At 36.7% G+C, this 63,892-nt stretch overlaps 1 protein-coding gene and 1 long non-coding RNA gene across 10 annotated transcripts; one reads left to right on the top strand and one right to left on the bottom strand.

Annotated features, from left to right (window-relative positions):
• Nucleotides 1–4,035: 4,035 nt before the first annotated feature.
• LOC136230719 (putative disease resistance protein RGA3) lies at nucleotides 4,036–13,541 on the top strand. Of its 4 annotated transcripts, none has more exons than XM_066019885.1 (4): nucleotides 4,036–4,094; nucleotides 4,180–4,463; nucleotides 4,867–7,230; nucleotides 7,322–7,741. In XM_066019885.1, exons 2-3 carry the CDS (start codon nucleotides 4,290–4,292, stop codon nucleotides 6,985–6,987), a joined length of 2,295 nt encoding a protein of 764 aa, XP_065875957.1. In that variant the 5' UTR covers nucleotides 4,036–4,094; nucleotides 4,180–4,289; the 3' UTR covers nucleotides 6,988–7,230; nucleotides 7,322–7,741. The 4 variants fall into 4 exon arrangements, with proteins under 4 accessions (XP_065875957.1, XP_065875956.1, XP_065875955.1 ...); XM_066019884.1 differs by adding an exon at nucleotides 13,302–13,541 and having other exon boundaries at nucleotides 4,042–4,463; nucleotides 7,322–7,521; XM_066019883.1 differs by adding an exon at nucleotides 12,884–13,224 and having other exon boundaries at nucleotides 4,042–4,463; nucleotides 7,322–7,521.
• A 15,992-nt stretch (nucleotides 13,542–29,533) lies between these two features.
• On the bottom strand, nucleotides 29,534–34,579 carry LOC136229357 (uncharacterized). Of its 6 annotated transcripts, none has more exons than XR_010689074.1 (6): nucleotides 34,257–34,579; nucleotides 31,331–34,167; nucleotides 30,928–31,229; nucleotides 30,561–30,826; nucleotides 30,262–30,463; nucleotides 29,534–30,116 (listed from the first exon to the last, which is right to left on the bottom strand). It is a non-coding gene; the product is annotated as an uncharacterized lncRNA (long non-coding RNA). The 6 variants fall into 6 exon arrangements; XR_010689075.1 differs by having other exon boundaries at nucleotides 29,535–30,116; nucleotides 30,262–30,400; XR_010689076.1 differs by having other exon boundaries at nucleotides 29,535–30,116; nucleotides 30,262–30,394.
• Nucleotides 34,580–63,892: the final 29,313 nt, after the last annotated feature.

Here is a 63,892-nt window from a genome sequence, read left to right as displayed (position 1 = left end):
TTGAAAAACTAACAAAAACTTAGAATTTGAGTATTTTTTGGTCATAGATGTGCAAAGATGCAAGTTTTATTTTATTTTGTTTTTTTGTTATAACTTTTAATGCAAACTGCTACTCTTTATTGCTATATATGGATATGTTGTTATGTCAGATTTTATTTGGGACTAAGCATCAGGGATGGAACAGATTATGTCTTGATGCCAAATCTGTTACATTTTACGAAAATTATAAATTTACCAACAGAAATTTCTAGGATATCTAGTTTTTCTTTTACTTCTAATAGTTGTGGGGTCCACAAACACCTATGATTTTCCGATCTTTCATTTTTTAAGTTTTTCATATTTTATTTAGATACATCAAACTTTTGAGTTTTTATTTTTGGTTACATTAAGCACCCGATGATAAAAAAAATTATACTCATATTTGGCCTTTGTGGTGTCTAAAATTTTATCATATCATTTGATAATATTTTCCCGTTGAAGTATTTCATAAGTGACATTTAACCCATTTTGGATGGAAAATTAATCGATTTGTTAATTTTTATTAAAAAGACATTTATTTATTATTCCGCCTAGGGTTCGTAAATTATCAGGACTGACATGACCCAACCTTTACACTTTAATTAGTAAATTTTATATTAAAGGGGCCCCTATTGCTTATTTTGCCTAGGGCCCCTAAATTGTCAGGACCGGCCCTGCTTATCCAAGCCATATGGACAACCGAGGTGGTGAATCCCATCCATTAGAGAGGATCCAATTCTAAGCTTAGAGAGAAACTTTTTTTTTAATAGAGAGAAACAATGATATGGGCACTGGAGTTGGGGTCCCAACTAGATTGATACCCCAATAAACCAAAACACCAAGCACCAACCAAAATATTATTAATTGCTCTTAGATGACTAAAGTCCTAAAACATACACTGAGAAGGAAAACATAACTTAGACAAAACAGATTGCTCTTACATGACTAAAGTCCTAAAAATTAAAAGAATTACAAAAGGAGGAGTCGTGTCCCACCATACTAAATCATCAATAGAGGATCCATGTATTGGTAAGGCATCAGCAACACGATTTCTTTTCTTATAAATGTGAGAAATGACTATCCCCATGTTTGCTAAATGAGAGAGGTAAGCAATCCAGACAGGACACACCTTCTAAGGAACACAAATAGAGTGAGATTTTATAAGCTCAACAACGAAACTCGAGTCACATTCAATCCACAAAGAATGCCATCACTATATAATATTAATCAATAGTAAAGCAAACAAAAAAAGAAGAAAAGAAATATGTGAGAAGAAAGATGGATCACAAAATTTAAATTACAAAAAGCATCTTGAAATATTTGATCTTTCAATTTTTACACATTAAACCCTTATCGTTTATTTTTAGTTATTTCAGCTCTCAACTAACAGGGGATTTGCAGTGTGATTCACACTCCGTGCATGACTCGTGACATCTTCCAAAACGATAAATTTTATTGTTCACTTTGAGCAATACACCCAACCTATTAATTGATGCCACTTGTATGCATTTAATTTTTAACATCAATCAACTCTCATAAAGTGGTATGGGTCGAATGTATTGTTTCCGATGTATAATAAAAAGTCTCCTACCAAAACCACCATCCTTTTATTCTTCATTTATTCCTCACGATTTGATTCACACTCCTTCACAAACATATGGTCCTTCATTTTCCCATTATGTAGTCAACAAATTCACCAGTAGCCCATAATCAATGGAGATATCTTCCAAAATCCGCCTATCCCCGTTGCAATTGTAGCCACAAACTCAAAAGCTTTATCCATAACATATCAAATAAATCTTAAAGAGGGTATCAAGTTGATCAAAATTGATAAAGAGGGTAATTGGGAGAATTTGAGTCAATCGGGCTCAAAACGAAGCAATATAAGATCATTGGAGGAGAAAAGTTCCAATAGTCAATTTTTGTTAAGGCGTGGGTACACTTTATTTCAGAAAGATGAAATAATTAGAAACAATCATCAACTTCAGCTAAGGAGTGGGCATGTGGTTTTCCAGCTTGTCACTTTTTTTCTTTTGGTTAAATTATTGTTTAGTCCCCCATCATTTTTACCTTATGCTTTTGACTATTTTAATCCTCATTTATTATTTTGTCTTATTACTTTAGTTGTGGTTTATGTAATTTGACCATCTCTTTGAAGGATGTAGGAACCTTTTTTTTTATCATTTTTATCAAATCAATTTCAGATTTCTCTCATTGAGAGTTAGGTTGTTCACCAAAAATTGGTGATTTTGTTATTCCTTCAAGTTCTAGCCTGTAAAATTGGGGGGGGGGGGGGGGGGGGGGGGGTTCAACTCCTCCAAATTTAGCCCGAGAATTCTTTATTGGTTTAGGGTCAAAATCTTTATTATTTTCTTCATCTAAACCCTCTTTGCATCATTTGGTATTAGAGCCTTGATCATCTCCTAAGATGAGACTTCTTCGAGCAGTTGATTCCATCATAATTGGAAAAACATCAATGGAGTATTTGGATAGAAAAATTAGTACCTTTAGATAAGAAATGGAAATATTTGAACAAGAGATGAAGAACAAGGTGGAAAGCCTTAGACAAGAGATACGAAGAGATTTTGAGCAATTCTTGAGACAACTAAATGGAGAACAGGATAAGGTTCTCTCATTATTCTAAGAAGACGTAATAGTTCCACTTAAAGAGTTCGTCCACTACACTCTTAAGAGGTAAGTCTAATTCTCATGTTGAAGTCATGAGTAGTAAAATTATTAGTGAGAAGTTGGATATGTATTGTTGAAAATGATTTAAGTACTCATTTTTGACTTTGTTGGTAATGAAATTATAAAATGGGATTTTGAATTCTTGTATGAATGATGATGAATGAGTGTTAGTAGGCGAGGACATTGGGGAGATTGATTTTGTGTATGGTAATATTGGGGAAGTTCATATTGGAAAGGGTGCCCCCTACGTGTTTGGAGAAAGCTTCTAATTACTCACTGGTGTAAAGTTTCTATCAGTGTTGAGGCTTATTAATATGAAGTTATGTGCGATGTAGCAGAAATAGATTCTTGCCACTAGCTTTTAGGAAGGCCATGGAAATTTCAAGAAGATTGACAAATCTAAGAGGGAATTTATTTGGGGAGTCAATGTTGATACAAATAAGATTCATTTATCGAATTGGGTTTCTGTTTGCAGATAGAAGAATATGGGAGGGGCTGATATCAGAAAAGCTAGACATTAATAGCATCCTCTTGATAAAGATGTTGTTTGGGGACACTGGCTCGGGGTGCCAACTTAGTTGGAATGTCCGGTTGCTCTGTTCTTTAGTGCCGGTATTTACTCAAAAAATCATCATGATAAAGATGTTGTGGTGGAAAATCCTAATGCCCTTTGGGTCCAGGTTTTAGCTTCCATGTGCAAGAAAGATGTAATCTTTGGTGGTGTTAAAAAAATCTCTATTAACATTATCCTCTTGACGAAGATGTTGTGGAGAATGTGGAAAGAGCCTAATGACCATTAGGTTCGGGTTTTAGCTTCCAAATACAAGAAAGATGTCGGTCCTGTTTGGCAAATAGTTGTTAGATGTTAGTTGATTACATTTTTGGTTAGCTGATTGTGTAAACATGTTTGGTAAAATTTAGTTGATTGGTAATAACTATTTGATAAAACCTTTATTTGGGGTTAAATGATAGTAATTAGAGGTAAAAATGGCGTTCAAAAGAGATGGAACAATAAGCTAATTGAAAAAGTTCATAAAACCATTTTTTTCAAAATTAGCTTTTTGGACTCATTAATCTCTTTTAAAAAAAACTCTTTCAATAATGAATTATAAGGGGTGAAAAATACCACTTTTATGGAGTTAAGAGGGTAAATAGAACATTCTATGAGTTAGGGGATAAATGGACAAGTTGAGAAGGTGAGAAATACCATTTTTTTTATAGAATTAATGGGGTAAATAGAACATTCGATCAGTTGAGAGGGTAAAATGACCAATTTGTACAAGTTGAGACGCTGGGGAATCATTAGGCCAAAAGAAAAAGAAAACAAAAGAAAAAAGCAATTCCCTCTGCAAACAAAGAAAGGTCAAACTTCCATCACGGTCTTTGATGTATGGAATATCTCTCCTTCAGATTTCCATTAAAGTTGTTTTCTACTTCCTGAATTCAGAGTAAAAATGACTGATATTGTCCTAGGTTTTGCGGTGGAGGAAGCATTGAGAAGGGTGCTGTCCCGTATCACTGTAGAAATCAAACAAGCTTGGGGCCTTGATGATGAACTTACTAGACTTCGAGAATCATTGGCCATGGTTCGTGATTTGTTACAAGATGCTGAAGACCAACAGATGACTCAATTGGCTATCAGGCGATGGCTGAAGAAACTGAAGGTATGGGCGTATGATGCTGAAGATGTTCTTGATGATTTGGCCTATGAAGTTCTTCGACAAAAAGTGGAGATTGAGAACAAGGCAGGGGCAAAGGTACGAAACTTCTTAACATTCTCCAAAGGCATTAATTTTTTCCAGAAGACTGCATTTCATGTCAAAATGGTCCGCAAGGTAAAAAATGTAGATGAGTCGCTCGATAAAATTAAGAATGAAGCATTTGGTTTTGGACTTAGTGTCATCTCTACTGATAGGAAGTCTCAAATAAGGCGGAATCGAGTGACAGACTCTATAATTGACCATCTGGTCGTGGGGAGGGAAGCTGAAGTCTCCCTAATTGTGGATCTCTTGGCTACTTCCCGGGATCAACCAAGTCTTACTGTTCTTGCCATTGTGGGCATGGTTGGTCTTGGAAAGACAACTGTAGCTAAATTGGTGTGTCAAGAAGCAATTGCGAAAAAGCTTTTTGATGTGAAAATGTGGGTTTGTGTTTCTACAGATTTTTGGTGTGTCAATTCCTTCAGACTTAGAAGCAATTGGGAAGGAGATTGCAAGTAAATGCAGAGGATTGCCATTAGCTGCAAGAGTTTTAGGAGGAACGCTACATCGCAACACGAGGTTAGAAGAATGGTTAGCAATAAAAAACAGCAATGTCTTGAATGTTTCAGAAAGCAAGGTCAGCAGCATCGAGTCTATTTTGAGATTAAGTTTTGATCTATTGCCTTCGCATTTGAAGCCATGTGTTGCTTATTGTTCAATTTTTCCAAAAAGTATTCTCATTTGGAAGGTAGATTTGATTCATCTTTGGATGGCTCAAGGTCTTCTTGATTCATCTATGGAAGACACTGGAGAGAAGTACTTCAAGGAATTGCTTCTTAGTTCTTTCTTACAAGATGGAATATTTGATGACCTTGGGAATCTTATAGGTGCAAGGATGCATGATCTTGTGCATGAACTTGTATTATCTATTTCCAAGCCTAATATTATGACTTGGGAGACTTGTTCAGCTGGAAATGGCACATCTCCTATTAAACATCTGAATATGGTCCCTTATGGGGGATCAGGAGGACCAGTACCAGTATTTCCCAAAGATGAAGCTAAAACATTGCGCACTTTATTCACTGTAAGTGCTGATGGATTTTACGACTCGTGGAAGTTCAAGAGTTTGCGGACTCTAAGATTAGTAGGTGATAATGTAAAAGAGTTGCCAGCTTCAGTTGGAAAGTTGAAACATTTGAGATATCTTGATGTCTCATTTAGTAAAATCACAAAGTTACCTGAATCCCTCACCAAGCTCTACAATCTGCAAACGTTGTCCATGTTTGATTGCAAATTACTCGAAAAGCTTCCCAAGACATTGGGAAATTTAGTGAGCTTGAGGCATATTGGTTTTTCTTATGAGAAGCAAATGCCTAGTAATGTAGGCCACCTAACTAATCTTCGACGGCTTTCCTTTTTTGTCGTGGGTCCTGACCGAGGCGGTAGTATTCAAGAATTAGAATGCTTAGACGAGCTAAGAGGTGCATTGATGATATCTAATTTGGAGCTGGTGAGAGATGAAGAAGAAGCTAAAAAAGCAAATCTGCAGAGTAAAAGGAAAATAGAAGAACTAGAACTTCTTTGGAGTGTCGAAAGAGAAAGCTCCAACTGTACTGATGGGGCAGTGCTGAATGGTCTCCAACCGTTTGAGGACTTAAAAAGATTGATAATTAAATATTATTTGGGTGAAAATTTTCCTTCTTGGTTGTTGACAATGGAAATTACTAGATATGGGGGTGATTGTTGCTTGCTAAAAAATTTGATGGTGCTGAAGCTGGAAGGCTGTAAAAGGTGTGGAGAAATTCCAAGGCTAGGCCACCTTCCGCATCTGAGAGTGCTTGAGATAGTAGGCTTGGTTAATGTGATATACATGGGTGATGAGTTTTATGGTAGCAACGGATGCACAATGTTTCCTGCGTTAAAAAGGTTAATTCTTGGTTCGATGAACTGTTTAGTTGAATGGAAGGCACCAACATCACATAATGCATTTCCATGCCTTGAAGAGTTGCGCATTTTCAAGTGTCCTAAGCTGACAAGCATCCCAATAAGTCATCTTTCTTCACTTGTTGAGTTCAGAATCGGTGATTGCCATGAATTTGGAAAGCTGTTATTTGATGAAGACCATCCTTTAACATCTCTTGACCTTTTACACATTAAATGTTGCAGCAATTTGGTGTCAATTCAAAATGTACAAGGTCTCACATCACTTCGAGATTTAATTATTGAACAATGTAATAAGTTAACATCTCTTCCGACAGGGCTACAGTTCTGCTCGTCTCTGAATAGATTGAGTATTTGGCAATGCCACGAGTTGACATCTGTTCCTGATGACTTACAGGAATTGAGCTCCCTTAATTTTTTATTTGTAGCTGAATGTCCAAAAGTAAGCAATTTTACAGGGGACACTTTGCGGCGCCTCAGCCAATTGAAATCATTAGGAATTAGTTGTTACTATGAGAGTTTTAGTTCAATCCAAGTTATCCCCTCCCTTGATTTTTTAATCATAGTTGGTCAGAATGATATCAACGTTTTGCCTAAAGCAAACTTCAAAGCCTTACTTCCCTTAAGAGCTTACGCATAGGTTATTTTAATGGTGTGGAAGCTTTTCCAGATTGGTTGGGCAACTTGTCCTCTCTTGAATACCTTGAGATTTGGGATTGCAAAAATCTCAAGTATTTACCTTCAGCTACAGCCCTTCAAAGCCTCTTGCAACTAAGGCAACTGAGAATTCTACGCTGTCCACTCCTCAAGGAATGTTGTGCGATGGGGATCGGATCTGAATGGTCGAAGATTTCCCATATCCCCAAAATCATTATGGATGGAGGTAATTTTGGACATGCTCAGCCTCAATTTTCGGTTCTTCCTTCTGGTCACTCTTGTTTCCCAGTTATTTATTTATGTTATTGATCTTGCAGTAGTTCAGAAAGGTTCTTAGAATTGGCACTAGAAATTGAATAGAGTTGACAATGTTTTCTATCATATTGCATCCTCTGCCTCATCCACATGATAAAAAGAGTTGACAGCCCAGGTTTTCATTCTCATTGAAGATTACAAGTATTTTCTGGAGTAGGCGCTAATTCAATTTTAGCCAACTTGCAAGCCATCAGGATGAAATGTGAGTTCCACTGACTTGTTATTCATAGCTGTTTCTCAGGAAAATTATTTCTGTCATTTACTTTCTTGTATATGTTTGGTATTTTACCTGGTTATTAATTGTTGGGACATAGAGAGGTTCTAAGCTTCAGATGGAAAAGATGATTTCGAATGTGATCTATAATTTATTTTGTTGTATCATGAGATGAATAACTAGATGACACCTTTAGTTTTTGTTGAATTGCTATGATTAACAAACTTGAAATTCATCAATAATGGTAATTTGATTAAACTTTGAAACTAAAGCAGCCCCATTGGAGTTGAGAACCTGAAAGGCTTTGAGGAGAACGCTAAATTCTGGTTGGTGCCATCAAATTTATGTGTAGAAACTTTTATATGATTCTTAGACATGTGCATATATTCCAAAAATGCTATGTCCTTGTCATTTTTTAAATCACAGCAATAAGCTCAAGGGAATAAAAATTCGAGTTTTTATCTGTCTATCCATTCTTGCACCATGTCCAACACTTGCTCTTCTCATCAGTCCTTTTGGCGTTAACCATTTACTTCAGACTTTATATGTTACAAATTCTCTTATGATTGTTAGGAAATTTTAAGCTTTCTCTGTTCCAATGTTTTCATTTTTGGACAGAACAATTCGTGCCTGTTTAGGATGATGAGATCTTTTGTAGATCCTGTGACATATTTCTAGGAGAGGAGCATTGAAATTAATAAGGATATTTAGAGTAAGACTTGTGGTCCTTATAATTTGTTCTAGAATGTTATACTTTTTTATATAAAAAGGGAAAAAGAAGGTGGTAATGTTTGACTGAGTGAGCAGAAAACGAGAGAGAGAGAGACATAGTCTGGTCCAATACCATGCATTTATTATTCGTTTTGGGTCAAATTCAACACCCTAGGCCAGATTCAACTCCTACATCTAAACTTTTCCAGTTAAATACCAATGATACGCCTGGAGCTGTTTTGGTAAGTTCACCATTAACTGGTGAGAATTATTTTGCTTGGAGTCACGCTATGCTTCTTGCATTAAGCGTAAAGAAGAAAATAGCGTTTGTACAACAAACCAATCTTGAACCAGATGTAGATTCAGAGGAATACTAAGCTGGGGATCAGGCTGACAGCATGGTGAAGTCATGGATTCTTAATTCCATGAATAAGGAGCTTGCAGAATCCTTCTTCTATCCAACTACTTCTCGATCTCTCTGGAATGAGCTTGAGAAGCGATTTGGTACTTCTAATGGACCACAGTTATACAAGCTTGCTAAAGACCTCTCTACCTTTTGTCAAGGTAATCTACCAGTCTCAAGCTATTTTACACAATTATCTCGCCTCTGGAATGAATTTGATCATCTTAGACCACCACCACTGTGCAAATGTGGAGCACATTCTAAAATGATGGCTCAACAAGAGGGTGATAGATTACTACAGTTTCTTTTTGGATTGAATGATTGATATGATAACGTAAAGAATCAAATTCTTCTTCTCGAGCCTCTTCCGGATCTTAACAAGGCTTATTCTATGATAATGCAAGTAGAAAAACAGAGAGAAGTCAGCTCATCTCAACATCTTGAAATTGCTAATTTCAGTAAGCAGTCCAATTCACAAACTAGTCGAAGATCTTTTCCTTCCACTGGATCTAGCATAGGATCCAGTTCTACTCTTGGATCTAGCATAGGATCCAACTCTACTTCTCAGAAGAAAGATTGTGTGAAAAGAAGACAAATACTGTGATCATTGTGATCGAACAGGACATACAAGAGAGACTTGTTTTAGACTCACTGGTTATCCAGATTGGTACAACGCAAACTTCAAGAAGGATGGGAAGAAGAAGGGGAAATCTGATCAAGCTCATTGTGCTGCATCTATGGAGCCATCTACAGATATCTCTGGAGGAGATGTTTCCCCTCACTTTGCTTCATATATTGATTCAGCAATCTTGAAAGCACTAAAGACTCAACAAATTTCTTCAGTGCAAGATGCTTTCACACCATTTGCAGGAGTAGTTGGTATGTTTCCTGACTCAACTATTAATGTAGATTGGATTGTGGATAGTGGAGCAACATCACATATGAGTGGATGTTTGCATTTGTTTTCCTCTGTTTCTAAGCTAGCTAATCCTAAGTCTGTGCATCTTCCTAATGGGCATAGTGTTATGGTTGATACAGTTGGTATAGTTTCTTTTACACAGACTTTTAAGCTACATAATGTCTTTTACATTCCTGCTTTTAAGTACAATCTGATGTCCGTTGGTCAGTTATTGACTCAGGCTAAGGTGACAGTCCAATTTCATATTGATCACTGTGTCTTACAATCCTCTTCTACTGGTTCCTATCTAGCTATAGGATCATTTTTAAATGGACTGTATCACATATCTGCACAGTCATTCTCTAAACTGACTCTACAAACTTATGTTTCTCCCTCTTCTCAATATAATGTTGTTTCTCAACCGCAAATTTTACCACAGGACCTATGGCACCAAAGGGTAGGACATCCATCCCCTGCTCTTTTGCCTCATATTCAAGAGATTCCTTTTTACCCTGAGTCTCATTCCTGTCCTGTGTGTCCCCTAGCTAAGCAGAAAAGATTGTCATTTCCCATAAGCCATATCTCTACCCAAATGAAACTAGATATGTTACACATGGATTTATGGGGCCCTTATCTTAAGTCATCATTGAATGGTGCAAACTATTTCCTTACCATAGTTGATGATCATACTAGATTCACCTGGCTAGTTCTACTTCAAAATAAAGCGCAGGTGTCGTCTGCTATTGAAAAATTCTTAAACATGGTTTATACTCAATTCTCTAGTCCAGTTAGGATTATTAGGACCGACAATGGTAAGGAATTTTTTTAATAACAATTGTTACCAACTTCTCACTAAACTAGGCATCCTTCACCACCATAGTTATGTTTATACTCCACGACAGAATGGTGTTGTGGAGAGAAAACATCAACACATTCTAGCTGTTTCCAGAGCTTTGCTCTTTCAAGCTTCAATGCCTACTCTGTTTTGGGGAGAAGCAGTTAGTATGGCTGCTCATCTAATCAATTTTCTTCCCAGTAAACTTTTAAAATGATCCACTCCTTATGCTCAACTCTACTCTACATCACCACCTTACCATATTCTGAAGGTTTTTGGATGCCAATGTTTCCATATTATCACTCATCACAAAACAAAATTAGAGCCCAGGGCTAATGAAGGGGTCTTCCTAGGGTATCCTGTGAATCAAAAGGGATATAGAATATGGGATCTTACTCAAGAAAAACTCCTAGTGTCTAGGGATGTCATGTTTTATGAACATATATTCCCCTATTCTATTCTCAAATCATCTTCATCCTCTTCTAAAGTTCCTCTTCCTTGTCCCATTGATGACCCTATCTTGCTTGATTCTATATCTGTTCTACCATCACTACCACGACAATTTGTTCCTTCACAGCATGTCCCTACTGATGATCCAGTTCTTTCTTCTCCTAATCCCACCGTTACAGAACATAGCTCTCCACACCTTCCTACTGATATAGAAAACAGTCCTTCACCTCTCTCTGATCATCAAAGACCACTAAGACAGCATAGGAAGCCATCTTGGCTCAATGATTTCGTTTCTAATGTTAGTCTTCAGTCCTCTTATCCACATTTCTCATCTCTTCCTTCCTATACTGTACCTCACATGGCTTTTGTGATCAATTTATATCAACTTAAAGAACCTAAAGATTATGAGGAGGCTAAAGCTAATCCTCTATGGGTTGAAGCTATGCATAAAGAATTATCAACCCTTAAAGATAATGGTACTTGGATCTTAACTACTCTTCCTCCTTCCACTAAAGCCATTGCCAGCAGATGGATTTTTAAAATTAAGTACAAGCCTAGTGTAGAAGTAGAGAGGTTCAAAGCGAGACTTGTGGCCAAGGGCTATAGTCAATTATATGGAGAAGATTATTTTGATTCTTTTAGCCCTGTAGCCAAAATAGTGACAGTTAGACTTGTGGTTGCTATAGCTACCAGTATACAATGGCCAATTCATCAACTGGATGTGAACAACGCTTATCTGCATGGGTTCATTGAAGAAGATCTTTATATGCAGCCTCCACAAGGTTATAGTAAAGCAATGTCTGGACAAGTGTGTAAGCTCATCAAATCACTTTATGGGCTGAAACAAGCTGGGAGGCAGTGGAATAAAGAGCTGACCAGCATTTTACTCACTTTTGGTTTTCATAGGTCGACACATGATCATTGTCTTTTTTTACACATCACAGATTCCTCATTTACCATTCTTGTAGTATATGTAGATGATATTTTGCTCAAAGGAACTAGTTTACAGCTTATCAATGATGTCAAAGCTTTTCTTCTTGACAAGTTCACCATTAAGGATCTAGGCAGTATAAAATACTTCTTGGGGATCGAATTGGCAAGGGATCATGCTGGTCTTACTTTAAGCCAGACTAAGTATTCAAGGGATATTCTTCTTGATGCAGGAGTTGTTGAAATGCAGCCTGCTTCTAGTCCTCTATCACATGGAATTATCCTCACTTATTCAGGTACCCCTTTGCCTGACCCTTCCAAATATAGAAGGCTGGTTGGTAGACTTTTGTACTTGAATTTTACCAGGCCAGACCTTACATTCGCCACTCAACAACTATCCCAATATATGCAAGCACCTTGTAATCATCATCTGCAAGCAGCAATTCATGTTCTAGATATCTGAAAGGAACTCTGCATCTTGGACTTTTCTACTCAGCTAGCTCTACTTTCACCCTCACAGCATATTGTGACGCTTACTGGGGTACTTGTAGACAATCAAGGAGGTCTGTCACGGGTTTTTGTGTGTTTTTGGGTAAGTCTTTAATTTCTTGGAAGGCCAAGAAGCAGTCTACGCATCAGCAGAAGCCGAATATAGAAGCATGTCAACCACAGCGTGTGAATTGAAATGGCTCTCATATTTGTTGACTGACTTCAGAATTGATATTGCTTACCCTATGAAGTTATTCTGTGATAACACATCAGCTATTCAGATAGCCAAAGATTCTATTGACCATGACAGAACCAAACATTTTGACATTGATGTACATATCATCTGAGAACATGTAGAGAATGGATTCCTTTGCACTATTTATGTTTCTTCAGAATGTCAACTAGCAGATCTATTCACAAAATCTCTGCCTGCTTCACAGATGTTTGATGCCTTGGTCCAAATGGGATTAGTTCAATTGCCTAGTGTTTAGGCTTAAAGGGGGAGTGTTAGCTTTTGATTTAATATGATTGGTATTTTAGTATTTTCCCATGTTGGGTAGTTTAGTCTTTTCACATGTACTATAAATCCACCTTACTAATAAGCTCCAATTACTCTATCAATTTCCAATGTCAGATTCAATTCAGTCATGTATCCATCGCCATCCCTTAGAGGCACTCCTTCTACCCTGGCGCCATCGACTCTTGATCGGGTCGTTACGGGAAGAGATGAGAAAGTAAAAGAAACTTCTTTCATGTAAATTTCTGCTAGAAATTGAAGTTTTTGTGTATGGTCTGATTTTCTGTTTTAGGTTCCTAGTTTCTGTTTTTCGATGTGAAAAATGAGTTCTTCTGCTAACTGGATTTCTGGATTTCTGGATTTTAGTTTTGATTGTTGAATTGACAATGACAAGAGAGGAAAACATAAGAAAAGAGGGGGAATATAATGAATTAATGAGTAACTCTCTTTGTAAAAGTAATAGTTGTTTTCGAAATAACCAGTTTCCTTCTGCTAACTGGATATTTCTTTTTTTTTTGTTCCCAATCTTTTCTAGCTTGGTGCATAAATGTTTTACGATTAAAGATGGACATGAATTCAGGTAAATGATTCTATTTTTACAAGAAGCGTCATGGAAGCAGATGATCATTTATGTGCAAAATTTAAGGGCAATGTTATTCCTTTTATATTTTTTGGTCTCAGGATTCGATGAATACACAAAATTGAGAGAAACAATGTGTTCGGCTCTTTCGGCGAGAATGTGGACGTGTCAGATTATTATAGAATTATCAAATTGAGAAATTAGGTTGAGTGTGTCTACTAACTTGTGAATCGAACGATTACGAGGAATAAAAGATACTATAATCTTAAGATTCTACTCTCAAACCGATATCAACCTTAAAAGAATAATTGGAGAATAAGATAAAATAAAGTTTTATTGGGAGCGAAAGAAAATAAAATACTTGATTGTAAATTGAAACAATGAAGATTATAACTAAAATAAAGAACTGATAAATTTAAATTTGTTGAAGTCTAAAAAAAAGTTTATTAATCTAAATTGCTTGTCAGGTTTTTCTTTGATTGAGTGTGTGCAGGAAGGTTTTTTAATTGTGATTTATGCCTTTTATGGATGTTGAAAATGTATCCGTTGAATTTTTTTTAAGTTTCTTCCCGAGGGAAGGATAAGAGGGAATGCCATACACGAATCCCAGGCAGAGATTCAAGTACATGTAGAAAAGTTTTGTCTACTATTATAGATCTGACTCATTGAAAAATTATGAAGTTTTGTCTACTATTATAGACCATGAAATCGATGTTGAGTGGAACGTGTTTCTCAAAGTTATGCAAAAAACAGTTTAAGCTTCTTAAATTTGAAGATAGAGATTGAAGCTCATCTGATTTATTTTTAGATTATAATTTTTTAATTAGTTTTATCGAAATATAGTACTTTTTATATGAATAAAACTATTACATTTCTTAAAAAAAATAAAAACTAAAGGAAAACTATATACTAAAAAATCAAATTCAGTACGGAGCTCTTAAAGGTGAAGTATAAGTCTGTTACTCATATAAGATTACTTGTAATTGGTGAAGTATAAGTCTGTTACAATAAAATTATTTGCATCACGAATAAAAATAAGCGTGACAAATAGTACAGCCAGCTTAATTTTGAAAATTTTAATCTAAGTTTTTTTTTATTAAGAACCTTTATAAATACATATTTTTGGGTAAAGGATGTGGAGCTGTTACAATAATGGCATTATAAATGAGGTTTTTTCCCCACCTGTGGAGCTAAATTGACCGTTGTTTAACTCATATCGAAGCTTTTAATTATCATTTATATATAAAATATTTATTGTGTTATTAACTCAGTTGCACTAGTGCATAAATGGTATTTGGCAACATTTTTCTTACCCTTTACGATCAATTTTAGAATTGTAACATTGGTTGTACAACTAACGGCAAATATCTTACCTATTGGCAACAATTTTTATTCTAAAACTGATGCCAAAGGTAAGATCTTTGATAACGATTTGACAAAGATCAATGACATCTGCTTTTATTTTAAAACCGATGCGAAAGGTAAGATCTTTGGCAATGGTTTTTGATTAAAAACTGATGCCAAAGATCAAAAGGCTTGCTAAACTACATTATTATACAAACCGTTACTAATAAATAATTTTTGAGATTGGGTTTTTACGACAACCAACCCCAAAAACCTTTGCCATCAGTTTTTTTCTTATAGAAACTGTTACAATTAGGCATCACCAAATATCATTTTTCCACTAGTGACAAAGTGTTTAAAATGTTTATTGTGTTACTAATACAATCGTAATCATTAAATGTAAATATGTAGGTCCGTGAGAATGAACATTATCCCTCTCTTTCTTTATGTCACCTTTTTTTTATTGACAATTATTTTGACATCTCTAAAGGCGACATTGATAAAGAACACATTAATCACAAATTAGGTTATGATTTTGTACAGATTAATTCAAGTTGAAGAGAGATGAATTAATAATAATAAAAGAAAGAAAGAAATAGACATTAGGGCTTTATGCAAATGTATACTATGATGCAAATAGCCGTTTAAGCTGAGATTGTTCTGATCAATATATTTTGGTTAAAACTTGGTACTCTAAATCAATCATTTTTAATGATAAAATGGAGACAAATCTCTTTAAAAAAATGTCTTCAATCTGAATCACAACCAGGGATTTTTTTAAGAGCAAAACATCAAACACAAGCATCTATCCAATGGTAAAAAGTATCAAATTATTAGGCTACCATGCTACCTATACAAGAGGATTGAGAGCAGCTCCAACAAAAACAATGCCAAAAACGTCGTCTTTGATCATAAACAAGAACGGATGATACGCAACAAAATTTAGTTCAGAAGGCTTCAAAGAGCACCCACCATTCCAACATGCAGTGACATTAGTTGATGTTCTGCCTTAATCGTTTACTTCAATATATGATTTCTGAATTGCTTCCGACACATAAACAACCTCTGACGTATCAACCATCTCTTTTATCTCAGCTTTCTTGTCATCAAAAGGCAAATTCAATCCTAGTTCATGATCTTAGAAACATTCAATGTATATTCATATTTCAATTTTGGCAACCACATGACTGGCTGAAGGGGCGACTCCAGTATTTTAGGAGCCCTAGACAGCTCTCATACTCCAATTTTTTTAAAATTTAAATTTAATATATATAAAATATAATTAATTTTTAACTCAATAAGATGAACCCGTTGAAGATCAAACTTTTTGACAATTTACAGTGAACGAAACAATGAATTGCTATATTATTATTAGATTATGTACAATTAATGCCTATAGTTATTGGGTGAAAACCGATTTAACCCTTACGCTTAATACATCATTTGGGTGGGATACCTGGAAATAAGTAGGTATAATCATTATAGGACTAAAAAACTTACCAAATGACAAAACTTCCAATTCACATTCATATATAAAATACAAAATAATTGTTCATGTTGAAGGCGGAGGATAAAGTTAATTGTACGGACTATTACCTCTCAAAAGAGAACAAGAAGAAGAAGACAGGAAATAGAAACACAACTTGAACGATGTTAAATCAGATTTACATTCGAAACAATCAGAAAAATATAATCATTCTAAGGTTGAAATTTTTTTAAGATTACCTTCATCGATAACAACTTTCGGGATATGGGAAATCTTGGACCATTCAGAGCCACTCCCCTTTGCGCAGCTTTCCTTGAGGCATGGACAGTTCACAATTTTCAGCTCCTTTAATTGGGAAAGGCCTTGAAGAGCTGTAGCTGAAGGTAGATACTTAAGATTGACAAAGTTCCCAATGACAAGCAACTCAAGAGATGAGAATTTCCCAAACCACTCTGGCAAAGCTTCTAAGCCATCAAAATCACATATTTGTAATACCTTGATGCGAGTGAGATTTTGAAGTTAATCAGGCAGAGATTTATAATCATTCTGACCTGTTATGACTAAAGAACTAATCCCCAAGTTTATCAATTGGGTGAGTCGCTGTAAAATGTCCCCTGTGAAATTGATCACATTTGGACAATTAACTATAGTTAAAGAAGCAAGTGAACCTATTTCCGGCAAGTCTTCAGGAACAGGTGTCAGCTAGTGGGCATTTCCAGATAAACAACATTCTTAGTGACGAATATAGTTTTAGCCGTCTTGGAATAGAGATTAATTTATCACAGTATTGGATCCTTAAAACCTGAAGGGAGGTGAGATCTTGTACACTTTGAAAAGGTGCCAAATTACCACAACTTCCTATGTGTAACAGGCGGAGAGAACTCCAAGGGTGGACATTGTCCAATACCAGCTCGTCAAATGCATCACACTGTTCCATTGTAAACTCCACAAGTGCAGAAAGATGACTTATCGGGATGTTTCTCAACTTAGGACACTTGGAAATGTGCAACTCTTCCAGACATGGAAAAGCATTAAATGTTATCGGTGCCTTCCATTCAACTAAACTCCCCATGGAACCAATAACTAATCTTTTTAGAGCAGGAAACAGTACCCATTCGTTGCTTGTGCTTGCTTCATTGCTACCATAAAACTCATCACCCATGTATTCCACATTGTCCAATCCTACTATCTCAAGCTTTCTAAGAAGAGGAAGATTCCCTACCTTTGGAATTTCTCCACACCTTCTACAGCTTTCCAGTTTTAGCCACACCAAATTGTTAAGTGAGCAACAATCACCAGCAGATGTAGTTACTTTCATTGTCAACAGCCATGAGGGAAATTGTTTTCTCAAATAATTCTTAATCACTAATCCTTTCAACTCCTGACACGACTGGAGACCTTCCAACACGTTCTCATCATTATAGCTGGGTTTTAGTGATCTTACTGATGCAGCGCGGAATCCACTGAGAGTTTTAAACCGTAAACTCACAAAGGCTAACAACTTATCTAGCTAAACTAGAAGGAGTGGATCCTAATTCATGGACTAAATCCATAGGAATAGTGAAATCCCCATTGTTGAAGGATAAAACCTTAACAAACTTCACAAGGAAGAAGATGATAAATTGTATTTCATAAAAGTTTTTTATTACAATGAGAAAGAGATGAATTTATATCATCTCAAAAACCTAATTGCCAAATTACAAAAGGGTAAATTATCTAGCTAATTAAAATACAAATCTAAAGGGTAAAGTAGGGTTAATGGTAAAGGGGTGGCATGCTTGTAAATAAAGAGTGGTAGAGTTGTAAATAGGTAGTGGTCCCAAGTATGGAGAACTTGGGGAGGAAGTATTCTTCAGCCGAAACACGCCCCGCGTGTCACGTACTACGCCCCGCGTGAAAGCGTCTTTGAGTTTGAATGCTCCAAGAGTGGTCTTGTACGCCCCGCGCCTGAGGAGACACGCCCCGCGTATGAGGAGGCACGCCCCGCGTATTAGGAGGCACGCCCCGCGTACATGAGCTCCTGGAACTGGTTCTCTCCGAAGGCTTGGTCCACGCCCCGCGTACTAGACAACACGTCCCGCGTGGACTGCCCAAGTGACCCCCTTCTCGCGTGGTTTCTTCCTCTCTCTCGGCTCCGGATTCACGCTCCGCGTGTCCTCTCTCACGCCCCGCGTCCAGGGACAAGATGTCCTCATCATTCTCCTCTTCTTCAAAAGAGTTGGCCCCCAACTCAACTATAGAATAAGAATTGTGCTCGGTAGGTATTAGCCACTCCATATATGGCCGGCTTCCCCTTATCTTTATGAACTCTCCCCACACCTCAACTCGTGTGTTGTTCCCGGTGCACATCCCCCATAAGACTCGCCTCCATATCCGACCGACATCAAACGGAATATCTCGACGAAGTTGATCAAACCAATCTGTCCCAATGTCTTGGAAGCTCCTCCACACTCCCACGACATGTCTAACCGACCAACCCCGGATCTCCTCTTCCTCCACTTCACCCGGACGGCCATTCCCGTTCACCAAATACTCTTTGGAGCTCACTCTCTTCATCATCACATCACTCCTCATTGACTCCTCATAGGGTTGATGTCCCCTCAACAAACATAACATATATCCCAACACATGCACATCAATCAAGAACAAAATAACAAGTTCCGAATTTACCAAGTGAGAGGCTCGGTTCATTCCTAATGTGCGTGTGTTAAGAATCTCCTTTCTCCCTAGAGGCGTCACAACATACCCTTCATCCGTTTCCTTTAAGCTCAAGCAACTATGAGGAAGACATAGCATACGACCTCCCGGATCCCATACAATGTCACGTGGTATCTTCCCCAAAGGTAGAATGCCCCGGGGTTGTCCGTTGAGAGACACATACCCCCATCTTCGAACGTTGGTCCCACATCTCCACTTTCCTCTATTCCCTTCCGGAACTCTCGCTCATAATAGTCAAGTTCATCATCATTAAGTAGCTCAATTTCGAAGTTTCCTTCTCCATCAATCTCCTCTCCTAGATCATCTTCTTCTTGACCATACGGAATTTCACTTCCCTCTTCATCCGCAATCCGCTCTCTCCCACGACATATCGTTCCTATTGGCTTCTCTCCATAGCTCAAGCCGACTATCCCACGTGCTAAGCCGCTTGACTCCAAAGACATACTACCATCCAACATGGTAGAACCACCAACATCTCTCCCATCTCCATACTCATCAACCTCCACACATAATGAAATTTCATCATTCTTCCCAAAAAGATTAATAAGCCCAAGGTCACTCTCCCCTTCCTCAAGAATAATACCCCCACTTTCATCACACACACAAGTAAAATTATGCTTAAGGGGTATTTCATCAAATACATGGGAAGCGTCCCTTGCAAAATGGGTCTCCTCATTCTTAGCACACACAAAGTCAACCTCCCCCATGTTTTCACATACAACCATCCCTTCCTCCTCATCCATAAATGAATTTAAATCTTCCTCCACAATTTCATATCAACAATTTCACAAGAAGAATTTAAACCCATTTCATCCTCACAAACAACATCACCAACATCTTCCATAGCAATAGGAATATCCAAAACTTCAATATTAGAGATTGGAATCTTAGGAGTTACCTTTACCACATATGATGGAGAAGAGATTAGTGATGGATCTTTAGGAGGTAAAGTAGTGGTTGCCCTTTGGAGCCTCCTCATCTCTATATGCTCCAAGTCCTTCCGTACCTTCCTTAGTAACTCTTCACATAGGAGCTCCGACTTCCTCAGCCCGGCTCTAAGACGTTCCTTTTGTCTCCGGTGAGGTTCTCCGGCGGGTTGGATGCGGCTATTTCGAAACTCGAGAATAAGCCTCTCCGTATCAAGACGCCTTTCTCTTCGTTCCGCTTCTTGTTTTTCTTCAAGCTCATTCATCTTGTCATTGATTGCCTTCATGCTTGATTCTAGTGCTTCAAGCCTTTGCTCATGGGTTCCAATGGCTTCGGTGGTGATACGTGGTTGAACCATTTCCGAGAAGAAGTCTCCGGTCAAGGAAAATGACTCGGCTCTGATACCAAATGATGCAGCGCGGAATCCACTGAGAGTTTTAAACCGTAAACTCACAAAGGCTAACAACTTATCTAGCTAAACTAGAAGGAGTGAATCCTAATTCATGGACTAAATCCATAGGAATAGTGAAATCCTCATTGTTGAAGGATAAAACCTTAACAAACTTCACAAGGAAGAAGATGATAAATTGTATTTCATAAAAGTTTTTTATTACAATGAGAAAGAGATGAATTTATATCATCTCAAAAACCTAATTGCCAAATTACAAAAGGGTAAATTATCTAGCTAATTAAAATACAAATCTAAAGGGTAAAGTAGGGTTAATGGTAAAGGGGTGGCATGCTTGTAAATAAGGAGTGGTAGAGTTGTAAATAGGTAGTGGTCCCAAGTATGGAGAACTTGGGGAGGAAGTATTCTTCAGCTGAAACACGCCCCGCGTGTCACGTACTACGCCCCGCGTGAAAGCGTCTCTGAGTTTGAATGCTCCAAGAGTGGTCTTGTACGCCCCGCGCCTGAGGAGACACGCCCCGCGTATGAGGAGGCACGCCCCGCGTATTAGGAGGCACGCCCCGCGTACATGAGCTCCTGGAACTGGTTCTCTCCGAAGGCTTGGTCCACGCCCCGCGTACTAGACAACACGTCCCGTGTGGACTGCCCAAGTGACCCCCTTCTCGCGTGGTTTCTTCCTCTCTCTCGGCTCCGGATTCACGCTCCGCGTGTCCTCTCTCACGCCCCGCGTCTAGGGACAAGATGTCCTCATCACTTACGGATTCATCATGTGACTGGAATGCGGTTTCATCATTGTAGTCTCTGTCACCACTCCACACAAGTTCTAATTTATCTAATTTCCTTTTACTTTGCAAATTTGCTTTCTTAGCTTCCTCTTCATCTCTCACCAGCTCTAGATTATCAATTCAAATCTTAAGTTGTTTAAACATTCTAATTTTTGAATACTACCTCCTCGATCAGGGCCCACAAAAAAAAAAAACAATCATGTGAAGATTAGTTAGGCAACCTACCCCACTTGGCATTTGCTTCTCATAAGAAAAAATAAGACGATTCAAGCTCACCAAGTTTTTCAATCTTTTGGGAAGCTTTTCAAGTAATTCGCACTCCAACATCAATAATACTTGCAGATTGTAAAGCTTGGTGATGGATTCAGGTAATGCTGTGATTTCACTGTACGAGCATCAAGAAATCTCAAATGTTTCAGCTTTCCAATCGAAGCTGGCAATACTTTGACATTTCTACCCCTTAATCTAAGAACATGCAAACACGCACGAGTCATAAAATACATCAGCACTTGCTGCAAATAAAGTGCACAATGCTTTAGTTTTATGTCTGAGAAATATTGGTACTGTCCCTCCAGAGTCCCCATGAGGGATGATATTCAGATGTTGAATATGAGATGTATCATTTCCAGCTGAGCAATTCTCCATAGTCAATGTATCAGACTTGGAAATAGATACTGCAAGCTCATGCATCCTTGCAACTTTTATATGCCCGAATTCATCATATTTTGCATCCAGAAAAAAAGAACTACGAAGCAATTCATTAAAGTAATTGTCCCCTGCATTTTCTATAGATGAGTCAAGAAGACCATGACCCCTCCATTGACTAATTAACTCTATCCTCCAAATAAAAGCACTTTTAGGAAAAATTGAGCAATAAGAAAAACAAGCCTTCAAATGGAAAGACAATCTATCAAAGCTTAGCCTCAAAATAGAGTTGACGCTAACCTCACTTGCTGAAACATTTAAGACATTGCTATTTTTTATTGCTAACCATTCCTCTTTCCTTGTTTTCCGATGTAATGGCCCCCCTATAACTCTTGCAGCTAGTGGCAATCCTCTGCACTTACTTGCAATCCCCTTCCCAATAGCTTCCAAATCTGAAGAAATTGATGCTTTGCTATCTCCTAGCACTATTTCTTCAATTATGGACCAGCATTCATCATTGGAAAGCAAATGCAGTTTTTGCCTAAACTGTGTGGAAGTTTCCATTAGCATTGCTACTTGGTCACTTCGAGTTGTGACAACAACAACATTCCCATTGCTTTTAGTAATTGATGACAAACGAGTCTTTAATCTATCCCACCTCTCATATTTTTGATTCCATACATTATTAAGCACAAGAAGAAAATATTTCCCTTCTAGTTCCTCTGCAAGATGTCGAAGTGTTGCATCCTTGTTGGTTATCCCTCCTGCATTTTTATTAAGAGTTTGCAACATTTCTCCTAGAATTTTTATGAGAGGTGGGCATGGGTGGGATTGGGAAGACTACTGTAGCTAAACTGGTGTGTCAAGAAGCAATGGACAAGAAACTTTTTAATGTGAAAATGTGGATTTCTGTTTCTACCGACTTCGACAAGCAAAAAATTCTAGGAAAAATGTTGCAAACTCTTAATAAAAATGCTGGACGGATAACCAACAAGGATGCAACACTTCGGCATCATGCTGAGGAACTAGAAAGGAAATCTTTTCTTCTTGTGCTTGATAATGTATGGAATCAAGAATCTGAGAGGTGGACTAGATTAAAGAGTCGCATGTCATCGATTACTAAGAGCAACGGGAATGTTGTTGTTGTCACAACTTGAAGCGACGAAGTAGCTATGCTAATGGAAACATCCCCACAGTTTAGGCATAAACTGAATTTACTTTCCAATGATGAATGCTGGTCCATAATTGAAAAAATAGTGCTACGAGATAACAAAGCATCAATTTCTTCAGACTTGGAAGCCGTTGGGAAAGAAATTGCAAGCAAGTGCAAATGATTGCCACTAGCTGCAAGAGTTATAGGAGGGACACTACATCGGAAAAAAGGGAAAGAGGAATGGTTAGCAATAAAAAATACCAATGTCTTAAATGTTTCAGAAAGTGAGGTTAGTGTCAACCCTATTTTGAGACTAAGTTTTGATAGATTGCCTTTCCATTTGAAGCCTTGTTTTGCTTATTGCTCAATATTTCCTAAAAGTGCTTTTATTTGGAAGATAGAGTTAATTGGTCAGTGGAGGGGTCATGGTCTTCTTGACTCATCTATGGAAAATGCAGGAAAGAAGTACTTCAATGACTTGCTTCGTAGTTCATTTTTTCTGGATGCAAAATATGATGAATATGGGCATATAAAAGGTGCCCGGATGCATGATCTTATGCATGAACTTGCATTATATATTTCCAAGTCTGATACACTGACTATGGAGAATTGCAGATCTGGAAATGATACATCTCATATTCAACATCTGAATATCATACCTTATGGGGGCTCTGGAGGGACAGTACCAATATTTCTCAGGGATAGAACTAAAGAATTGCACACTTTATTTGCAGCAAGTGCTGATGTCTTTTATGACTCAAGCAAGTTCAGGAGTTTGCGGATTCTTAGATTAAGGGATAGAAATGTCAAAGTATTGCCAGCTTCCATTGGGAAGCTGAAACATTTGAGATTTCTTGATATCACGCATAGTGAAATCACCGCATTACCTGAATCCATCACCAAGCTTTACGATCTGCAAGTATTAAGGATGTTTGAGTGCAAATTACTTGAAAAGCTTCCCAAAAGATTGAAAAACTTGGTGAGCTTGAAACGTCTTATTTTTTCTTACGAGAAGCAAATGCCAAGTGAAGTAGGTTGCCTAACTAATCTTCAAAGGCTTTCTCTTTTTGCTGTGGGCCTTGATCGAGGAGGTAGCATTCAAGAATTAGAATGTTTAAACGAGTTAACCTTTGAATTGACGATCACTAATCTAGAGCTGGTGAGAGATGAAGAGGAAGCTAAGAAAGCAAATCTGCAAAGTAAAAGGAAATTAGATAAACTAGAACTTGTGTGGAGTGGTGGAAGGGGCTTTTCTGATGAAGACGAGTTCGAAGATCCCCATATTTCCAGTGAAAAGGTGTTTAACCACACACAACTCTCATTTTCAAAGTGAAAAAGGCAAACATGAGGTCCAAAAGTAGCAACCAAACAACTCCTAAGTTTATTTACAAAACTTGTTTCGAGTCTCTGATAGAGAGGTGGCCTCTCAAATCAGTTTGTTCACAATAGTAGCAAATTTACAACCCTAAATTTATATTAGACTAATTGTATTTGGCCGCAAAAGTTAATTAACTAATGGAAAATGTTAAAATAGGGACAAATTTGCAACCCTAAATCCAATGCGCAGATCACAAGATATAGAAATCAGGAGAGGAAGATTCGTTTGTTATGAGCTCTAAGAGATTCGGATTGCTTGCGAGAATTACAACTTAATATTGAAACATAGATTTAATAAAATATATACCTGGTTTTGAAAATCAACAGATTGAGCACTGGCTTTGTAAACATCTTCCGCCAACTGTTTGAAAGAATGCTTCAAAGAGAAACGCTTATCCACCCAAATTCCATTTACCAAACATATCATCGGCCCCTCGCCCCTCGCAGCTTCGATTTGGAGAGAACGGATTCCATAACGAAAAACCGAAAGGTCCCCAGCCACTGCTTGGATTTTGATGGATCGAGTTATCGCTGGAAGCAAATTCCATAAGAATGGAAGATTGAGCATTGAGATGAGAAATATCATCGGATTGAAGAAAGTGTAGCAACTGCTCCAAAGTCTGACCTGTTGAACCAGAAGCAAGCATATTCAAAACAATATGAATCGATAATGGAGATAATACCAGATTGTTCTTGCAGCCATTGTTGATTTCCTTGAGAATCGAATTCACAGCAATACTCATCCCAAATTCCATCTTATTGCTATTCCTTTCAGATTTTTGTGGTCTCCATATTAACGAACGAAGATGAATCATTGAATAAAAATAAAATTGAGAGAAACAATGAATCAATAGCAACTTAGCAAGTCAAAAGAGTAAATCCGAATGTGTATATCCAAAGTAGTGAAGCAATCCTAAAACCCTAGAATATATACTGTTAACCGACGTAGCCTATGCAGTAACGGAGCTGAGTACGGGTCTCTATCGGTTGGATGTAAACCGTATACCGAACCGAACCAATTGAATTCGATTTTTTGTTACTTTAGTTTCGGCATTGGTTTTATTTTTAGATGCATTTTGGTATTCGGTTCGGTTTGATAATAAATGTAAAAAAACTGCACTTAATTACACATTATATATAAACACATATATTTCATTTTACAAGTTTAATTTTTTTTTTTTTTTTTTTTTGAGATAATAAATCAATATAAATATATTTTGAAAGTATTTCAATTTTTGTTGAGGTAAATTTAATGAGAAAATCTAGTGAGTTTTATTTGTTAATTTGATTTTTTTAGCTAAATTCGGTTTTTAGGTTCATTTAAGTTTTACATGTTATTAGGTTCGGTGTCGGTGTCAATTATTTTAGTAATTTTGGTATCAGTTTTTTCGGTTCAGTTCGGTTTTGAACCGATGCACACCCCTAAAACTGAGAGTTAAATTCGTTTGAAAATTTAAATATTAATAGGTAAACGTTAAATTTACTTTCTAGAGATAAAAAAATTTAATGAAGTTTAAATTTGGAGGTTAGAACTTCAATTAACCGTCATTTACCCTTCAATGTGATATTTAACCTTCCATTATTTCTATCTACTTCTTTTAATTTCCTCCCAAACGATTTGATTTGTGTTATTCAAATACTTAAAAAATAGGGTAAATTACACTCATGGTCATTAATGTTTGGAGTTAATTTTAAAAAATCAACTAAACTTTATTTTGTTTCAATAAAATCATCTCATTTTTCTTTTTATTTTAATAAAGTCATTCAGAACAATTGAGAGACAAAAAAGTCACTCAATAGCATGTGACAACCAATTTACTTCTACATGTAACACTATAGTCATGGATTAGGCTATGACTACTTTGTTTTTAACAAAGTAAGCCTTACTTTGTTTTTTCCATCATTGAATAGTGATGAACTTTGACAAAGTAATCTCATCTAATGGTAGAAAAAACAAAGTAAGACTTACTTTGTTAAAAACAAAGTAAGCATAGAATGCACTATCATATGAAAAATAAAACGTTTTTAAGCGTCATGTACTAATTTCAAATAGTTGAATTAATTAAATAAATAAATAAAATTGTTGAAGCCTTTGTTTTGAGGGTGAGCTTGATGTGGGCTATTGATAATGAAATGGATAGGGTTGTGTTCGAAACTGATGCCAAACTGATCGTTGATGTAGTAAACTCCAACATCTTAGGCATCTCTGTATTCGGGGATTTGATTGAGGATTGTAAAGTTCTTATGCTAGATAAAGCATTTCAGATGAACTTTGTCCCTCAACTAGCGAATAGAGCAGCTCACTTAATAGCTAGATGTGCTCTATACTAGTAATTTTAATTTTTATGATTGGCCATATTGGTTTGAACTTGTAATTCATGAATCATGAGGATGCTATTGTGCCTTTAATTTAAGATCTTCTTTTGCTTAGAAAAAAAAAAAGCTTAAGTTATAATTCAAACTAGACAAAACATTTGTTTAATACATTCCAAATATATTACTCCATCAATTCCTTTATATAAGTCATTTTAGGGTTTTTCACAAAAATTAAGAAATATATTGGTAATTAGAAAAGATTCTCTCGCATGTCACTATTGGAGAATAAGCATTGAAATATTAAAAAACACATATGTCAATACAGACAAACTTTAATATTTGGACCAAAAAAACTAAACTAAAAGTTCTTGGTATTCTAGAATTGCTTATATTTAGGGAAAAAAACTAATTTCCTAGAATGACCTATATAAGAGAATGAATGGAGTAGTACATGTTACATATAAATATACACGAAATTATATCTAAAGCAATCTAGTTAAAAATGTTTTTATTCATGTTACACCACACACTAAGGCTGAGCATAGAGGTGGTAAAAGTACACACAATCTGATTACACGACACATAATTTTAGTGTTTGGATTTAGTTTAGTAGGTGATGTGTCATTTTTGGGACACGAAACTGACACGTAAAGTTTTGGGTTAGGTTAGGGTTGACATGCTAACCTGAAAATGAAACGAAATGACATTAAAATTTAAAATTATTATTATATTCTCTCGTATTTTCATATGTCATTTTATTAATAAAGATAATAAAATTATAATTATTACTTACAAATATGATTCAAACCTCCTAAATTATTATTATAAACACATTACGTGACCATTTATCATGATATTAGCGGACTTTTCGATGGTTAGTGTTAACATACTAACGTAAAAATGACATAGAGTATTTAAAAAAAGTAGCATATCTTCTTATATTCTAAAAATTTATTATTAATATATATGCATAACAAAATTACAGGTGATCCAAAAACACGACACGAAATCGACACTGATCCAAACATGTTAACACGATTATGATATGAAAGTTTTTGGTTGGATTTGGGTTTACTCTTTTCAACACGAACACAACACGATACGAACACGACTCGAACACGAAATTGTTAGGTCTAGCTGAGCATGGATCTTAGAAATTCTTAAGCCGGACCAAATACTCGAATAAAAAAATCCAAAATTGAATTGAACCATTGAATTTTTCTTTAGGACCGTACCGAATTGTACTGTAGATTTTCAAATTCCTAATATTACTGAGTGAATACGTTGTAGATTCTAGAATCATACCGAATATCCGGAAAAAATCAAAATCGGATTGAACTATTGACTTTTACTTTAGAATCAAAACGAATTGTACCATTGACTTTATTAACTAAAGATTTTCATCTCTCTGAATTATACCCAACCCTACTTACCCCTAATATATGCAACTCACTAACTCAATACATCATAAGCAAACCTAAAATACATAAGTTTAATATTCCAAAGAGATTAATTTGAATAACCCTATATTATGTGAAATCAGTGTCCATAATCAACTCAAAACAATGAATGTTAACTATGTTATAAATATACCGTAGAATAGAAAAACAAAATAAATTAATAAATAAATAAAAGAATAATGAATTTTTTTTTTTTGCAAGAGTTTGTTTTAGCTTTCCGGGACAGCATTTAGCGTTTCACTTCAAATCGTAAGAAAAATAGTGTTTGGTTAGGTTTATACTACAACTTCTAACTTTTTTTTATAGAAACATTAGCTTTTTGAGACTTTTCATGAAAAACTTTTTTTTATTTTTTCATGGATAATTATTTGTATTTATTTGATATTGACAAAATTATAATTTTACGAAATACTAATAATCAAAGGGTAAACAGTTAATAACAACCGTTATTAATTAACAACCGAATTAAATAGAGACCTAATAAAAGGCCTTGTTTGGCAAATAGCTGTTAGCTATTAGCTGATGACGTTAGCTGTTAACTGATTACTTTTTTGGTTAGTTGATTTGACTAGCAGATTGTGTAAACGTATTTAGTAAAACTTAGTTGATTGTTAATAGTTGTTTGTGCAAAATGACAAATAAGGACATGGTAAAGTCTTTGTTTGAGGTTAGATGGTAATAAATAGGAGTAAAAATATCCATCAAAAGAAATTGAGCAATAAGCTAATTGACAAAAGCTCATAAATGAGTTTTTTCCAAATTAGCTGTTTGGACCCAATAACCTCTTTCAAACATCTCTCCATCAAACACAACTATTGGAGATTAGACTAGTCAAAACATCTAAAGTGGCTCAAACCTCTAAAACGACCCAAACCTCTAATTTTGCTCAAAAAAAACTCTTTACCAAACAAGGTCAAAGTGTCGGTTTACAAATGGAAGATATATTAATTAGACCTGGGCATGGACCAGTGAACCCGCCCGGCCCGTCCAGGCCCATTTAACCGGACTTGGATACATAAAAATGCTGTCAGGTCCGACCTGGCCCAAGTCCGAATAAGCCCGCCAAAAACTGCGCGGACTTGGACTTTACTAATTTTACATCGGGCCCGGCCCTATATATATATATATATATATATATATATATATATATATATATAAATTATAATATATTTTTATAAACATAAATATAAATACTTAAAGTTTAATTGCTTTTCAGATTTAATTAGTAATTTTATGATTTTAATTTTTTTTATATATAAATGAGCCTGGATGGGCGAGCTTGGGATTCAGATCTTAGGCCCGAGCCCAGCCCGAGCCCGACTAAATTTTTTGCAGGCTGGGTTGGGCTGGGCTTGGGCTCGTCAAGCTTTATTAAAAGCCCGACAAGCCCGGCCCAGCCCGGCCCATACCCAGGTCTAATATTAATTAGTAAATCGAAACATGGAAAACGAAAGAGCTGGGTCGAACCATTCCGCAATGGAAGATGTCCATGCATGAAACTAAAAAAAGAAACATTGTAAACCAAAGAAAGAGAAAAATGGAGAGAAGAAAGAGATTGAGATACTATAAACAGGGGTAAATTACACTCATGGCCTCCCAACTTTAGTCTTTTTTTTATGGCTCCTGAATTTCAAACCCGAAAATTAAAACATATAATATTTTCAGTTTATTAACATAATAGCCCTTTTACTGTTGATTTTGATCACAAGTCCAACAGTGTAGCTAATCCTCCGTTATAGAGTTGGTGGAAATTATATTCTAAACAACAATTTAATTCTTTAACTTTTTGGATTCGGAGTTATTCAAGTGTTGTTTGCTTAGGAGTAAAAACTCTGAAAAAACGTGATTTGAAAAATTGAAAACAGTGGTTTCATGGAAAATGTGTTTATAAAAAACTTAAATTTTTAGAATTGTCCATTCTAAGGTTCTCATTGGTCATTTCGACTTGTTCAACAGTAAAAAAAAATCATTATGTTAGTAAAGTATAAGTTCATGAGCTTATATTCGGTTTTGAAATTAAGGAATCACAAAGAAAGTAAAGATAAATTTGAGGGACCATGGATGTAATTTACCCACATAAGCAATAGTAGCTAAACTTTGGTAGCAGAAATCCATTGCATGCACCTGGTCCATAATCCCTTCTCCGGCAGCTAAAAGAAAGTAAGGACAAATGTGGAAGAATAGTTAAGACTCGAACCTGTGACCTCTCGATCACAAGACAACAACGTTTACCGTTGTGCCAAGGCTCGCCCTCACTTAAATACAACACTACAATAAATAAAAAAAACCACTAACCTTCATCTAGAGTTGTAGGTCAACTCTCCTAAATTGCACAAGACTTCAACATTTAATGGCATTATATTTTGATGATAACTTCAAATTCTCAGCATTATATTAAAAGGGATGAAGTATAACATTCTATATGTGGCTTTCTCTAGCAAAATAAGACAGAAAAACAACAATCAATAAAAGTGAAACCATATGGATTTGACAGATCCTGTACAGAAAAAGTAATCAAAGCAACCAGATCATATTTCATTCAGAACATATATATAAACTAAGAAGTATAACAATATTCAAACAAGTGAACCTACGTATCATAATTTCAACAGATTTGCAGTCTGCTTCAGTGTTAAGTGGTCTCGGGCGGTTCCTCTGTACTGCTCGGATCACTCCATTGATTGTCCCGGGGATTCCGTGCCTCTCGGAATCCCCTTACTAGAGCTGTGGGGATTCAGCAAATTTGCATGCAAGGGTGGCTAGTCTGAGTGTTTTAAGAAAAGTAACTATAGTAGTCCACTCTTTTTTAGCCATCGCAGAGGATTAGTGATGTTTTAAGTTCCTAATTCTTTCAGAATAACTACAAAATCAACAAAAGTAAGTAACTAAGGGAAAAAATAAAGGAACTATATGAGCAGAATTAAGAAAATTAGATTGAGGTTGAAATTTTTTTAAGATTACCTTCATCGACAACAACTTTCGGAATATGGGAAATCTTGGACCATTCAGAGCCACTCTCCTTTGCGCAGCTTTCCTTGAGGCATGGACAGTTTACAATTTTCAGCTCCTTTAATTGGGAAAGGCCTTGAAGAGCTGTAGCTGAAGGTAGATACTTGAGATTGGCAAAGTTCCCAATGACAAGCAACTCAAGAGATGAGAATTTCCCAAACCACTCTGGCAAAGCTTCCAAGCCATCAAAATCCCATATTTGTAATACCTTGATGCGAGTGAGGTTTTGAAGTTGATCACATTTGGGTGAGTCGCTGTAAAATATAGTTTATCAATTGGGTGAGTCACTGTAAAATGTCCCCTGTGAAATTGGTCACATTTGTACAATTAACTATAGTTAAAGAAGCAAGTGAACCTATTTCCGGCAAGTCTTCAGGAACAGATGTCAGCTGGTGGCATTTCCAGATAAACAACATTCTTAGTGACAAATATAGTTTTAGCCGTCTTGGAATAGAGATTAATTTATCACAGTATTGGATCCTTAAAACCTGAAGGGAGGTGAGATCTTGTACACTTTGAAAAGATGCCAAATTACCACAACTTCCTATGTGTAACAGGCGGAGAGAACTCCAAGGGTGGACATTGTCCAATACCAGCTCGTCAAATGCATCACACTGTTCCATTGTAAAATCCACAAGTGCAGAAAGGTGACTTATCGGGATGTTTCTCAACTTAGAACACTTGGAAATGTGCAACTCTTCCAGACATGGAAAAGCATTAAATGTTATCGGTGCCTTCCATTCAACTAAACTCCCCATGGAACCAATAACTAATCTTTTTAGAGCAGTAAACAGTACCCATTCGTTGCTTGTGCTTGCTTTATTGCTACCATAAAACTCATCACCCATGTATTCCACATTGTCCAATCCTACTATCTCAAGCTTTCTAAGAAGAGGAAGATTCCCTACCTTTGGAATTTCTCCACACCTTCTACAGCCTTCCAATTTTAGCCACACCAAATTGTTAAGATGTAGTTACTTTCATTGTCAACAGCCATGAGGGAAATTGTTTTCCCAGATAATTCTTAATCACTAATCCTTTCAACTCCTCACACGGCTGGAGACATTCCAACACGTTCTCATCATTATAGCTGGTTTTCAGTGATCTTACAGATTAATCATGTGACTGGAATGCGGTTTCATCATTGTAGTCTCTGTCACCACTCCACACAAGTTCTAATTTATCTAATTTCCTTTTACTTTGCAGATTTGCTTTCTTAGCTTCCTCTTCATCTCTCACCAGCTCTAGATTTATTTGCATTGATAATCAGTAATCTAGAGCTGGTGAGAGATGAAGAGGAAGCTAAGAAAGCAAATCTGCAAAGTAAAAGGAAATTAGATAAATTAGAACTTGTGTGGAGTGGTGACAGAGACTACAATGATGAAACCGCATTCCAGTCACATGATGAATCCGTAAGATCACTGAAAACCAACTATAATGATGAGAACGTGTTGGAAGGTCTCCAGCCATGTGAGGAGTTGAAAGGATTAGTGATTAAGAATTATTTGGGAAAACAATTTCCCTCATGGCTGTTGACAATGAAAGTAACTACATCTGCTGGTGATTGTTGCTCACTTAACAATTTGGTGTGGCTAAAATTGGAAGGCTGTAGAAGGTGTGGAGAAATTCCAAAGGTAGGGAATCTTCCTCTTCTTAAAAAGCTTGAGATAGTAGGATTGGACAATGTGGAATATATGGGTGATGAGTTTTATGGTAGCAATGAAGCAAGCACAAGAAACGAATGGGTACTGCTGCTCTAAAAAGAATAGTTATTGGTTCCATGGAGAGTTTAGTTGAATGGAAGGCACCGATAACATTTAATGATTTTCCATGTCTGGAAGAGTTGCACATTTCCAAGAGTCCGCTGTTGGACTTGTCACCAAAGTCAACAGTAAAAAAGGCTATTATGTTAATAGATTGCATTACTATCTATGCCATAAGTTATCTATATTCTATACTATTTTCTGAGCCTTCCTCAACGATCTACACATGTAAACTAAAGTTGTATTTACATTTCATAACAAGTGAAACCCTGGTGTACAATAGAGTAGATATGAACTTATGTCTTCAAACCAATCAAAGGTTACCTGCCAAAAGGTAGACAAAAATGAAGACGCAGTAGCTTTGACACGAGAAATTACTAATCCCAGAGGTGTACCTTTAAAAAAGAGTGATTTTCAAATTCAATGGCATACTAATATGTTTTTAAAATTCTGAAAAGAGAAATATATAGAAGCCTTGCTTCTCCCTTCAATGGAGCAGTTTTTCAAAAGAAAGTAAATGTGCAACACACCTGCATCCTGTTAAGGCATTATTGTTTCTAATAATAGCCAAAAACATTTGTTTCCACAAGGTCTTACAAGATGAAAGGGAGTGTCTTCCCACTGTTGCGGAAACGACTAGCAAATTGAAAGCTAAAGCATAAAAATAAATAGAGAAGACACCAGAATTTAACGAGGTTCGGCTAATATTGCCTACGTCCTCGGACACTACTAAATATTATTGCAAATGAGCAATTACAATAGAGAAAGAAAGGAGGAGAAAACAACTAAGCCTTAGAAATTAGAGGAGGCTAATTGTGGGGTGCCTTAAGCCTAAAACCCAAGCCCAAATATATAGCCTTCCAAACTCCCCCCAAAAGTCTAGCTTTCCAATATGGTACTTTGAACAACTAATATACACTTTTCCTCTTCTTCCCTTTAGGCTAAGAATATGACATTCTTAAAAGAGAGCCATTTTTCTACACCCACGTCATGCAAACCAGAAGCATTCTCAAATCCTGAAACACTCTCTCTCTCGTTAATGAATTTGGTAATTATAAATTCCTCAGCTGTGGTTCAATAAAAGGGAGTTCCAGAAAATCTTCAGACACCTTCATTCATTAATAACTAAGCATAAATCATGACAGAAAAGAAATGTCGCAAGGATAAAATTCCAGCTAAAGAAAACAGAAGCAATAATCAATCTGTAAAAGAGAATTCAAATTCTAAAACTATAACAATTGATTTATACAACAAATCAGCTCTCTCAACACTAATAAAAGAATACACTACATCAAATTAAAGTGTAAGAATTACCTCACTCATGAGAAACATAACCATTAAAACTCAATTCTATTGTACATAATTCTTTTTAGACTCATTCTCCTCTTCTCCAATCGCTTCATCTTCATCGGAATCCAAAATGCAGAACCTGCAAGGGAAATAGAGGAGATTAGAGCCAAATTAAAGACAACAGAGATTTCAAATTGAAAATTGATTAACTGAGTTAAAACCAAACACCTCAATGGTTTGAAGAAAACTGAGCTTCAATTAGATCCAGACGAACTCAGATGATGAAAACGGATTGAAATCGCTTGAATATCAGAGAGAGATAACTCGGGCGATCTTCTTCCACCTCATACGCAGATGGCCTTTATTACTTGTTACCAGGAAAGAGAATGATAGAGAACTTGGGGAGGGACTAGGAAGAAGCCGATTTAGGGTTCACGAGAGAGAGAGAGCGCGCCAAGGAGAAGAGAACGGTGAAGGTTTGGGAGAAGAGGGAAGAAGAGAAGTCGACAATTGGCTAGGGGTTAGGGATTAGTTTTAAGTGGGTTGGGTTTGATAACACCCCATTTACAGAAAATTACACAAGAGCTCAGTTTTGGATTTTATTTTACAACTAGTTTTCGGTAGTCCTTCCGTTTTTTACCATTTATGAATTCGGAAATGACTAAATTACCCTTTACTATTTATCAGTCAAAAGCAATTCACGCCTCTATGTCTTTCTCTCACAACTCGCATTTACAATAAAATGGAGAAAGGATTGAATCCCTAACCCATAATCGAATCACTCATGCTCACTCTTCCTGTTTGAATTGAAAGTAGAAATCGACTCAAATCTCTCTCGCTTACTCTTCCTGTTAGAATTGAAGGTGGAAATCTTCTTACTCTCAATGGTGAGTTTAATTTCTTCCATATTCTCAACTCATGTGTACTGCCAACTGCTTCAGTGATGATGAAAGATGTTTCTGACAATCCAAATTGACTAACAGAATCTTCATAAGAATATAACGGCAGGGACTAAACAGTTCACCGAGAAAAATGTTAGGGACTAAACAGTTCATCGAGAAAAAGGTTAGGGACCTTACCGTGTGTTTTTGAAAATACAGTGACTAAACAGTGTGTTTTGTCAAAATATAGGGACTAATAAATTAATTACCCTTAATTTAATTGGATAAAATCAGATTCTATTAAAATATTTTTAATTTTGTTAAATTAACAGTTATCTAATTTTTAATAGCAGTTATCTAATTTTTAATGGGTCCTGATATTTACAGCCCTAAGGGTTGTAAATAAAACCTCACAAATTACTATATTTAGTGTTAATTTAGTTTTTCAAAGATAATCTTATAATAAAATTTATTAATACTTAAAAATTAAATTATTAAATACTCATAGAAACTAGTAAACTAATTATATTTCCAATACAAATACATGCTTTAGAATTAAGATTTTATTTTATTTTATTGAAAATATATGGAGAATTAATGCTTATATACAATCCTAAGGGTTGTATATATCATTTGCCATTTTTAATAATTTCAAATTAAATTTTCCAAAATTACGTTTCAACTCTTTCTTTCTCTTTACAATTTATTTTGTCTACCATTTTTCCTAATCTCATAACACCTTGATCCCACTATATTTTTATTGTTTGATGGTCTATATTCCTCTTTACTTTTTCCTAATCTCTTCCTATTCTAACATATAATCTGTGTAGTTTTGTTTTCTTTAATTTCATTTTTTTTTGTTTTTCTGAATTTCTTGTTTCTTTATCTTCTACATTGGTAAATTTACGTTTCAATTTGTATAAAATCTATATTCACAGTTTCCTCAGTTCTTTTCACATTTTCACTATTAAATGAGATTGACTTCAGATTATATCACACAAAAGAAGAATTGAAATCAAAGTGGGAAGGAAAATCATGAGAACATAGAACTAAAAAGCTTTTTAAAAAAATACAAGATAAAAAATCTACTCCTTCCAAAGATATTTCAGAAGGTATAAATTAGAAAATTTAAAATGGGTATAAGACATTTTTTTAACTTCATCTGGAAAAAATTTTACCAAACAGATTAGAGAAACACCCAATTTTATCTGGATATGTTTTCTTCATGGAAATTAAATTTATGAAAAAGTAGAATTGTAGAAGTAAGGACATCTAAGAATTGTAACATATCAATTTTCTTGAAGCCATTGAAAAAATAAGCAAAACAATAAGTCAAATTTTAAGAGATTAAAATGGGTTTCATAGGAATTTAGTCATTTTTGCTGAAAATCATAGATGGATGTAAACAAGTAGGTGGCTGAAGCAAAAACAAAAATGACAGTAAAGAGATGAAGAAGGACGGGTTAATGGGGATTATTAGTATTTTTTTATTGAATATTTTAATAAGAAATATCTTTTCTTCAACCAAAAAGATATTAACAGTTAATTGCCATGATATTTGGTGATATTTATGGAATAAATTTACTTATCTGACAAACTTAGAATAAAGGGTAAAGTTCAAATAAAATCCTTGTGGTTTCACTAATTTTCAGATAAAGGAATGTGGTTTACTTTTTGTCAAAACGAGGACTGAGGTTTTCAACTTTAGCAAAATAAGGACTTTTTCGATTGATTCTATTAAAATCACCCTTAACAACTTCAAAAATGACATATTTTAATAACTACTAATATTCTAAACAACTTTAATTCTTCAACTTTTTTATTTCGAGATTATTTAGATGATGTTTGGTAAAGAGAGAGAAAATTAATGTTTAGAGAGAGAAAGTTCCAAAAAAGATGATTTTCTAAAATCGAAAATGTAGTTCCATAGAAAATATGACATTGAACAACTTTAATTCTTGAACATTTTCATTTTCAGGTCGTTAAAGATAGTTTTAATAGCATTATTAAAAGTGCGAAACCTTAGTCCTCGTTTTGACAAAAAGTAAACCACAGTCCTTTATCTGAAAATTAGTGAAACCACAGGGGTTTTATTTGAACTTTTCCCTAGAATAAATGATACAACTTTGAGATAATTGGAAATTTCTACAACAAACGTGAGTTTTATGTAACCAACCCTTTAATTTTTGAACATGAGCCCAACTTAAGCCCACCTAAATTAACAGATGGCTGACTGGGTCTGGGATGAGCAATTTTAGATAAAAAAAACCCGGTGGGTCCGGCCGGAGCCCGATCCAACCCCGCCATTAACAGGTCTATCTCCTTGTAACTCTCAAATCAATTAGTTTACACATATATTCCAGCAAATTACATTTTCATCCCTAAATCTCCTCCTTTGTATCTATTTCTATATGCATAATATACTTGTTGGGATAAGCATATATTCACAACATATATATTTATCCAAATAAGTAAACGGGTTTACGGGTTACCTCTTATAGCGCAGATCCCGTTCTTGATTTGCAGCGGAAGGATTCAGATCAATCACCCGATCTAGTATCACCGGTCAAGCCTTCAACCACGCCAATAGAATTGGGAGAGGAAGACAATTGGTTCACGAACTAAAGCGACGACGAATCCCAAAGAGAGAGAGGGGGGCGGCCAAAAGGAGGAGGCAGGAGAGAAAAATTCTCTTTTCTATGTTTTTGAGATACTGTATCTCTAAAACCTAATTCCTTATTCTCTTAGAATTAGTGTTGGTTAGGGTTTCTATTTATACTGAATAAATAGATAACCTAACCCTAATTCTTATTGGGTTTGGGCCCGTTCCATTTTGGGCGGGCCTAATTGGATCCATATCCAATTAATTCCAACATCTCCCACTCGCACGCAATGGAACTTATTCCAAACTTTCTCAATCTCGGTCTCTATCATACTCTTGCAAATAGTTCGTGCGACCGGCATACTATCGAGAGCTCTAGTGCTATATACTCGTTAGAACATATAGCTGCTCGATTTTCATGTAACAAACTTGGAACTATGTACTCGTTAGAGATATATAGATCTTAGATTTGAACATGGATCGTCGGTGGTGTATGCTTTTATCCTAGACTCCATATCATATCCCCTGTAGTCTTCGGATCTCTACAGTACATCTATTTTTCACAAATATGCACATATGCATAAGTGTCTGGACGGTGAAGAATAGAAACACTTAGATATGATTCAAATGGATGTCTTTCCCTCTTAACATTATTCTGTCCATTATAATTTGATTCGCTTATCCAGTCAGGGTCTCTTTGGTTGGTATTATCTCATCAACCTCGAGGTATCCCTTTCCAAGGTAGCTACATCAGACTAAACTTCTTAGAATAAGTCTAGGGTCTATAAGGATAAACAATAGTCAAGAAGCGCATCTTCATGACGTGAGTCTCACATTAGGAAAAGGCGAGATCAATCTACTTTTCCATCTCGTGGTCGCTAAAGCACACATGGTATGGGTCATGTGTTATGGTGTTCAATTCTTTTCTGAAGAATAGCATGTTATTAACACCATATAGAAGCATAGGTCTAGATGTGCCTGAACATCTAACTTTAGTTCATCACTTATGATGATCACTTCTGGCTATGACAGAAGGCTATAAGTTATCGCAAACTTACCCTTTTAGATTACTTGTTAATCTTTTTCATGTATTTGTAACACATGTTATCTTGCACCGTAATGGAAACACTTTTCCATGTCTATAGCAAGACGACTTCTATCATTGAACAAGCTCTCGAAATTGCTCAAAGACAGCCTCATCCTTCATTTATCATCACATTGACGAAATGGGGGAAACTGCTCATGTGAGTGAGCTACATTCTGTCTAAATATGCATTTTGAGTTCATAACAGCAAATATTTACAATTAAATACTCGCACTCGTGTATTGATGAAAATTCATAAAACCTTTATTAATAATTCATGTCTTACAAATAAAACAATGAAGAATGAGAAGTATACTTAGATCCTAAACAATCCTTGGGATCTAACATGTTTAACATAAACATCTCTCTTGACTGGTTTGGTGAGGGAATCTGCCACCATGTCATGACTAGATATATACTTCACATTAACTTCTTTGCGTGCAATTAAGTCCCTGACAAAATGATACTTAATCTCTATGTGCTTTGATTTGCTGTGGAACCTCTGGTCCTTAGCGAAAGCTATAGCAGATTGATTGTCACTGTTAACTATGACTTGGGTTTGACAATTGGTTACATTCAAGTTGTTTAGGAACCGATTCAGCCAAACAGCCTCTTGAACTATTGATGAATACGATACGTATTCAGCTTCCATGGTGGACATGGCTACACAAGTTTGTTTCTTGCTACTCTAGGAAATCGTGCCATTTCCTAGCAAGAACACATAGCCTGACGTGGACTTTCTTTCGTCCAAGTCTCCTGCCCAATCAGCATCCGTGTATCCTCTCAAATTTAGGTCTTTACCTTGATAGCATAGAGAATAATCTATTGTTCCTTTAAGGTACCTCAGTATCCTCTTCCAATGTGCTAGTCCTGGGTTGGACTGATATCTACTCACCATCCCAACGGCATGACAGATATCAGGTCTTGTACACAACATGGCGTACATTAGACTACCTATGGCACTTGCATATGGAACTTTTTCCATCCTTTTCTTTTCGTTTGGATTCTTTGGACACATTTTGGTACTTAGGGTGATGTCCTTAGTCATCGGGCTATCTACATGCCTACTTCCACGCATACCAAAACGATCAATGACTTTGTTAACATAAGTCTCTTGAGACAGTGCTAATAGTTTCTTTGATCGATCCTTTGAAATCTTAACCCCAAGTATGTATGCGGCTTCGTCCATATCTTTCATTTCAAAACTTGAGTTTAGCCAAGCTTTGATTTGGTTTACAAATTCTATGTCATTTCTTGCTATCAGTATGTCATCTACATACAGAGATAAAATGACAAAATTTCTACCCGACCGTTTCGTGTAGACACAATGGTCCTCTTCAAGCATCTTGAAGCCATTCAAAATCATTTGATTGTGAAAACGAAGGTACCATTGCCTAGAGGACTGTTTAAGGCCATAAATTGACTTTTTCAATTTGCAGACCTTATGCTCGGAGCCTTTTACCACGAAGCCCTCTGGCTGTGACATATAGATCTCTTCGCTCAATTCTCCATTGAGAAAAGCAGTCTTAACATCCATCTGATGTAGCTCTAGGTCTTAAACTTGCTACAATAGCTAAGATTAGTCTAATAGATGTAAACCTTACAACAGGTGAGAATATCTCCTCGAAGTCTATTCCTTCCTGTTGTGTATAGCGTTTAGCGACAAGGTGAGCTTTGTACCTTTCGATACTATTGTCAGCCCTTCGCTTCACTTTGAGAACCCATCTGCTCCCAACAGCTTTTCTACCCTTTGGCAGATCAACCAGTTCCCAAACATGGTTGGATCTCATAGAATCTAGTTCCTCTTGCATTGCTATAGTCCATTTGTCTTTTTTCGGAGAAGTGAAAGCTTCTTTAGCATTTCTAGGTTCCGCGTCATCATTTGGAGTTACTAAAAGAGTTGTGCCTTCGATACCAAATCATCGACTATCAACTCTTTGCCTTTTAGTACGGCGCGGTTCCAAGTTTTGATAAACTTCTCTCATGTATTCATCATAACCTGGAATCGTATCTCTTAGACTTTGTCCCAAATTCTCACAAGAATCAGGAATCAAACTCCCACTTAAATAAGGATCTTTCACATTCGAAACGTTTTGAGGTTCGGAACTTTGACCTTGTTCTTGTTCATGGTAGTGATCAGTATCATTACCTTGATCCTCAAAATTCCTCCCACTCGAATGGAGAGGTCCGTTTGAATCTAGTTCCTCAAACAGAGTGAGATCAGTGTCAACTTCTCCTAGCTTAGGAAACTCATTTTCTAAGAAGACGACGTCTCGTGATTCAAATTTTGTCACTCGGCCTTCACTATTTTCTCCCATTAGGACATATCCCTTTGATACGTCAGGGTATCTTATAAAGACACACTTTCTACCTCTTGGGCCTAATTTCCCAAATTTTCTTGAGGTATCATGGGCAAAAACAGTACAACCCCAAGGTCTGAGCATACTCAAATCGGGTTTTCTACCAGTCCACAGCTCATAACGAGTGGAAGTGACAGTCTTGGAGGGCACTCGGTTTAGAACATATGTAGTTGTGAGCAAAGCATCTCCCCAATAGGAAATAGGCAAGTTTGCTTCAGCCATCATAGATCGAACCATATCAAGGAGAGTTCTATTTCTCCTCTCAGCAACACCATTTTGTTGTGGAGTGTATGGGATAGACAACTGATGCTCTATCCCTTTCTCATCACACAAAGCTTTGAATTCATCTGAAAGATATTCTCGACCTCGGTCAGTTCTCAAAACTTTGATCTTCTTGTCTAGTTGATTTTCAACAAGGTTCATAAACTTTCTGAAACAACTCAAACCTTCAGACTTGTGAGACATCAAGTAGATGTGACCATACCTTGTATAGTCATCTATGAAGGTGATGAAGTAGTAGGCCCCATGCCTATCCCTCACATTCATTGGACCACAGACATCAGAATGAATTAATTGCAGAGGAAATTCTGCCCTAGTACCCTTCCCGAATGGTTTTCTATGCATTTTTCCTTTAAGACATGGTTCGCATGGAGGTAATTCAACTTTTCTTAAACTACCTAGTAAGCCCTCTTTGGCTAAACGATTCATGCGATCTTGGCCAATGTGATTTAACCTAGCATGCCATAAACTAACATCTTTATCCACAGAAGAAGAAGTAGTAACAGAAAAATTATTGGATTCATATAATTCAACATCCAAAATAGTCAAACCATTCAGTACATATCCTGAACCATAAAATTCATTATCCAAACTTAAATGCAAACTGTTATTAGCAAAAAGAAAGGCAAATCCAATTCTTAACAAAGAGTTCACAGAAATAAGGTTTCTCCGAATATTTGGAGCATAGAGAACATCTTGTAGGAGGAGAGTTTGACCGCCACGTAGACTCAATCTACATGTGCCAATCCCTTCGACTGCAACTCTCGAGTTGTCTCCCACATAGATCCATCTTGAACCGACTGGAATTCATCGAAACTCGACAAAGGTCTCTCTTTCCTTCGTCACATGGTCCGTTGCACCTGAATCAACAACCCACAAAGGATCATGTTCAGCTATAAGAACAGTGCTAGATACATTTATTTCACTCACACATGAGTTAGTGTAGTGTACCTTAGGAACTTTGCAATCATTTGCATAGTGTCCTTTTTCTTGGCAGTTGAAACATTTCACACGTGAAAGCTTCGGTTTCTTTCTGTTCTTTATTCTTTTTCCCTTTCTATTTTCTGTATTCACAGGGTCTTTGGCTTGCTCTTTGCCCTGGCCATAGAAGCGCTTACGCTTTTTCCTTAGAGGATTGGAACGCCTCCCACTTGAGTGGGCTCCCACATAATGGGCTTCAGCATTGATCTTAATCGATGACAAACAGCATCGAAGGTTTGAATTGCTTCGGTGTGGGTTAGGTGCACCTTCATGTGCTCCCAACTTTTTGGCAAAAAGCGGATAACAGCTTGCACTTTCTGCTCATTGGTCAACTGATGACCTGCTTCATTCAGCTCACTGATCATGTTGGACATTTCTCTTAAATGCTTTTTCATTGTATGATTATGCCTCTTCTTGTAAGTGTCAAACTTAATTGTCAATGAGCGGAGCCTAGTCAGAGACACACCTCCGAATTTCTCCTTCAAGGCATCCCATAGGCCCTTGGCTGACTCAATCTTACAGAATTGCCTAGTGAACTCATCATCCATGGCACTCAGCATGATGATGTGGGCAGTGGAATCCTTTTTCTTCCATGCCGTATAATCTCGGCAAAGCTGAGCAGTTGCACCATCCTCAGGTTCGGTCATAACCGTATCCAAGTGAGCAAGCACATCTTGCTCTTCAAGCACATACTTTATTTTTATTGACCAAACTTCATAGTTATCCCCATTTAATTTCAGGTCTTTGTTGAGTTCAGCAACTATAGACTTTCTAGCTGCTGCCATTGATGACTAATCTACAATGGTATTGCACGACTTAGTAAGAAGTTATTAAAGGTTCAATACACGCATTAATTCTCTAGACAACTTATATCTAATCAATCAAATTTTCATTCTAAATTTCGATTCGAAAATGAGACCGAAGTGGCTCAAATTACCCTTTACACTTTAGTATTAGATCCAACTAATTAGATACATTAATGCTTAGAGAATTTTGTTACTCACAAGTAACGATTTTGCAACTTATTACAAAAATATGGTTGTTGTAAGGAATTAAGATGACTTTTGATTTATTATTTCGATCTTAATGTTGACTAATCTTAACTACTAAGGTCGAAGATAATCATTAAATCAATAATAACTAATCACTGATTTAATAAATCGCAATTAAATATTCACATAAAATTATTCAAGCTCATCAATTCCAATCCAACATACCAAAAATTATCCAATCAAAATCGAATAATAATTAAATTAGGATCCCAATGGTTATCCAAACATATTTGAATAATCACACCATAAATAAAAAAATATCCAAACATATTTGATTTTTTTTTTTTTATTAAAAATCCATTAGAAAACAAAAATTCCAATAGAAATCCTAACAAAAATGATAACACTGGAATAATAAACCCTAAAGAAAAAAAAATTTATTCCAAAAATTAAATCCACAACCACACCAAAAACAAAAATGGTTCATTTAACCAACATAAAAATCTTCCATCTCTTCCATGTAGGGAATTTCTCCTACACGGAACGGGCGAGGGAAGGAACGAATCACAGATCTCCTTAACATTTCAGGCATCTCCCCGAAAACCCTCTTGTATTGGACAGACCTAAGTTGTCTCTCGGACCTCAGTCTCACTCCATCGTCACTTAAAGGTAAGGTGACATTCAACTCATCTAGCTCATTTAAGAACAATAACACAGAATGTTCATAATTCAAGCCAGAACTGTTAAAGCTATGCAAATATAGCTGATAGGGGTATTTTACCCCTATCTTTTAGCGTGATCTACGGGTTAATTTTAGAAGAAATAAATAAGTTTAATTGCAAAAATAGAGTGTTTTGAATAAAATAACGAAATAATAATAAATTCCGTATTTTCGGATAATTTCCCTTGTTTTTGATGTATTTAGGAAATAAAAACGTCAAGCTAACTCGGCTCTCAAGAATTGTATTTCAGGTACAAGGAAGAAGCAAAATTCATGCCAATACGCGGGGCGTATCATCCCATACGCGGGGCGTGAAACATCAAGTCAGAAATGATTGCCCTATCCACAGACACCACGTGGGATCGAGTCAGCATACGCGAGGCGTATGCCAACCTACGCGAGGCGTATAATCAAATGTCAGAAATGATTGCCTAATCCTGAAAAGTCAGACTGCATGGTCTCCTCGAGTCAACGACCTATACGTAGGGCGTACCACCTTACACGCGGGGCGTGTAAGGGAATCCTTCAGTGCAAAAAGTCCAGAGACTCATCTACGCGGGGCGTGCCTCAAGCTACGCACGGCGTACGGAGACCAAAGCAAGCGATAAAAGGTCAGAATCTCAAACATGCCATGCGTATCCCAGTCTACGCAGGGCGTATTTGAGACAACAAATCTAGAATTGGTCCACATGCAGAAGATTTCTGACGGAATGGGCATCTACGCGAGGCGTGCCACACCATACGCGGGGCGTATTATGGGATTTCTGCACAAATAATGTTGCTCCATACTTGTACCTTGCAAAGTTACAATTTTGCCCTAGTTTGATATGTATAAATAGGCAGCTCTTGATACATCTTGAACACACCATTAGAGAGAGCAAACTATACTTGTTTTGATTGTTGCAGTTTTAGATTTGTTTTTAGGCTTTGTGTAACTAAACTCTTCCATCTCGAGAGCTTGTCCGTTGCTCCCGGCATTTCATCAAAGTCCCGCTCCATCTCCGCACACCAAGCTCGAGAGCTCCACCATTCAAGTCCTTAGAGACGGCTTTTGAGTCCGGTTAGCTAGTTTCGAGGGTGGATTCTTCCCTTTACACTTGCTAATTAGCTTGATCTCATCCTATGTACTAGGCTTGTTTGTAATCCATATTTACACTTTCCATATTTATAATTTATGATTCATAACCTCTTTTTCTATATATGTGTTGATGTTTGTTGCTTGTTTTGATACTCGTAATTGACTATTGTGTAGGGGAACGCGATTTTCGACGCCATTCGAGCTATCTTTAGGGATTCATATAGGTGTTGCCTTATCGGAAGTGACGCTCCGGAAATCGTAGGAATTGACAAGCCACGGAACTTACGGGCCCTAATTTCTGGTCCCAAGCATTAGACACGCCTTGACTAGGAACCACGTAGTCTAAGTACTTCACGGGTCGATCGAACTACATATAGTCGTCTTTGCAAGAGCAAAACATTAACCGTATATGTATTAGGAGTCGTTATTTGTCATAGTTATAACTTATCGCCAACCGTATCACTTCTTAAGCGTTTCGTCATATAAATTTGCCTCACCCGTAGTTAGGAGTAGTTTGTAGTTGGTTCCCATATCAACCTCAAAGTATTCACAGCTTAAATAACATATAAAACCGAGTCGTTTAATACTTGCAATTATAAATCCCGTGGATTCGATACCCGGTCTTAACCGGATTATTACTTGATACGACAGGGTACACTTGCCCCTAAGTAGTGACGTCTAATAAAGATAGAGCATTTAGAAAGATCACATCCATAGTCGTAACGCACTTATCATAACATACATTTCATATTTACACCACTAGACGGCACGCATCAATAGCCTATGGAGTCTTGGAGAGGACTTTAGGGTTTCAAGAAGGTCGGAGAATAATATTATTTGATCATGACCTCCGTCAAAATCTCCCATAAGGATGAGGCACTGCATAAGGTCATGTACCTCGATCAGGTGACGCACAATAGCATCTGCATCATCCCATCGCACTTCCTTAGACATTCTGCATTTCAAAAGTCTAATGCAAAATATCTCCCTGATAGCCACTTGATTGTCCGTTACAGGCTCCACTGGGGTGAATCTAATGATTGCCATGACTATCCAAAAACAAAGAAACACCAGAAAAGGTTAGTGCCACATGCATAAACCTTTTTCCAATCAAAACATATCTCGATTGTCATAGTGGTAGGGACCTCCTTAAATCTGATTTAAAAATCATTTATAACACATAAATAATTTTATAAAATATTTTTAGAGAGTTTATAAAACATTTAAAAATATTTAATATACCCTAATTAAAAGAGATTGTATAAACTGCTCATCCAAAATTTTTGAAAAAATATCCAAAAAATCAGAAAAATTCAGAAACGCGTTTCTGTAAAAAATGGGAAAAAATTGGTCACGGGAAGAGGCCCCACGCCCCCACACGCGCCTGGCGCGTGTGGATGGGCCTCTGCCACGTGGCGCACGCTGGTTGGTCCAGCTGGCGCCAATGCGGCACCGGCTGGCCAACTAGCGCCTGCCGCGTGGCGGGCTGGGGGGAGACACGCGTTTTCTCCCCCCTAGGTGGCGCGTGAAGGCCACGTGCCGCCTTCTCGGCCGATTCCGGCGACGAAAAATATACGGAACCTAGGGTTTTCGGGGTCTCTAGACTCGATGGTGTGGTCGGTTTTTCGATTTGACGAGCGGAACGAAAAATCAGAAGGTAACAGAAACCTAAAATGGGTTTAACTGAGTAAAAAACGTTTAAATCGAACCCTAATTCAATTTAATCACGCAATAAATCAATTCTAGTGTATAATCATAAAAAAATAACAATGAATTATTTTTAATCTTTCAAAAAAGATTCAAACGCAAACGGATTCGCGGTAAAGACGGAATACTAAATCTAATGGCTCTGATACCAATGTTGGGATAAGCATATATTCACAACATATATATTTATCCGAATAAGTAAACGGGTTTACGGGTTACCTCTTGTAGCGCAGATCCCGTTCTTGATTTGTAGCGGAAGGATTCGGATCAATCACCCGATCTAGTATCACCGGTCAAGCCATCAACCACGCCAATAGAATTGGGAGAGGAAGACAATTGGTTCACGAACTAAAGCGACGACGAATCCCAAAGAGAGAGAGGGGGCGACGGCCAAAAGGAGGAGGCAGGAGAGAAAAATTTTCTTTTCTGTGTTTTTGAGATACTGTATCTCTAAAACCTAATTCCTTATTCTCTTAGAATTAGTGTTGGTTAGGGTTTCTATTTATACTGAATAAATAGATAACCTAACCCTAATTCTTATTGGGTTTGGACCCGTTCCATTTCGGGCGGGCCTAATTGGATCCATATCCAATTAATTCCAACAATACTATATTAATACTCCACTAGTTAAGAATCACGTTCTTCTCTTAAAAAGGATTATTAGTCACGTTCTTAAAAAAATGTTAATCACATTTGATAAAAAGAATAAAAAATATTAGTACCATAATTAAGATATTTGTTGTTTAGGTGTTAACTAATAACTATTGTTGTTGCAATTAGCTGTTTGTTATTAGCTGATTAATTATTGGTGTCTGGTAAAAACTGTAATTAACTTATTACATAAAATGTTTGATATGAACATATTTTAAATTAATCAATAAATAAGTTATAAAAATAAAAATTATAATAAATAAAATAATAAAAATAGTTAAATAAAAATTAAAAGTAATAATTTATTAAACACAGTAAAACCTTATTCTTTTGGCAATAAAATTATAGGGTAAGAATAACGTTAAAAAAAGAAATATGTTTTGTAGAAATAAAAAGGATAATTTCAATATCAACTGAATACCAACAGTTGTGATAACATCCTCAATGATATTATAAGGACCACGCTAGGAATGTTCCCTGAATAGGAGGATCAAAAGGAAGAAAAAACATAAAGGGATCAGCCAATATTAGTATATATGGCGTATAGCTGGACAAGGGATACACGTAAGGTGACACGCCTTCGACTTCCTTAGATCCAGGGCCCGTTACATAAAACGATCTGCCCCTATAAAAGGATAGGAGGTCCGTCCTGTAAAAGGATCCGCCCTGATGAAGACAATGAGTAGCTATACGGCGGAAATACCATCATTAATAAACATTAATGATACCTTAAAAACAATAACAACTCGGAGGTTAGAGGTCAGAGTTAAGTTGCATTAAAAGAGCATTACACTTTATTAAAAGACATTAAAAGGGGTTATCACTCAAAACCTATATAAATACCCATGAAGCCAAGTATCAGAGGTACACATTCACACAACCCAAAACCCTACTTATGATTTCAGTTTATTCTCAGATACATTACTGATTTAAGCATCGGAGTGGCCCCCGTCGAACACAACGGCGACTCATAGGGACGCTTTACGGTACTAAAGAATCCACAGTATATCAAGTTGTTAATGAAAAGTTTCAAAATGCCACGATTTCTATTAAAAAGAATAATTAAAAGATGACAACATCAAGTTTCATATTGTTTAGAGTGAAATTTCGGAACAAACATCCTCTAAAATTCTAGTGGAACTCTAACTTTTATTTTTGAAACGGAACTCCAACTATTATTACCCATTTAAAGAAATTAATTCATCAGAACAAAAAACGTCATAACTCTTTCTACATGCATGGTTCAATGTTATTTGAACCAGGGATGGATCTTGAGCTACATTAATTGTCGAAAACTTTATGAAAATTTAATTTCTTAGAGTAAAAACATAAAAAAGATATAGTTAAACGTTTATAAATATTGAAGTATTCTATCTTTAAATTTTGAACCGTCAAACAAAATGTGGTTCTCTCTTTAAATGGGAGTAGAAAGAGGAAGTGCAAAAAGTTTCTCTCTGCATATAGTACCAAATTTAAAAGGGTCCAATTTCTTTTATTATAATATGATATTTAACTAATTATTATTTATTATGTTAAAATTAAATCAATGTTAACTTTTCTAGAAAATATCTAGAGTCTAACGGTTTAAGAGTTTTACGGAATCAAATTTTTTATTATTATCATACAATATATCTAGTTAAATTATTTATTATATTTATTATGTCTAAAATCAAGCTAAATTATTTTGGTGTTTCATTTTGTCGAAACATTATTGATTGCATAAGGGAAAGATAGAAAGAGAAAGGGAAAGATAGAGGGAGAAGTAATGAAAGAATGAGGTAAGTGTATTTTAGTAATTGCATAAGGAGTGAGTCTCCCTTTTTAAAATAAGTATGATGAAAAATGATGATGTGACACGTTGATTTTGGGTTGACCGGTCTCAATTACTGTCTGTATACTTCAGTGAGAGGTCACCAAAAGGTTGTACATTTTTTTTTGTGCAAAATCAAAAGTTGTACATCAAAGTGTGAAAAATGATAAAAGTTGTACACCATATATGTAATTTATCCCAGATCACTAAAAATCAATTGTTTATATTATTGTTAAAGAGTGGCTAAAAATGCTACACTAATATGCTAATTAAGAAATTAAACATAGTTGAGTGTTTTCATTCTTTATATAAAAGAATATATTTAATATTGCCTTAGTACCCTTCAAATTTTTTTTTGTCAATAATAAGATATTAAAAAGAAAACCCCTAATTTGCTCAAATTTCAGGCCTATAACACTCAATAGTCAATGAATTTTGGGTCAAATACATGAATATCATTAAGTAAAAAATTACAATTAATTCATATATATCACCAAACTTAATTCTCAATATGTTATTATTTTTTATATATTAGGATTTTATAACATAGTTTAAAAATTCTAGACTCTAATTCATAAATTATAAACCCTAGAAAATATATTCTGACTTCTAATTTATAAATTCTAATCCTTAAAATATATTAAAAATACTAATTTTACTGGTTTGATATAATCCAAAATTATGACTTGACATAGTTATAAATAGTTGTAAAAAGATGAATTTCTATGTAATTTTCCCATAAATTTTCAACAAATAGTGATAGTGAATTTAGTATGGGCCATAGGCCCATATTATTCAACATCTAGAGTGAATTTAGTATAGGCCGTAGGCCCATATGAAAAATTGATTTTGATTGGATTCAATTCTCTTAAGCATAATAACTACACTATTTATCATTCTGGATATCATTAAACATTTTATTTTAACCCTGCAGATATTTAATAATTACAACAAAAGGTGTTATTATCATTTTAATTTTAATAGCTAATATCAGGGGAGAATCTAATATGGGGGCACTGGGGGCAGTTGCTCTCACTGACATTTGTATTTTTTTTTAAAAACTTAGATATTAATTTTGAAGTTTTAGAGCTTTGCCCTCATTCATCAATGCACGTTTAGGGTTTACTGGTTCTATAATTGATGCTGAAAAATGGCTATAAATTTAATATTTTCTTTTTATTTTTTAATTCTGTTTTAAAGCAAAACGACGTGGTTTTATTTAATTAGAACTACGTCGTTTTGTTTACAACAAAAATAAAAAAAAAGTAGATATTTAAATGTAAAACTAAATAAGTCCTAAAACAAACTATCGGTCTCTCTTACTCTCTTTAATCTCCTTAATTCTTCTTTCTCAATTCCTCTTTCTTCTTAAGCCTAAATTGAAATCCCTAATTCTAACTATGATTAAATCAAAATCAGCAGCCAATCCCTTCCTAGTTGAATCGTTGGTCCGACACTCCATTTCCGATCTTTGTGTCTCTGCTTTGGTATTTTTTTTGCTCTTACTTGAATTTTGATTTTATATTTCTGCTACTATTTTACCTGAACTTAAGCTTTGATCTCTGGTTTTCTATAATTATTATTTTTTAGATAAAAATTATTTTAGTTGTATTGTTTGCCCCATGGAAGAGAAATTATGGAGTCGCCCCTGGCTCATATTATAAATAATATTTTAATTATTTTATACGTCCACGCTAATCTTTTCTAAATTACGAGTAGAATATGTCCGTATTTTCATTTTCAGTCCTCCTTAATTATTTATCCCAAAATTTTCCTCATTATTCTTGGATTAAAAAAAAAGAATTAAAATCTTAAACATCATTTCCAAAATTTACTAAAATTTTCATTCTAAGAAAATCTCTTATTTACTCATCTTTTCTTATCGTTCATATTTTTTCTTATCGATATTACCTTTTTAAAATTTCTTCACTATATTTTTACCAAATAGTGGTTTCTTTACTGATAACAATAGAATAACAGTAGTATTTAGAAGTCAGAAAGAGGAACAATATACTATAGAATAGTGAAATTTTTTTATTTATGAAAAGAAACCATATATTTACTTCTTATTGAATGACATTAAATGAAAATAAAGGCAAAACAAGAACATATGAAAACATAAAAGTGAAAGAGACAATTGCAGCATTCATTTTCAATATTGGAAACATTTAGATTAGAATCATTAGGAAATGGTATTATAAAAACATAAACTGTGGAGATTATGATTTAATTATATAGGTAATTGTGAAACTGAGATATGCAGTAAATGAAGTCAACCCATGGAATGGCATGATTGCAGAGGCAAAATGATAAAAGCTACCCTCTTATTTAACCCAACCTATATGTCTTCCTCTTAATTCTTGTCCGTCCGACATAGATTAAATTCCCTTCCACTCATTATAAAGTTATAGGAAAATGACAGTTTTTTTACTACTAAATGGATTTTACTTTTACACTTATATAAACAATTTTTACTTGTTTGTTAGAATCTTAGTGTGTTTTGCATATTGCTGTAATTGAGTCGAGCTGAGCTTTTGCTGAGGCTTAGCTCGACATGTTGTTAACGAGCTCGATCCGAGCTCGATTCTATTAGAAGCTCGTTATCTTGTTCACGAGCTTAGCTCACGAGTAGCTCGTTTATAAATCGAGTTTAACGACTGAGCTCATTTACAAGAGTTCTTATATTAAGCATCCGGTCTTTCATGTCACTCGGAAAACCTCAAATTCACATTTGGACACGTGTATAGTGACCCATGTAATAATTAAAATAGTGGAGCCTCTTATAATATTTGTGGATCCATGTTACACGTGTCAAAATATGTATGAGATGTCATCTATTTGACATGGAGAATCGGGTGCTTCTAATAGTTTGCTCATTTACAGCCCTACATACGTATACAGTAATGAATCGAAATAAAAAAATTTAGAATAATTACATGATATATTGAAAATATATTACAACAACAACACAACAACAACAAAGCCTTAGTCCCAAAATGATTCGGGGTCGGCTAACATGAACCATCATATAAAACCGTGAAATCGAGTCGGATCAGCGACACAAATTCTCCCCCTCCACTCTGTCCTATCCACTACCATATTTTTCTCAATCCCCAATAAACTCATATCACTCTCGATCACCCTCCTCCAAGTTTGCTTAGGTCTTCCCCTACCCCTCACTACTACATCCCTTTGCCACTCTTCAGTCCTCCTAACCGGCTCATAAAGTGCTCTTCGTTTTACATGGCCAAACCACCTTAGTCGGTTTTCCCTCATTTTATTCTCAATAGATGTAACTGTTGGTCCCTTATAACGTTACAAGTATAGTTCCAAGGGGGGGGGGGTTAGGAACTATTTAAAAATTTTAAACTAGGGCAGACTTCTTTTTCGTAAGAAAAAGGTTTGGACAGCGGCGCTGAGTGAATAGCAAGATACTGGCTTAGTCAACTAGTGACTAGGTCAGTTTCTTTACTTGAGTCAGGAGATAGCACTTAGAGTCTATTCCTGAGCTCGGATATTCAACGCGCACAACTCAGCTTGACCTCTTCACTTGGTCAGTTTTTGTTTAAGCAAGCAATAAATATATAAAGGAGTTAAAGGTTAGAAATATGTTACTCAGCAGATTTATCCAGGTTCGGCCTCCAAGCCTACGTCCTGTCCCCGGAACACGTTCCGAGATTTCGAATTCTCTACTGAGCTCTTTAACGGTAGAGCATCAAATATTTTACAATCTTAGCAACTGAGTATAACAAGAGTACCTTCCTCTATACCTCTACTCAATCCTAATCTCTCGTTGAGTACTATAACCGAGTACTCAGCCTCTCCTTTCTAATCTCTAGAAATGATAAGTGTTTGTCCTAAACAATGATTGCTAAGACACCTTAGATGATTGAATAATCACTCTAGACTTTTACACAAAAGATATGAAATTTAGTGTAAGATTGCTTTGCTTTTGCTTGGAGAACTTTGCGTAGAAATTTGGTCAGCGTAATGGCTTGATCAAGTTCTCTATTGAATGAAGCAACTGATGGCTCTATTTATAGAGACGTCTGAGGTGTCGGTCATTTCGAATTTCGAAATAACCCTTGGAGGGAAACGGCTTCCTGTCGTTGTCATCCTGACTTGCTTAAAGCTCTCGGCCAATCTGATTTGAGTATTTTCTGTCCTCGGTCAGCTTTTGGTCAGCTCGGCAGAGTGTCTCTCCATTTATGGTAATGTCAACTAGACAGCATACTATGTCGTCTAAACTTTACCCAAAGTGGAAACACTTTGTTTGGAAGTTTTTCTTAGCCAGCTGCTGTCTTGTACTGTTTGTCGAATCAACTCAGCAGCTTCGTCCCGAAGTTGTTCCCTAAAGGTCTTCTAGATCCTTCTTCTGCTGAGTTGCGTTTTATCCATAACGACAACGTTTTGACATACGCGGGCCGAGTTGCCTTAATCTGTTTGACTTGGGCTTTGACTTCCGTATTGAGCTTTGGGCCTTTTAAACTTTGTATCTTATAAACAATTTAACTCAACATTGAACAAACACATTAGTAGTATAAATCAAAGCATTTAAACTTAGTGTGTTTAGAATATGTTTTTAATTATACTTAAACAATTTTGTCAAATCAAAATTATGTGGAAAGGTGTTTCAACAAACTCCCCCATTTTGATGTTGGCAAAACTATTCAGCGAAGAACTCAGTATTGAGCTCCCCCATGATAGTTGACCTAATATAACTTAGCAAACTCCCCCGTAAGGGTTGAGCTACTGGCTTAGTTTTACTCTAAACATTTGAAGGTATAATCGAGTAAGTCTAAGGTCAGTTTTCAGATATAGGTCAGCTCATGGAACATATTCTATTTTACTTAGTGTTTAAGCGGAAGTTATAGCATTCAGAGGGCGCTGAGTAATTTGTTGTTCAATGAGTTTTATAAGACAATGTTATATAAACATACAAGTCAATGTCAAACATGTTATCAGCATTGGGTACAATCAACAAGTTTTATAAACATTATACATAGTTGATGTAGTTGAAGATACATACTAACTTAATACTTAGCATCATAGATAATAACTCATAACTCAGTTTTGTTTGGATAAAAAGATGCAAGTATTGATATTACTAAAAGTAGTCAGCATATACAATAAAAGACAAAAGATCAAAAAGAAAACATAGACTAAGCTCATGTTGTGTTCTAGCTACTTCTTAGCCTACTTCTATTTCTTTTTCTTTTGCTTAGACTGACTAAGCTCATGCTATGTTCTAGCTACTTCTTTCTCCCCCGTTTTGTCAGCATCGGGAGGAGGTATCCTAAAGGCGTCGGTAAGGACGACCCTGGTCAGCTCTGTGGACAGCACCTTAAGCCTATCTGCGCTTTCATTGACACCATCAAAAATTGCAACTCCATCATCTGATACCTCGGCAGGTATATTGAGTTCAGCAGCGCTGATCATGCTTACTATGAAAGCTTGAGATTTACCTATCCAGGTAAGTGCATCGGTCAGACCAGCAACGACTTGATGGAATGTCTTGAGTAAGGATGTGTCGTAGTATTGACGCTGAATATTTGTGTGACGTGTGTGGTTGAAGTTTTGTCTGGTGATAGACAACATTTCATTTTGCTTCATAGCGTCAGTATCCATCTCTTGCTTGTTCAAGTTCAGCAATCGAACGGCCTCACCAATTTGCTCCACTGAGCACTGAGAATAAGAGACCATTTGCTCGTTGGTTTTGATTTGCTCGGTGTGAAGCTGAGCAAAGAGCATTTTAACTTCATCAGAAGTAGCATAGCGTGTGTTCGCAGCTGACAAAGTCTGAACTTGTTGTTGAAGAGCGTTGAGATGTTGAACTATTGTCAGCTGGATCTCAGCTAGCTTTGAGATGGAATCCTACTTAGCTTGCTGTGCTTGAAAGGTAACGATGACTCTCAGCAAGTCCTTGAATCCCTTAACTTCGTTGAGAAGCTGAGTTACATGGGAGAGCTGAGTTGTTTTGGCAGTAGAAGACCCAGCAGCAGGTTGAGTGGATTGATGAAGGTCTTTGATCAATGTTTGCACCGAGTCGATAATTCTTTTTCCAGACTCGGTGGCATGCAAGTAGCTAAGAGAGCCTTCATTAACTTGTCTTGTTTTCTCAGTATGACCGGTTGGGAGAGGAGTTAGAGAAATGATATGGTCAGTGATTGGAAGTGTGTTTCCAATCTGCACTTGAGTTTAAGGTAGAACTGATTGATCGGCAGAGGTGTTGATTGGAGAAGAGGTAATTCTAATGTTGTCTGTGCTGACTGGTGCAGGAATGTTGTGAGTCAGCACAATGCTTGCATTGACAGCATTTACAGGAATTGACTCAACTTGACTTGTTGAGTTGGCGGAAGCATTCAAGTCGGCATGTTCCTTTGGTAAAGAAACAGAGGCTTGATTTTCAAGGGAAGCCGATGGAGTGGTGGTTGGTTGTTTTCTGAAAAATTTCAGCTTTAGTTTAGAAGGGTCTTGGGTCGGCTTCTGAATGACAAAGTCAGGGACAGTTGGTGGTTGAACAGGAATATCAATTACTGACTTCTGACTTGCCTTAACTAGTCTTCTTCTGCGAGGAGGAGTGTCAGCTTGAATAGACTCTCCTGAGTGAGAGGGAGAAGTTTCCTCTTGATCAGCATTAAGCTGGTCAGCTTGTTCTTATCCTTGATCAACATTGTGTTGGTCAGGTTCTTGTTCATCTCCAGCAGTCAATCCAGTATTGGTTGGCTCAACTGTTGAAACACCTTTCCACATAATTTTGATTTGACAAAATTGTTTAAGTATAATTGAAATACATATTCTAAACACACTAAGTTTAAATGCTTTGATTTATTCTACTAATGTGTTTGTTCAATGTTGAGTTAAATTGCTTATAAGGTACAAGAATTAAAAGGCCCAAGCCCAATACAAGTGTCAAAGCCCAAGTCAAACAACTCAGTACAACTCGGCCCGCGTTTGTCAAAATGTTGTCGCTTTGGACAAAACGCAACTCAGCAATCGAAGGATCTGGAAGACCTTCGAGAACAACTTCAAGATGAAGCTGCTGAGTAGATTCGACAAACGTACAAGACAGCAGCTGGCTAAGAAAAACTTCCAGACAAAGTATTTCTACTTTGGGTAAAGTTCAGACGACACAGTATGCTGTCCAGTTGACTTTACCATAAAAGGAGAGACAGTCTGCTGAGCTGACCGAGGACAGAAGATACACAAATCTGATTGGCCGAGAGCTCTAAGCAAGTCAGGATGACAGCGACAGGAAGCCGTTTCCCTCCAATGGTTATTTAGAAATTCGAAATGACCGATGCCCAAACGTCTCTATAAATAGAGTGCCATAAGAAGCTTCAACACTTACAAAACTTGATCAAGCCATTACGCTGACCAAATCTCTACACAAAGTTCTGCAAGCAAAAAGCAAAGCAACTTTACACTACATTCAATATCTTTTGTGTAAAAGTCTAGAGTGATTATTCAATCATCTAAGGTGTCTTAGCAAATCATTGTTTAGGACAAACACTTATCATTTCTAGAGATTAGAAAGGAGAGGCTGAGTACTCGGTTATAGTACTCAGCGAGAGATTAGGATTGAGTAGAGGTATAGAGGAAGGTACTCTTGTTATACTCAGTTGCTAAGATTGTAAAAGGTTTGAGGCTCTACCTTTAAAGAGCTCAGTAGAGGATTCGAAATCTCGGAATGTGTTCCGGGGACAGGACGTAGGCTTAGAAGAAGCCGAACCTGGATAAATCTGCTGAGTAACGTATTTCTTACCTTAAACTCCTTATATACATTGCTTGCTTAAATAACCAAAACTGACCAAGTAAAAAGGTCAAGCTGAGTTGTGCGCATCGAACATCTGAGCTCAGGAATAGACTTTAAGTGCTATCTCCTGACTCAAGTCAAGAAACTAACCTAGTCACCAGTTGACTAAGCCAGTATCCTACTGATCACTCAACGCCACTGTTAAAACCTTTTCTCTTAAGAAAAGAAGTTTGCCCAAACTTAAGAAAAAGTTTAAATAGTTCCTAACCCCCCCTTGGAACTATACTTGCAACGTTATAAGGGACCAACAAGTGGTATCAGAGCCTAAAAGCTCTCTGTAAAAGGTCTAACAACCTTAAGCTGATCCCTACCATGGGCGAAAACAGTACTCGGTTTCTCCCAGGAAACCAAACAACTCAGATACTGCCTGAGGGGCTGTCCATCACTCGGCCTCCCCTATTCTTCGGGTCTAACTATACCTTTTGGAAGAATAGGATGAAAAATTTCATTCAGGCTACAAATATGAGTGCCTGGCTATCTATAGTTCAAGGCCCATTTGTACCTATCGAAGTTGTGGCTGGCCAAACAGTTGTAAAAGCTGAGGCCAAATGGACAGAGGATGATCTTAAGAAGCTTCAAAATCACGCTTCGGCTATCAATATGCTTCACTGTGCGCTCGATGCTGCAGAATATAATAAAATCTCAGGTTGTGAGTCGGCGCAAGAGATCTGGAAAAAGCTGGAAGTCACCTACGAGGGAACCAATAAAGTAAATGAGTCCAAGGTGAATCAGCAGATGAGACTGTACGAGCTGTTCGAGATGAACAATGATGAGGGCATTTCAGACATGAATGCAAGGTTTACCAACATCATTAATGAGCTCAAGAGACTTGGGAAAATCTTCATTGAGGAAGAACAAGTCAAAAAGATACTCAGGAGTCTTCCTAAAGACTGGCAAGCAAAGAAGACAGCTGTTGAGGAAGCTTAGGATTTAACCACCTACAAATATGACGAACTCATCGGCTCGTTGCTGACCCATGAGATATCTATGAAAAACTTCGAGGTGAAAGAAAAATCTGAAGACAAGAAGCAAAAATCTCTTGTCATGAAAGCTGACTCCACTGACGGGAGCTCAACTGATGATGAGGAGATGGCCATGTTCACAAGGAAGATGAAAAGGCTATTCAGGAAGAATGACAAATATTCTAAGAAGCCTTGCAGAAAGTTTGATAAGTATAAGGCTGACTCAAGCGACAACAAATACAAAAAGGACAGCTCAAAGCCCATTACATGCTTTGAGTGCCATCAAACCGGCCATATTAAGTCAAGCTGCCCCACACTGAGGAAAGACAAGAAGAGCGGCAAAAAGGCAATGGTGGCTACATAGAGCGACAGTGATGAGTCTTCATCTACAGAAACTGAGGCCACCGAGTCAGCGAAGATATGCTTCATGGCTGACGAACTTGCTGAGCCATGTGGTTATGAGCATGCTGACCTATCCGTCGCATCAGATGACGAGGAGAAATCAAATGAGGTAATTACTCTTCCCCAGCTCAGAAACGATATGGTTAATGCCCTGAGTGATCTCTACACACTTGTCAAGAAGTGTAATAAGAAAGTTAGAGCACTCAACAGGCGCTGTGACGAAGTGGAAGAGGTCAAACTGAGTGACCTCAGATTCCTTCTTCAGGACAATTCAACTCTGCATGATAACATGAAGATCATACATGAGTCTGTCTCTGAAGTCCAATCAGTTTCAAAGAAACTGAGAAAGGACGTCACAACTATCTAGAACCAACTAAAGGTTCCAAATAAAATAAACATTCCTCTGAGAACTCAGTACCAAGGTACTCAGCAGAGATGGAATCCCCAGTGAAAAGTCCAGTGTGACTTTTGTGGGAAGAAAGGACACACCACTAAGGTGTGCTGGCACGCTCAGCACTGGGGTGCTGACAAATCAGTGAAACATCCTAAACAGAAGGTCAGCTGTGACTTCTGTGGAAAGAATGGCCATACTGTCCAAGTATGTCGCCATAAAATAAAATATGATGCTTTACCTGTTGCACCTAACAAGTAAGGACCCAAAAAGAATTGGGTACCTAAAAGTAACTAGTTACAATGCAGGTAAGCCTAAGATGTGCCGAGAAGTCAAAGATGTGGTATATTGACAGCGCATGCTCGAGGCATATGACTGGTGATGAAACTCAGTTCATCACGTTTGAGCATAAACGAGGAGGAAGTGTAAGTTTTGGAGACAACAAGAAGGGTAAGATAGTAGGGTCAGGAACCATTGGAGGTAATCCTACTATTGAATCTGTCTCCCTAGTCAGCGGACTCAAATATAACTTACTCAGCATAGCTCAGTGTTGAGCGATTTCCGCAAGTGCACGGTTTCGCTTGTAGTAATAAAAATATCGATCCCACAGGGATACATTTTTTAATGAAAAAACTTATTTTTTTGAATCTGTTAATTTCGAACTAGTTAGATTTACTATTAAATGTAAATGAAAAGTGAAAAGTGAAAATTGGTTTAATTGAATTTAGGAAATTTGTTTAATTGAATTTGTGAACTTTGAGTATTTGAAAATGCTGGAATAAGATTTTATATTTAGAATAAATCGATTGTTAGAAAGGTCTTCTGATTTTAAGGATGAATTTTACAAAACAGGAACATTTAGAACTTTTTAGAAAAACGAATGAATTTATTCATTTGCATTAAGCAAAGAAAACAACTTAAACTTTGTATCAATTATGATGATGAAATAAATGACGGAACCTCTAATTAATTGGCTTTGAACGCGACAAAACCCTTTCGGGATAGTTGCCCTTACTCCAATTAAAACTCTTTCGAGATGTTAATTTGCCTAAGTGTTCAACAAAGTTTCCTTGTAATGATTTTGAATTCAAGTGCATATTAATGAAAACACCAGCCTCACTTATATTGGATTGGTTACCATAAGTGCTGCATAACGATTTGTCGAATAGAACAGACTTTATTAGATGAAATATAAATTGATACAAGTTTACAGAGAACAAGGAGCATCGAGTTCTTCGAGGGCGTGCAAGTGAAGGGCTTGATCGGTTCCGCTTCCTTGGGTTTCCTAAGAGGTTGTCAGGCTCAGGGGCGAACACTCTACTCAATCTTCTCGCTGTAACTTCGTAATAGGGATTCGGTCGGCCACTACCATGATGCAAACTAAAACTGGAACAATGTCTAAACGCTACTGTGTTGTAATTAAACTATAAACAATATGTGTACCTCATCTTGTTTTGTACAGAATCTAATTTCTAACTCTCGAAATGTGTTTACTTAGAACTTCGACATAAGTTCTACGCTCTGATTCTATATCTATATTATAACATTTCACTACTCTTTTTCTCAACATCAACTCTTTATTTATAGATGTTGAAGGGTTGTGTTTGAAGTGATGTATCCGTTGGTTAAGAGTCGTGTCCGTTGTGAAAGGACGTCTTTATCCACTTGAACGAACGCGTTTCTTAGATTTTCAGCATGTGTTAAATGCTCTTTGTAAATTTTCTGCACTTACCGAGGATGGTAATCCGCGGCCGTGAATGACGTAGCATTAAGTTGAGCTTCGGACGAAAGGGAGAAATAGCTATACCACGCGTGTCGCGGCCGCGGGTTGAGGATCCACTGTCGCGGCCCGGTGATTTTTCTCACTTCTTAGCTTTCATTCGTGTCTTCGACTTGGCGCTTTCGATTTTCGTCGTTTTTGACTCCTTTTGTAGGGTTTTTCTTCTGTTTTAGATCCTTTTTCGTTCCTATTTGGATTTTACCAAATATTTAGGTACCTTGCAAGAAATAAAGATATTCGAGAGTAAAAGTAATCTAAACAGATATAAATAACACGAATTTGTAATAAAAATGATGTAAATGTTAATGATATTTTAGGTATATTTTGGGCTTAACACTCAGCTATGTGACAATGGGAGAAAAGTTATATTTGATGCTACTGGATGTAAAATATACGAGGGTAAAACAAATGAGTTAATCTTAACTGCCCCTCGCATAGATAATGTCTTTATGCTAGACTTAGAGAAAAAGTTTTCAAAAACTGTGTGCTTAGTATCAAAGGAAGAGAATTCCTAGCTATGGCACAGGAGACTTGGTCATGTAAGCATGGACCTCCTGGCCAAACTAGCAAGAAAGCAATTGGTTGAGGGACTGCCTGAACTTAAATTTGAAAAAGATCAATTATGCCACGCTTGCCAAGCTAGAAAACAAACCAAACAATCTTTTCACAGCAAAAATATTGTCTCAACTAAGCGTCCGTTAGAGTTACTACACTTGGATCTCTTCGGTCCAGTCCAGCCGCTGAGTCTGGGTGGAAGAAGATTTTCCTTGGTCATTGTAGATGACTTCTCTCGGTACACGTGGGTCATCCTGCCGACCAGCAAGGATGAGACCTTTGAGACATTTTCAAATTTGGTTAGAAAAATTGAAAATGATAAAGACCTAAAATTAGCTCACATCCGTAGCGATAATGGTGGAGAATTCAAAAACCAAAAGTTTGTTGAATTCTGTGAAGCCAACGGCATTGACCACAATTTTTCTGCTCCTAGAACACCTCAACAAAATGGGGTTGTTGAAAGGAAGAACAGAACTCTGGTTGAAATAGCCAGGACAATGCTGGATGAGCATAGGCTTCCAAAGTATTTTTGGGGAGAGGCTGTTAACACAGCGTGCTATATTCTTAATAGGGCTCTAGTTAGACCTATCTTAAAGAAAACCCCCTATGAACTTTGGAAAGGACGAAAGCCCAACATTGGATACTTTCATGCCTTTGGCTATAAATGTTTTATTTTAAATACCAAAGATAGCTTAGCAAAGTTTGACTCAAAAGCTGATGAGGCTATCTTTTTGGGCTACTCAACAAACAACAAAGCATACAGAGTTTTTAATAAGCGAACTCAAGTTCTAGAAGAGTCAGTACATGTGGAGTTCGACGAAACTAACCCTACAGGTAGATACCAGCCGCTGACCGAAGATGATCCACACTCAGTAACCGCTGACCAAGAACCAGCTACTGAGTCATTCACTAAAAGGCTGACCAAGAGTAAGAGTGAACCTAAGATTACTTTTACTGACCCATCTACTTCTGCAGAGATTGTTGAAACACAGACAGCACAAGACATAAATCTACCTAAAGAGATAAGGATTCCAAGAGGGCACTCAGAGAGTGCAATCCTTGATTCTGCCGGGAATACCCTGATGACGAGGAATCAACTCAGGAAGTACCTCAGCAATGTAGCATTCGTCTCAGTACAGGAACCTAAGAACTTTGCTGATGCTGAGGAAGATGAATTCTGGATGAACGCAATGCAAGAGGAGCTCGATCAATTCAAAAGAAACGATGTATGGGAGCTGGTGCCTCATCCAAAGAGTCAAAAGACCATTGGAACAAGATGGGTCTTCTGGAACAAGATGGATGAACAAGGGAATGTAGTCAGGAACAAAGCAAGACTTGTAGCTCAGGGCTACAGTCAGCAAGAAGGTATTGACTACGGTGAGACCTTTGCCCCAGTGGCAATGCTAGAGGCAATTAGAATTCTATGTGCATATGCATCTTACATGAACTTTAACTTATTCCAAATGGATGTCAAAAGTGCATTTCTTAATGGAGTTATAAACGAGGAGGTTTATGTTAATCAACCTCCAGGTTTTGAGGACCCTAAATTCCCAAACCACGTTTACAAACTCAAAAAGGCTCTGTACGGCCTCAAGCAAGCACCACGTGCTTGGTATGAGAGGCTGACCAGTTTCCTGCTGACTAGAAATTACGTCAGGGGCAAAGCTGATACAACCTTATTCATTAAGAGAAAGGGTAAAGATACCCTGCTGGCCCAAATTTATGTTGATGATATAATATTTGGTGAAACTAACGAATCAATGTGCAAGGAGTTTAGCAAACAAATGCAGACTGAATTTGAAATGTCCATGATGGGAGAACTCAACTTCTTCCTCGGTCTTCAAATTAAACAAGGAAAGAATGGCATCTTCATCAGTCAAGCCAAATATGCCAAGGAGATATTAAAGAAATATGATTTGGAAAATTTCAAGTCAATATCCACTCCTATGGGCACTGACACTATCCTATGCGCTGACGAGAATGGTAAGTCGGTAGACAGCAAATTATATCGAGGTATGATAGGCTCTCTACTTTACTTAACAGCAAGCAGACCGGATATTCAGTTTTCAGTATGCTACTGTGCTAGATATCAATCTAACCCTAAGGAATCTCATTACATTGCTGTAAAAAGAATCCTTAGATATTTGCAAAGCTCAGTGAACGCAGGTTTATGGTATCCCAATACTCATGATTTCACACTCATTGGATACACTGACGCTGACTATGGATGGGATAAGCTGGAGCGTAAAAGCACCTCTGGAGGATGTCACTTCTTAGGAAGCTGTCTTGTATCCTGGTTCAGCAAAAAGCAGGCGTCAGTAGCCTTGTCTACCACTGAAGCTGAGTACATTGCTGCTGGTCATTGTGTTGCTCAAGTCCTATGGATTAAGCAACAGCTTGAAGACTATGGTGTTCAAACAAAGACAATTGAAGTCAAATGTGACAACAAAAGTGCAATTGATCTTTCAAAGAACCCAATTCAACACAGCAGAATGAAGCATGTCAGCATCAGACATCACTTCATTAGAGATCATATACTCAAGGGTGAGATCAAGCTGACCTTTGTCCCAACGGACGAGCAGCTTGCGGATATCTTCACGAAGCCACTGGCCCGTGAGTAGTTCAGCATACTGAGAGAAGCTATTGGTATGTTTAATCCTCTTCAGTAAATTCCTGAACTAAATGAATATGCATGCTGAGTAAATTACTATGCTGAATGATTGTTTTTGCTGTATGCTCATTGAAATTAATTAAACAGCAAATACTGAGTAAACTTGCACACTGAGTAAGTTAGTTTTAAACTTAGAAATCA

This window comes from Euphorbia lathyris, chromosome 5, assembly GCF_963576675.1.
Source record: "Euphorbia lathyris chromosome 5, ddEupLath1.1, whole genome shotgun sequence".
Lineage (NCBI taxonomy): Eukaryota > Viridiplantae > Streptophyta > Magnoliopsida > Malpighiales > Euphorbiaceae > Euphorbia > Euphorbia lathyris.
Note: the sequence above shows the minus strand (reverse complement) of the source record. Positions and strands in the feature narration are given on the sequence as shown.

Bases quoted from the DNA above. Each gene is read 5' to 3' on its own strand.
- LOC136230719 (XM_066019884.1), top strand. From the start codon at position 4,161: ATGACTGATATTGTCCTAGGTTTTGCGGTGGAGGAAGCATTGAGAAGG. The intron at 4,464-4,866 runs GTACGAAACTTC...GTGTTTCTACAG, and splicing joins AGAACAAGGCAGGGGCAAAG to ATTTTTGGTGTGTCAATTCC.